The following is a 61,223-nucleotide window of genomic DNA, read 5'->3' on the forward strand; positions in this document are numbered from 1 at the left end:
AATGTTAATTTGATGAACAGAATCAGGATTAACAGAATACAATCCCTTACAGTGGGAACAGTTGGCTATATTAGTTGGAATACATAATGCCTTTGGGCAATTGAAAAAATGGGAACACATTTCTCAAAGTTAAAAAGTAAATATTTGCTGCCCATGATTAGTGCTTTAGGCTGTGTAACATGTATTAAAGGCAAGCTAATATCGTCTTTTAGCAGCATTTGATAAAATGATGCCAGGTAGAGTCCTTTGATGTTTTTGTTCCTTCTATTACCACACATACAATACAATGTCGCCCCTTGTGGACAGTTCACAGGGCCAAACAAAAGCGGCCAATCGTAACAGAGGTCTCCAGCGGGCCTTACTTTGAGTGGCGTGAATACCAACCATTCAGCTGCGACTCGGCAAGTCACTAACCAATAGCAAGTGCCATTTCGCTGCGGGAGGGCGGGCTCTCTCGCTATCGCAGGCAGAGGAGGGCCTGGCCACTAGAGCACAAGCGGAAGGAAAATGGCTGCCGTGGCTGCAGAGCCAGGCGCTGCAGTGGTTCCGATAACAACAACAACAGCGGCTACGGACGATGAAGGCCACCTCGAACCGGGCCTGGGCGGGCCGTCGCATCGGGGAGCCGGCCTCGGGCCCGTCTCGGAACACGAATACGCGTCAGTTATGGACCTAGTTGACCCCCATCTGAAGGATGGGGATGTGGTGGTGGAGGAATGCGGCCATGTCAGGCCGGAGCTAGAAGCCGCGGCGGGAAAAGCCTTCATCTCCCGTGCTGCTGGCGAGGAGGACGTCGTTACCGCATCCGACGGCGGAGAACTGTTGTCGAAATACACGCCGTCGCTCTCGGGCGTAGGGGAGCGTCTGATAGCCGTGGAGCGTTTCTCTCCCTTGGCGGTGGTTGAAGCGGAGGTTCAGGCTGTCTACCACCAGAGCATCACCACGGACCCTCAGCCGTCAGCGGTCTTCCTGCACTCGTTCCCCGCTCACCCGCCCGTGACGGAAGCCGGGCTGTCGTTAGCAGAACCGGCGGAACCGACCACCACCAACGACTATTATCAGAACCGAATCGAGCCTAGAATATTATCCCAACCGGTGGATATAGACGTTTATACATCTTTGATAGAACCCGAGCTGCTGGGGCCCGAAGAACCCGCTGAGAGTAATCATCCCGGTTCCGCGGTTTCTAAGGATGTTGCTGTGGAGGATGCTGTGCTGCGGGACGGTGCCGTTACAGCGGACCGCCTGTCGCTAAGGGAGAGCCAGGTCCAGGTGGCTCTCAGAACTGCCAACACGGACATGGACACAACGACAGGTTACATCAATAATTGTGATTTCTCATCTTCTAGTGCCGGAACTCAGAACAAAAACTATCCCGTTGTTAAAGACGAGCCCCCGGTAACAGGCCAAGCTGGGTCGGTGACCGTTAGCTCCTCGTCGGTGTTGGGATCACGGACTCTGCAGGACCCTAGTTGTCCATCTTCTTCGTCTTGCCGTTCGCCTAAACGGAGGCTCATAGACGCCACACACTTGAAGCAGGAGACGTTGGGGATGGGACTCGAACCCGTCGCGGCGGAGCCCAGCAGCGGTGCCGAGTCGAAGCCCTCCTTGCCGTGCCATGTGGTCTCCGAGCCTTCTTCTGTGGAGCAGCTGACTCCCGGTTCCGAGGTCCGGGTGTCCCTGGACCACATCATCGATGACGCGCTGGTGGTGTCCTTCCGGGTGGGCGAGAAGATATTCTCTGGGGTGCTAATGGACTTGTCCAAAAGGTAACTGGTGTGGTGACTACTGAAAAATACATGATTTCTTTGCAGTAGGCTTAATTCAATGTCTCAATAAGTGGGTAGCCCCTTAAAGAACACCCTGTATACATTTTCCGCCAGCCCAAATACAAAAAAGGTATACATGGTTCCGAAAGGGGCTTAGTAAGTGGGGTGTTTCACTGTTATCTCCCACCGTATAGAGAAGTATGGACCAAATCATATGATATCAAACCATACAATCATTTTTAGATACAGTAAATGGTGTGGCCTTACCATACAGGCTTACACGCAGTCAAGTGTGTACCTAGGAAAGACATCCATGTAGGAAAGAAATGTAAGGCCATCATCTGTGAGAATAATTCAGAATCGTGTGATCAGTAGCGTCAGATAAATACTTTGTTTGGTTAGATGGTAGTCTTTGTCAGCCTATATAAGGTTTTTAGGCAAATATTTGTGTGCTTTAAATGCAGTTGTATGGGGGTTACTGCAGGGGAAAAAACTTAGTCTAGGTGCTACAGGAGGGGTTTGCCTGTGCAGGCTTGGGCTCCACAATAGGGACAGAATTTCATACCTCAGTAGTTATGCCAAATATCTCAATACAACACACAATATGACCATGGGTTCACATCATGTTATATTCAAGTGTAGCAATGGTGAAAACTAAGCATTCTTCCTGCCGCTCTTCTTTTAAACGTTTAGACTGACATTTCGTGACAGGCCAGTTCAGTCTTGGTGGTATGCCTAGATTGAACTGGTCTGGCGGAATCCCTGCTGGTTCAAGTCTGAAGTATTGTAAGATACTAATCATTCACCTCTCTTATTAGTTGAGTTCTAGTCCTCCTGAGTGACCATAATTTAGAGGACAACTCTTTAGGGTACAGGACACCCATGAGGAGATTATGTTAGGTCCATCCTGTAAGCTCTTTGTTGTTTGTTATGCATGCATACATACACACCATGCATGTCATGTCCACAAGGTTAGTGCAAACATACCTACATAATCAGCCATGTATAACAACCTAACACACGCTTCAATGGCCTCTGTGTTAAAGGCCTATTTATTAATTATGTACATACATACATAATATAAAGGATATCAGCACAGAAGTGTAGCTGTAGCCTAACCCTTTTACATGCACTAGAGGGCAAATGATGGCTGTGTGTCCAGAGCACTTGAACACAGACTTGACCTACTTTCATAACTTGCATAATGCATTCACAGTCACATCAGTCCTTCCTTGGTCTCATAAATCTGGTCAAATGAGTCTTTTCGGATTGTGTATGTTTGTATCATACTTGCAGTGTCCACTCAAAAATTTGATTTCGCTTAACCCTATTACACTTCATATTTGTATAGAAAAGCTGATGCTTATGCCATGAAATAACATACCGTAGCCCTAACCATATGGCAGCCCTTGTCGTGATGTAGTCAGATGATAAAAGCTTATTTACATAGGCATGCAGTGTTCTGTAGCTTAATATCAGTAGGCTTGGCTCATGATTCATGGAATGCCTGAAGGGTGTTTGCTTCCAAAGGCCTGTTTCCTGGTAAAGAGGTCTTCTGATAGTCCCGTTAAAGATCATCACCATGTAAGCTTATTAAAAGCCTGTGTTGGTAATGCCAACCAACTTGTGTACTGTGTAGTGTGCACTATAAATAGTGGTTCTTGTGGTTTGCATCATGGGCCAAAGGAGCATTTTTTTCAGTCCACCACCACCAAGTGAAGAAAATAATATATTATAAAGGGTGCAACAGTTAATCTAACTAATGTAATTAATTGATTATAAAAATAATCGATAATCAATCATGATAAATGATAAATGAATCAATCAATACTTGATTCCTATTTTGGGCATGTCATTATAGGCTAAACGTTTTAAAAATTGTCAACAATCTTATATTAAAATTGGCTTAAAAGGATCCCTGGCTAATAAGCCTCATATGCCTTAATACATTATCATTGCCCTCTATAATAACATTTAAAAATTAAAGACACCGTTATTTTAGAAACCGTGCATCTTTTACTCAAGGGGGACAATGCCCGTTGCAAGTTGATGATGTCCTTTTGTTCATGTGTGGTCCAGCCCTATGGAATGCATGTGCTAATAAAACATATTTAAAAAAGATATATATTTATATGGTTTTATGCTCATATTAACCGTAGGAAGTATTACGTTGGTTTTAGTTATGTTTAGGTTAAGTATATTGTTTATTGTTGGACCACACATGGCCAAATTACATCATCAACTTGCGACGATTGATCATTAGGAGAAATGAATGGATTTAATTTGGGGAACAAAACTGCCATTACCTCAACTGTTTTAAATCATGGCAAACATTCTAAATGAAGTGGTTCAGTGTATGTATAGTAATACAAAATTATATAACCCAGAAAAGGAAATTCAGTCCTTGCTGTTATGTCTGTAATGTACAGTATGAATAATAGTTGTGGAAACTAAAATGTGGATGTACTGTTATACAACAGTGCAACTTGTTTTCAAGAGGTTATTTGTTACACTAGTCCTATCCAAACATCATGCCTGACCTCAATGCCCCAAAGCAGCTGTGTGATGGAATCTAATATTTTCAGATCACTTCAGTCAATGTATCCTACACACAGTATAATTAGTATATTTTTCCTTGCAATTTTAGACATGTGAACACAATCACCAGTGAGTCAGGGCACCAACGGCATCCCTGGAGCAAGCAGGGGGTTTAGTGTTTGAGTTTGGAGGATTGAACATTAGGCACTATTCAGGTATGAGCCCAAAGACTAAACACCAGGCCATCCTCGGACCTGGTGCTTTAAAGAACATAACATGGGAAAGTTCTAGTTATTATTCTTTTTTCCATAAACATTAACAGAAGTGTGCAAGTCACATCAACTGACCATCAACCCGACCATCTTTGTTATCATTTAAAGATGTTTACTTTTTAGCACCATAACCTTTACCATTTAGTCATTAATAAAAAGTAAAATTATGCCTAAGCACCCATGTTTTTCAGTTACAGTTGAAACTGTAATACTGGTCTGTCCATTGTGTGTCTTGTATCGGGAAGATGGGGAGAATGAAGATGCCAGCTATATTCATGGTGCTACACAGAATCACACTAGCTTATCTCAGTTTAATTAATGGGCTGAATATAGACAGCCTTGGAGAAGTGAGAGAGAGAGAGAGAGAGGAGTGAAGATGGGAGGAGGGAGGTGTTGATGAAGGGATGGGAGTGGAGACTGTCAACACAAATATGGGGGAGCATAATGTGAGTGTAGTGATTGTTGTTATTGCTGTGAATTAAACTGTTCAGCTCTGAATTTGGCCTTCAAATGACCCTGAAATACAAATAAAAACGTAATGAATTATGAAGAAAATCTCCCACGAAGAGGAAGCTTTTAGTGGATGTCAACAGCTGACTCTAGCTGTCCCTTTGTCTTCACCCATTGTCCTCACTTATTTCCTGCCCTCTGAGAACTTCCTGCTTGCTTGTGATTGGCCAGGAGGGTTCCATGGCATTGTTTCCATAAGGCATTATGTGTGTTCACACAGGCAGGTAACATCATTGTCTTGTCACAGTATGTATAGTGTATATAGTTATATTGTATACACATACAACTATAATAAATCGTTTGATGTAGTAAAGGAAACATTTCACGTGTCTGACAGGGGCACAAGACTACAGCAGCCCACATGACTTTTCATGTACAGTGCAAAGGGACAGTGTAGATATGCTTAGGCTGTCGACTAACATGCATATCATTGTTTTTATTATGTTATCATTTCATTACAAACTTCCATAATAAGATATAAGATAGATTTCTTTGCAACATTATTGGTTGCAACACAAACTACAGAAAGGGCATATTGGGTAAAAAAATTAGAGAATATTTTAATTAGAAAGATTTAATTTTACATTAAATATCTATGTGGGCCTTAAATGTAAGTGTTTTAATTTGTGCAATACTTTACAGAATAATAAAGCGGAGCTCCTTTAGGACATGGTTATTATTCAAAATCAATGTGTATCGTGATACACATAATATCGTGGCTTCTGTATTGTGATAAGTATCGTATCATGTGGTTGTAGGCACTACCCAGCCCTAAAAGTAACGATAAAATGATGGGAGCGCGCCGTGTCTAGTCATGACTTTATTACGACTTGCGTCTTAATAAAATCATATAAAACAATTCAATTTCGTCGTTGTGACAGTGACATTATTTAAAGGTCTGTTGGTGTAAGGCCGGCATAAAAAGTATTTTAGTGTATTATTAATGTGAGAGGATGGCAGATTTAAGTCTTTTAAGTAGTTCAAAAAGTATTTTAGTGTAGAAGGCATTAAGCATACACAAACCATCAGACACATAGCCAACAGTACAGTTTCTTCCATATTAGGACAGATCTGTTCAAATACCCTTTTATTAGATTAGTTAGTTCTCCATCTGCTCCTGTTACTCCTTCCGTCTTTCCTCCTAGTCAGGTTGTGTGATGTATTATTCACTCATTTTTCTAGACACGCCAGTTCACATCAGCTCAGCCCGTTATGGAGAAAGGCAGGGGAGTCTTCTGTTTGTACCCTTTTAGTAATGTTTATATGTGCTCTTTTTGTAAAGTTACTTGTTTTCTGTATGGAGACTACGGATAGAAATGAGCATTCTTGCTAAATCCGGCGTATTTACATTGCATTGTATGTGTGGTGTTCATTAATATGTGCTGTCCCTCCCAAATAAACATATAAATAAATAGATGTCTGTGGAATAGACATAAAACACAGAACAGGGCCATCATCAGAAAGCCAGTATTATCCGTTTCATTTCATCTGAATGTTGAATAATTTAATGCGATGGCCACTCAGTGAGACATATTTTAAACTGAATCAGGTGAATGTATTTTTTGGATATGTACAGTACTTTTATACATCACACACTCCCTGTGGTATGCTCAGCCAAACGCACCACCTTCTGTAGAACTTGCAGATCCCGGATTCCGAATGTTGACAAACTATACCTTATTCTTAACTATTATTTTCTGTCTGTCTTTTTGTCTGTCGTTGTATGTTCCCCTCAGGTTTGGTCCCTATGGCATTCCCATCACAGTATTCCCCAAGAGGGACTACAAAGACAGACCCCAAGTAACTATGCAGCTACAACCAACCCAGCAACAACAGCAGCAGCCTCTCCAGGAACCAGAAAGGCCTGACGGTGTCAACACAAAGACGCTTGCAGACCTGGACATCGCCTGCTCCGAAGGCCCCGACCACCAGCGTCTTAGTGGGGAGGGACAGGCAGTGGCAGCAATCCCACAGCCCTCTCAAACTGCCCCTCCTCACCCCTGGAGCTCCAAGCCTCCTCCGTTGTTCCAGGAAGGGGCGCCGTACCCTCCTCCACTCTTCATCAGGGACACGTACAACCAGGCCTTACCTCAGCCACCCCCCCGCAAGATCAAGCGGCCGAAGCGGCGGTATCGCTGCGAGGAGCCCACGTCCATCATGAATGCCATCAAGCTCCGCCCACGACAGGTGCTCTGCGACAAGTGCAAGTCCGCGGTGGGGAGTGGTAACAGCGGGCTCCCCCGGGAGGCACGCAGGGGCCCGCCAGCATCATCTGACTCCCGGGGTGAGGACGCCGCCAAACGGAGGAGGCAGGCTGATGGAGGCTCTGTGGTTAGCAAACGGCTACGTAATGAAACGCCACGAGAGGACAAAGGAGGGCGAGGCGTGGCAGACAGACGCTCTGCGTCAGGGCTACGAGTGTCTTCGGGATCTTCCTCTGGTCGAATCCCTAGGGGTGTGGCTTCTTCGTCGTCTGTGTCCCACTCAGCCAATAGCAACCGGGTCCGTCTGAAGCTGAACTCTAAGCAGAAGGCTCTGGGAGCGAAAGGTGCTGCTGTGGAATGCTCCAAGGCACGACATGTTCTAAAAAAGCTGTCCAGGACCTCTCAGCCCAGGATCCAGTCGACCCAGAGCGCCTCCCAGCAGCCTCCCCATCACCGGAGACAGCCAAAGGACAGCTCTGCCAACTCCAACCCTGCGCTGACGGGGCCCAAGACCATGACACGCTCCGCATCCCTGCAGGAGGCCAGCCAGAATCAGAAGATCCACTTCACGCGCCGACTGCAGCACCTCAACACGGCAGTTGTCGGGTCGAATCCCCGCGCCACTCCGCTCCCGCCTAGGATGCGCATAAAGCCACAAAGGTATCGTACAGAGGACAACCAGGTTTCACCCCCAAATCCCCCTCCCAAACAGCAGCTACGTCTGCCGTCTGTCAGAGCGAGCGCTCGTGCTAGTCCCCCTCCGAAGCAGCCTGCTTTAAGCCCTGCCCCTGATCCCTCCCCTGTCCAGGCTGTAGCTCAGCCCCTCGTCCAAGTCCCGCCCCCCGCTGCAAACATATCTCCTGACGTGCCTACCTGCCCCACCGCGCCCTCCCCGTCCTCTTCCTCGTCTGCTTCAGCAGGTGTTGCTAGCTTTGCTGTGGAGGTGCAGGAGGTCTCCACTAGGCAGCCAGAGAGGGAAGGGAGAGAGGCAGAGGAGCATGAGAAGCGAGGGATGACAGGAGGTTGCACAGAAGGAGGAGGAGGAGGAGTCAGCCAGGGTAGAGCGAGCCTGGTTGTGTATGTGTCTGCCGAGACCTCTTCATCCCACCCGCAGGCTGACTCCTCCTCTTCTTCAGGCTCCTTGGACCTGGAGGACCTCAAGTCCACCAACTCCGAGTGTAGCTCCACGGAGACCTTTGACCTCCTGCCTCCTGGAGACCTCCTCATCCACTCCTCTTACTGCTCCTCTTCCTCGTACTCCTCCTCTTCTACCCCGCCCCCTCCTCCCTCCTTTTCCTCTCCATCCCTTCCTAGCGCCTCCTCCTCATCCGCTGCTCTCACCGACATCTCTGCTCCTCCTTCCCTCACACTTCCTCCCCAAGGAAGTGAAGAGGTGCAGGGGGAGGCGATGGTTAATGAGGGAGAAGGAGAAGGGGTGGTTGGGGAGGATGGAGCCGGAGGAGGAGAGGAGCCCAAAAGGCGACGCAAGTCATCAACATGTTCTTCTTCATCTTCTTCCTCTTCTTCCAAAACGCCGTCGTTCACCAAGTCGGTGCTGAAGTGTGCGGCGCCCGATGGCCGCACCGTCTGCGTCGGAGACATCGTCTGGGCCAAGATCTATGGCTTTCCCTGGTGGCCGGCTCGAGTCCTGGGCATCACCGTCTCCCGGGGCGCCGGCACAGGCCTTGCCGTACTGCAGGAGACTCGAGTCTCCTGGTTTGGATCACCCACCACCTCTTTCCTCCCGCTGGCCCAGGTCGCCCCCTTCCTGGAATGCTTCCAGACTCGCTTTGACAAGAAGAGGAGGGGACCATACCGACGCGCCATCACTGAGGCTGCGCGGGCCGCCAAGCAGCTGACGCCGGAGGTCCGCGCCCTCCTTACGCAGTTTGAGACGTAAGGGCAAGGAGAAAAGAAAGGGACGGGAGTTAAGGACAAAGGGAGTTGCAGGCAGAGGAAGTGTGTGCGTGTGTGTGTGTGTGTGTGTGTGTGTGTGTTTTCGTGAGAGTTTTGAGTCCTGAGAGTGTTTGTGTAAATAAGGGTCTATGTTGGGGAGGGCGGGGAACAAGGTAGGGCAGGAAATGGCACTGGTCCACCATCACCACCCCACCTACCCACACACTCAGCCCCACCTCCTGCTGCTTCTAATCTATACAATCCCTCCAACCCCCCTCATCCCGGGATCAGAGATGAACCCCCCATCCCTCAGACTCTCCATATCTCCCCTTTGCTTCAAAAGACTGAGGCAACAAACAAGGATGTATAGATGGATGGAGTCACGGAGAGAGGGAAAATCAGACCCCTAGCCCCAACCAGAAAAAAATGCTGTTGAATAATAGTATTTTTTTCTTTTTCTTTTTTCATGATTCTTGATTTTCCTTTTCTATGTTAAGATTTGGCGGCCCCGTCCTCCTCCCCCTTTAGTACGAGCATGTAGACCAGTGGTTCTCAACCTTTTTACAACAAGTACCACCTCAGATTTTATCTGTCATTCCAAGTACCATTACCGCCAAACATGCACGCGCGCGCAGCGCGCGTGCATGTTTGGTATTTTGCGCGCGCGCAGCGCGCACGATTTTTTGGGCGGTTATTAGCGGTTATTGATGCTTTTTGGGCGGGTTTAGGATGGATTTAGGGCAGTGGTTTTCAACCTTTATCATGCCAAGGACCCCTAAATTGATAAACATTCGGCCGTGGACCCCCATTTGAAAATGTCTTGTGCCAGGGACCCCCAGAAGCAAAGATATCAGTTCATTTTCGCTTTAAAAAAAAAAAATATTCAAAGATATGCAACACTTTTTCAAGGTTTTTCCAAAAATAGCAGATCTATAAGCTCATAGGGCGGTGCCTGCTATTTTTGAATAGCCAAAGCTAAGTGGTTAAAAATGATTGTAACGCTATTAACTCATGTCCAACTTGACCATACTGTACAATACCAAGTACATTTTCAAAAAGCCAAAGTTTAAATGGGGCTGAAGCGGTTTATGTATGTTTTGTCATAATAATTAAAATCCACAAAGTTACTTGTAGTAACTAAAGTTTTCAAATAATTGAGGTGGAGTAAAAGTATAATATTTGCCTCTGAGATGTATTGGAATAGAAATAAAAATATTGCAAATTGGAAATACTCCAGTCAAGTAAAATTACCTTAAAATTATACTCAAGTACAGTATTTGAGTACATGTACTTAGTTACTTTCCACCACTGTCAGCATTAGATAAGATGAATTACTCACCTTCTGAAAAGATGAAAGAAAACACACTTTTGTTCCATAGCCCCACATTGTCTTGGTTTCAGAGATCATGGTTGTAAATATGAACTTTTGCCACAAAGTCTTTATATTCCATAATGTCCCATGACCCACGTCCGTGTTATTGACATTTTGACGATGCACGTTAGTCAAGTGGAGCTGTGTTCCGTGAGCAGAAAGCTGTCAAGTGGCCTCCAGAAAATAAATCTGGTTTCCTTTCAAAACGATGTGCATTTCAGAATAAGAGGTTTTTTAAAACTCTATCCTTGTAATGTTACAATGCAACACACGTTTTATTTTGAAATCATACTACTGGAAGTAGAAGTACCCAGGTAGCCTAGTTGAAACTACTTAACTTCACGCGAAAGCAGCTGTTTATGCGGAACGGGGGGAGAAAAAAAAAGTCAGACAAACAGTGGGGGGAAATCACGGATCTGTGAGAGTGTCCCGTCGTCCCGTTTGACTTTTTCTTAACGGAACGGCGTTCCGCCACCGAATCTTTTACCGGAACGCCGTTCCGGACCGTGCCGGCCCACTTTCACCCCTGCCCGTCACCGTGTTTGTTTTGATCGTGGCTACCAGTACCGGCGCATTCAAAGTAACAGCCAGGAAATGCGCTGTTCCCACGCTGACAAAGTGTTCAACAAAACCTTTTTTAAATTAAATTTGAGTGATATTATGGTAATGTTATTTCCATTCAAAGTAGTATTTCGATAGTTTTATTATGTTTTCATATATATAAAAAATTTTTTTTTTTTCATTTTCCCCACACTTTTTTCATTTTTGGGAAGATTCTTCCGCGTACCACCAGGGGGGGGCTCAAGTACCACCGGTGGTACGCGTACCACAGGTTGAGAACCACTGATGTAGACGAAATCACCGTGGTGATAATTTAGTTTTTCTACATTTTCCTGCAGGTTCTGAGGTTATTATTACTGATGGATGGTTAAGGTGCACTTAGTCAAACATGAAACTCAATACAGTCTCCCCTATTTCCACCAGAACACCTTTGTTATTTTTGCTAGCAGAGCTTGTGGGATGCAGTAGTGGTATGCTGTGGGCAGGTATCTTAGAACCGATTTTTTACTTCCTGTTCTGCTGTTCACACTTGTTTCTGCTGTTTGTGGAATCAGACATTCCCTTGGTTCTTCTGTATTCTTCTAAGAAGAGGAAGTGTTAAGGTTGTGCTTTGACCACATTTAGAGAAGCTAAAATATTACTTATTAATCTAGTGAATCTACCCATCATCCTCATTCTTTAAAATAAATAATTTCTGTGCTCCCGGGATGATCTGCCTCTTCCACTGTGAACTTGAAACTTTTACATGTGCGGTATTATTATTATTATTCACACTAACAAAATTGGCCTTAATGGAGAAATAACCGCCTTTTACCTTTGTTTTGGGGTTGAGGGCGGCGAGAGGGCTTAGAAGGGAACGTTAAAACAGAAAATCCATTTCTGTACTTTGTGTAATATGGGGTGTGACCTTTTGTATCAAGCATTCAGAACCAACAAACAGCTGATGTTGTTTTTAATTAGGAAGTAGCTGTGTCACTTCAACTGGGTCAAGGCCTGTTAATGGATCACAACTTTGTTGTTCCTGGTGGGTCCATTCAAGGTGTTTTATCACACTGGAGTTTTTAGGTGCTGCTGGGAAAAGTCTAAACCCCAGCTACACCCTTCTGTTTCAAAGTTGATTTAGTTAGAATTACAGCTTTAAAGGGGTATTACATCCTACTTAGAACATGTAATCTGCGTAACTTTGTCTCACCATGTTATGTGGGGACCCACCAAGCATATGTCTGTGACCCATTTTGCAGCCCTGTCCCTTAGTTTGAGGAACACTTACTATTGGGGGAATTGATGTAGAGACAGATTGTCGGGTAGGACACACTGACTAGAACCATTTCAGCACGGGAAATGTCTTGTTATGATAATAATGATGGCTTTTATTTGTCCTCCCTGGTTTAAAGTTTTTATTTTGTAATGTTTATTTTATGGACTCTTTTTACCATCTGTTTGCAGATCAGAGAATACTGTATAGTGGGATGACAAGACAAACACACAAAAGCCGTTTTGAAAGAAGTTTTAAAAAAATACAGAAAAAAAAGAGAAAACCCAGTTGAAGAATTGACTTGTGTAAATGTTTTTTTTTCCTGATGTTTAAAAAAAAAACTATTATAAATAAACTTGTCAAACTTCCAAGAATGCTGTTACCTAGTCGTCATTTTGGGAACTTTTTCTCATTGCTATTCACATTGACAGCAAGAGAACAAGGGTCAGCTAGACATGGATAGACATAGGATCCAGGAGAAGGCCTAATGCCCTGTACTTGGCCTTACTGGGGGTTGGGGCAGGGGGTTTTGGTTGAGGTGGTTAGGCGTCACTGTGCCTTTTTAAATCGGGCACGGTGACCGTTTGTACCAAGTACTGGTGTGCTGAATGAAATTGGATCCACAGAAAGTTATATTAGGCCTAAGCAAGAAGAGGGACAGAAGCAGGATAACAGTGGGTGGGTGGGGGCATGCTCTGTTGACCTATCTCTCACCTGCAAACAGATCTGTGGTAAATTGGGTCTTCAGGGTTGTGTTTTTCTCTCAAAGTATCTGGCAAAATGAACCATCTCTGATTTGTGTTGTTGCCCTTTGTTTATTTTTTATTTTTTTTGGTTGTTTGAAGATACTCACTCCTGAAATGAGTATCTCGTAACTCCAATGTTGGGTGTGTTGTGGGTGTTTTATTGAAAGTTGACATCCCGACCCTAACCCCATCCTCTGCTATGCTAGAGGGCATATGAAGCTACACCACCCCCGCCCCCCGCCAATATCCTAAATAAATGAATGAATCGGAAAATTTATATATTTTTCCACATTCCTTTAAACTTGACCTTTTGGAGTAATGAGTTACTCATCTGAAAACAGTGATGTGTATCTAAAGCGGTGGATTTCTTGCCAAGTAGCTTTTGGGAGAAGCACAACTCTTATTAGCAGGCTGGGAAATTATTACTAAACATGACATGATGACGTGTGTCTACTTGGAGTGCAATGACGCATCATTTGGAGGTCCTACTCACTTCTGAAAAGTTTCAGGTGAATTTTGGTATGTGCTAGCTAGTGGTCCATACCAAAAGTAGTTTGTTGGCTTGCTTGTAAGTAGGAAGGTTTTAAAGTACTGCTCATTCATTATTAGAGTCACACAGCTATAGATGCATTCAGTCAAGTCTATGGTAGGCCAAAACACAATAAATAGTCAAAGCATCAACTGCAATTAACACATTTTGGAGACACCGGACATCATGCATACCATTGTATTATACAGTCATGGTCACCAAATCACCATAAAAAAAAAAATGCTGCTGTGTATAGTGAGGAGTTATCACTGTTTCAAATGGTCAGTATCTGATTTTGGAATGGACTCTTCAATTCCTGCTTTTTCCTCACCCATTTAATTGATTGAGTAGGAAATCAATTTAGGTAAGGAGACAGTATGTCAATGAGAGACTTGCTTGTTGTACGCTGTGGGTCTAATTCACCCTGTAGCATTTTATTTAACCGTTGTACCAGTCAGAATTACTCCAATCCTCAAGTCCAGTACGTGTATGTATTTGGTGAGGCTGTTGCAGAGGCATGTTGATGGCATGAACTAATAACACATCGACACAAGATACAGGGGGAACCACATGATGGGCAATGTACCCAGTGTTGGGGGAGTTACTTTCAAAATGTAATGAATTACATATGCTTTCAATAAAAAGTGATAAGGCACGTTAACATTAACATTGCTCTTTCTGTGCGAAAGTAATGTAAATGTAATACAATGCATTACTTGCACAGAATACCCTCAAATGGTAGCACAAAAGGACTAGGCATGGTATCAAATGGAAGAGGATAGGCTAAATAGAATAGAGAAGAATACTGCAATAATGTCATTTGGCTATTAAAAGGATATTTCAGCATTATAATTCATAAGAAATAAATTAGGTTGTATAATAAAAGTCTAAATAGTGAATGGCAGACAAACTGCATTATCAGTGTGCAACTGTGCATGAATGTATTAGAACCTAAAAACGTGTTACTTGTTACTGTTACTTGCCATAGTAATTGTAATACTATTGCCTAATTTAAAAAAAAAAGTTATATTACTTTATTATTCATTAAAGTAATACTGTTTTGTAATGCCTATGTAATGTTACCCCCAACACTAGATACCTTCAGAGAAAGGACTTTCTACTTTTAGACTGTCCACAGAAAGAGACTGAGGGTGGGTGGGGCTGTGCACTCATACATTCCATGTGTGTGTAAAAGTAAGGCTATAGGGTCATATGCAGAGAACCTGGTCATGTAAAAACAATGTCTTGTTTTTGCACATCCTTCCAAGATTGACATAGTTTAGCATCCTGTACATAAGCATTTTAACAGTGGTCTGAATTCAGTGTTGTTTACAGTAAAGTGTCCCTGATGCAACATTTGGGTCCAATGACATGCTTGTGCAGGAGCACTTCTATGCAAATGTGCACCCTGCCACGGGAATACACCCTCCTTCCTTTTGGTGTTGTGGAACAAACCATCAGCCTTGTAGTTATCAGCAGTCTCTCTACCTCATGTCCAACCTGCCTGGCATTAACACTTTTCATTTGGAAATATGTCATTTTTGTTGAATGACACTGCTGTATAAATTGACCTTAACCACTTCAACCCTATAGCATCCCTATTCATGGCTAATATTTTTTTTCGCTAACACTTAAAAAAAATAAAATAAATATATATATATATATATATATATATATATATATATATATTAGGGTTGTCCGATATTGGCTTTTTTACCGATAACCGATATACCGATATTGTCCAACTCTTAATTACCGATACCGATATCAACCGATACCGATATATGCGGGGATTATTGTGATTAGGGTAAGCTCAAATTTCATATCACACACACACCATATACAGTAAGAACTCCTGTAACTTATTTATAAAGCAAAAAAAAAAAAAAAAAAAAAAAAAACGATACCGATATTTTCCCGATATCAATTTTTATGCTAATATCGGGAGGCCGATAAAATCGGACATCCCTAATATATATATATATATATATATATATATATAGAGAGAGAGAGAGAGAGAGAGCGAGAGAGAGAGAGAGAGAGAAAAGAGCAAAAACGGGAGGGGGTTATATATAGTGTAGAGCAAAAACAGGAGGGGGGCTAGTATAGAGCCCTTGGGAATCCAGTCAGCTAAGTATAGTTAATGTTATGTATTGTGCTGTAAAATAAATACATGTTAGGAGGATTGTGTGATGCAGAAAACATTCCAATGCTGTGTAGATCAGAGTAAAATCTGAGGAAGGAACTCTGCTAGCTCTGGTAGACTGTAGTTTTGTATTGAGCGGCTTAGGGTGAATTTCAAGCAAGATGGTGCTAAAAAAGTGCACGTGTGCTCAGTTAAACCCTTCAGTCCGTGTACTGTCTGCATATCTTGTACTCCAGTGTTGCCTACGGTTTCTGCTTCAGCTTTGGGTGGCTGGCTTTCAGGTTTGAATTGAGTGAATGCAAGACTGTGCTGTGGTCGAATAGCTCACACAGTTTAGCCAGGATATGTTTGTGGATGTGACATATAGACGACATTCTCTTGTTTTAGCCATGGGCTCTGCTCCGTCTGTTTTATCTGCCAGTGAAGAGTGTACCACTACTGAATCAGCTTCAATGGCTCTAAATAGCACTCGAATGTCTTTGGAAACCTCAGACCCTGTAGGAAAATAAGGCCCTGATAGTAATTATTATTTTCTTTTTCTGTTTTTTTTTTGTTGCATCAGACGCTCTGAACTCTGCTGTGAACAATAATAATCTTAACTTGTTTTCTCTGTTCTCCCTTCATTATTCCCGCTCTGTTTCACTTTTCTTGTATTTCCTCTCTACTACCTCTCCTCTGTCCCTCCTCCAGTGCTGCCACAGTGAAGGGTTGCTGATGGGCGTCTACACCTGAACACTGCCATTGGTGGAGAGGCTGACGGGCCATGACAAGAGCTGTCCAATGAGGAGAGGGAAGGATAGCATATGATATGGACATAATTATTATTATTTAAAAAAGATGTTGGGGGGGGGGGGGTGAAGATTCTATATTTATAAAGAGATGCAGAGATACTCGCCTACTAATCATGCTGTAAAACCCTGGGTTTGTTCTTGAAGGAAAATGCAGACAGTGTCAACATGTTTCAGGAGAGATTTGACTGCTTCAAATAATAATAATTGACCAGATTGATGCAAATTATCACGCACATATCACACAACACTGTGCGGACAGTATTGTGAATGATAACTCATATCCTAATTACTGTATATCCCAGTGCTGAACAGAATGTAAACTGAGCTGGACGTAGGACACCAAACTCAACAGTAAATGATATAAAGTGTCATTTTATTATAGCTCATGGACAGGTATAAGTACCTGGGTTTCAAAAACAGTAGCCCAAATACCAATGCACATAGGAACACATTCATTTTCCCCTCATATGTTTACCTTCTAGAGCTTCTTTAGTTTTTAGTCAGCTACAAAAAAACAAACAAAAGAAAAGAAAAAAGTCTATATTAATAACCAATACTGGGTCTTACAATCTCATTCCTCTAAAATGAGTGTAACAATCTGTCTCTGATGTGAGATCATTTCACTTGTTTCCTATGCAAACTTTTTTTGGACATAATTAAAAGTACAACAAACACAGAGGATATTTGACATAATGACAACGGTGTAGGCACATAGTTCACATAATTGGCATACATACAAAACAATGGACATACCAACACATGGGCAGATGGCAATACTGTACATAAAGTCAGTGTTTACATACATTTGGGCAGACGTGGACAGTGCTCCTAGTATGCTGTACATTAAAAGATGGTGTCCAAGCAAAGGTGCTTTGAATTAAGGCCGATTACTCAACTAATTTACTTGACTGAAGGAAATTCCACAAACAAGCGGATTATATAAAAAAACATGGGGAATTAGTTAACCACACAGCATTGGCATATTATTTCATTTGTTTTAAGAATAAGAAAGGACTAAGGACCATATAAGGCAACATTCAATGTGGATATTTGTTTGCAGGCTGGTGGTCAAGCTAGCATTTATAGGCAAATCAAACAAAATAGTCCATTTGTTAAACCCTCTGTCAGGCCCTATCTTGTGTGGTTGTGACTACCTAGATTTGCTATGCCTGAATTCTCCATAGTTAGTTATAGTCTGACTGAAGTGAAACATTTAATAAAATATTTACAATTAAATCGTGGACAGGGAATGCACTTTACCTACAAACTGTTTGGTTCCCAACCAATCTGTGATCCATGGAATTTGGTATGGTGTCCACCCATGTCAACTTTGAAAATTAAAATTATATTTATATAGGATATTTTGTTTGGTTTATTTGTATAGGGGCAGATACAGTATGCCATACTGTCCCTGAAAGCACATAAACATAGTTATATGACATCACAATGATTATGACAATGCTTCTAAAAAAAGCCCTGTTTTGATCAAATTAGCACAATCCAATATAATATACAGTTGTTTACACCAAATAAATCTATATTTACTCAGTCAGTGACCATTAGCATACAGTATATCTTAAATCCGGGGAAACAACAGAGAGAAAACATGTGTTGTACAGTATAGGGGCACCAACACAGTACTTAAAGGACCATACTGGAGTCAATACATGGCATTGACTATTCACAGCCTCAGCCATATATCGTACATAAACAGACAATTGTCCCTTCAATGGCTTTATGTTTAAACATTGTGTTTGTTTATATTTTGTCCAAAGTTATCTAAATATTAATGAACCTCCCTGAATAATTGAGTCAATGTTGGCCGTTTGTAATTGTGTGGTTAATACGTTATGAACATTTGCATTGTATTCATAATCAATCTTTTCTCCAGGGTCTATTTTTATCTAGACTTTTCATATAATGCTGTCCTTTAAAATTAGATGATAATGTAACCGTGCCAGACACACACACACACACACACACACACACACACACACACACTCACACACTCACACACACACACACACACACACACACACACACACACACACACACACACACACACACACACACACACACACACACACACACACACACACACACACACACAAACAATTAAATTACAAGTCTTTGGAAAACTTTCAGCAGCAATGTACACCATGAGTCATAGTCAATGGGCTAAATATGCCAGACCACCAGTAAGGTCCTTTAATATACTGACTGACAGAGGACTAGACGTTACAAGACTGAGCATGTTGGTTCTCTGATCAAGTTTATATGCAGGGTAGGAAACTACCCCTACTTTTCAAAATATAATCAGACAACCAAAGTGGCTGCAAGACACCCACCAGCCACAGTCAGAATTTGTAGCAGAATTGGGCTGTAGCTGGTATGTACGTCTGCTAGTCATCCTTGCAGCTAATCAACCACCATTTGAACATCCTACTCTGTTTTATAAACTAAGTTGACTGAGAAAATAGTTGTATGTGCACAGCAAAACCCCCAAAGTCATGATTTTGTAGTGTGAATTTCAAGGTATAGACCTAAACAAGCCACTATGGCCTGTAGCCTAGAGTTACTTTCCTGCCCTGCTTTTATCCATCACCCAGTAAAAACCCTTGAATTGCATTCTGAAAGTGTTCAAATAAACTCTCAGGATTTTACTGTGCATCTGATATACTGGTAGGCTTCATACATTGATCTGTGATCTTGAAGAAGAAGAAAAAAAGCAAATATGTGACATAAAATAGGAAAAATAAAAATAATATGATCATTATGTACAAAAAAAGAATATATCATAAATGCAATACGGATTGCATGTGCTATGCTGTAGGTGCAGAGGGCTGCCCAGGCTTTGATGTTGCTAAACTGTCTAGAATTATTCCCTGTCCTCTGCAAACCCAAACCCTTTGTCCACTGGTATGTCATGCTAGTTTTTGTGGCAATTGAGAGGGGTCATGTGCAGTCCACAGTGGAGAAACTTAGAGAAATGGTTGTAAATGTGTGTTCCTAAAAGATAATTAAAGATTTATTATGAGCCAAACCCTTACTTTACCCATAGCTTCACTGGAGATCATACAGTATGTATAACCTTCACCATAAATAGAAAGAGGGGGGGGGATATTTGTGATTATCGACAATATATAATATATTTAAAAAGTGTTTTGTGGCCATTGTGACCTGAACGTTGAAACGGATAGCTGATTTTGTGACAAAGGTCATAAACCCAACTAAAACCTATGTCTCAAACTTATGACATGTTTCCTCTTCTGGGCTGCCTGAAACTGATTGTACTTGACACTGGGGACAAACACAACAGTGTGTATTATATCCTATTCGCACAGAAAGCTACAGCAGAAACTCATGGTCTGAAACAAATTTCTACAACTTTGGCCATGTTGCCCACAGCTGTGTCATTCGCTTGCTTGGACGACACAATACAGTTGGTCATAGTTCATAGGTAAAATAGTTCCTCTTTGTTGCCTTATAATATAGCCAGGGCACTAAATAGGTCACTCGATGTGTCCTTATCTTATTCATTACGCTTTCTTCATAAGGTGATCTATTCTACACACAGATAACATTTAGGAAGAAAAAATACACAGACATATAGGTTCATGTGTCCGCTCAAGGAGGGAGCATTTCAAAGATTAAGAAAAAACTGAACACAATCATTGTTGAATTATGGAACCCAACATTCATTCATTCACAGGGTTTACATTTCCTTCAATCCAGAGTAAATTTGGCACTGAACTGAAGGCTCAGCAGGTGTTTCATATACTGAGACTGTACAGCCCCACTGTGGCTAAAGTGGTCACAGTTTAGCCTCAGTCACTTTAGCCTCAAACCCTTTTCTCTCTTGTACATAGCAATGCGTTTGAGAACAATCGACAGGTCTGTGCAGGGTCCAGACAGTTGATCATCATGGGAATTTTCATGTGAACCCAGTTTGTTATTGACCGAAGCTATCTGTATATCTCTAACAATCAGTAAACTTGCTTTTTGCCTTCGTAACAGCTCTCACTGTCCCTTCTTTACAGCAATGCATTTATTTAAGGATTCTCTGATGTTCTATGGGAGTCACATTGTTTTCTACTGTTAGGCATGAGAGAAGACTACCTAAGTCTACCTTAACATCAGTAAATTGTTTAAATTGAAAAATCATAACATTTGTACATAAATATGGGGTTGGGTAGGGTACTTGATTACAGTTTTGTTTTACAGTCCAGTTGTCAGAAAACCACCACGCACCACCTGTGTTGCGTTTCACAACAGTACACAAGTAGTAACGCCCGACCCACACTGGACACGTTTGTATCGCAGAACGTCATGCTTTTTTCATTTGGCAACAGTTGCGTGCATTTTTGCAATCATATGACAAAGAGACATTGCAAAGATGTTCACAACCCACGGTAGAACACTAGAGAGCTGAGCGTTTTATATTAAGCATGTGGTAACATCAGCTCAGTGGCCTTGTGGTTAGTGGGTCTGGCCTAGATTGGGAGGTCAGGTTTCAATCCCCTGGCAAGGTCATCCCAAACACTATGAACACAAATGGGACCCAATGGACCCCCTGTTTGGCACTTATCATCAAGGGTTGAATTGGGGAAAGGGCCAGGGGGTGTACTTGTACATTGTGTATGTACTTGTACATCAAGCCTAGCCTGGTTCCAAACCATAGACCCTGACCACTCTCTAATCAGGCTACATCAAGGCACCTTATGGTAAAGATGGGCCACACAACTTGGGAACCATTTGTTCCCAAGGCTTCCTACTTAAGGAATAACTCTATGGGAAAGAGGTTCTTTGTCGCCACCTTGTGCATTCTATTTAAGGGTCAGTGATTAAAATGGAGCAAGATGACACATTTTCAAATCTTTGAAAGTCTTATTTCAAAGGCACATAACATGTTTGTTAAAATGTACATTTTGTAGTCATGTTCATTTGAAAAGAATTTACACAATTTTTACAATAGGAATTACAGAATGTGCCTGAAATTTTCAAATGGTGTAACCACATAGAAATATTTAATCCACTTTAGGTGAATGAAAAGGTCTCATATTTATTTAATATCAAATGATTTTATTAGAAATATCTCTAGACATAATACTGAGAAAATATAAATACATGTTCTAAATAATCTTAAAAATAAAAAGCAAGTCTTTTGCACACCTACAAAGGCTACAGGTGCATAGGAGAAAACCAAACTAAGGCGAAACGTATTGGAAAGAAAAAAACTCCCACACGGGCAGCCGCCTGGCCCCTGACTATAACTGATTTGATAGGCAAGCTGTCATAACAACCTTGGACTCTATGACAGAGGATGTATACATTACATGTATTACAGATGACTCTGTTAATCTTGTTAATGCCAGAACAGTGGGCCCCTGACAACACTGCCCACAATGATATATTCATTTTAGATTTTACATGTACATTGTTTTACAAATGAGGGGCCAAATACATTTACTTTTTTCTCTCCTTAATTACAGTACCTTTAAGACCCAATATTTCGACACATGCGACAAAACCTGTTTATGCACTTTTTTTGGGCCTACACAAGAAGTTGAAGGGTCATTTTAGGTCTGATAATGTAGTGTGCATGTTAAAATCATGTATACTTTAAATTATTTCACCCCATTTTCCAAAGCATACATTTACACTTTTTTTTAAACATAACATTTACTGCTCATTTAACGTTGAGGTGCCCACAATGTTTAGCTGCCCACTGGACCAGTATCCGTCTGGGGTTACAGGGGGCTTTCACATAGAAAGGAGCCAAACCCCCAAAGTGGGCTTTTTTCTAGTGTTTATAATTACGATTAATTAACCACGTTTTCCCAAGGTCGTACCATTTGACAAAAATGGCTCCTTGAATGGTACACCATTACACCACCTTGACAATTCAGTCAGTTGACTTGACTGACATTATTCCCCAAATTGCCAAAGAGGAAATGGGCTAGTGGTTATCAAAACAGTAAAAATGCACCCCTGATTTAAATGCCTTTCTTTCAAGTCCCTCCATGGGAAGGAACTGATCTACACTAGTCGTTCAGTGTGGTATATGGACTTCTAGCAGTACATCACAGTGTTGTAACGCCGTAGGCTTTTTACTACAAAAGGAAGAGAGAATACCAAAAAGCAAGTCACCCAGTCAATATTTTATTGTCTTATGTAACACAGTAGACATTTCATTACATTTCTCACACAGTGCTAGACTTGACATGCACACAATCTCTCACACGGGCTCACAATCACCCACCATGTCCGACAAGTGTATACACTTGTATAGACTGAGGTAAACACACACAGACAATAATATTTTGCATCATTAGCAGAAGCTTAGCCATGGGGTTTATTTGAAGTTCAAACACATCCCATCGTCTAGCTCCAACAGAGAAACCATGGCAACTGTCTTATGCCGCATTTAAAGCAGGAAATTAAGATGTGTCTGGCTATATTCAAGAGGTTTATTTGCCACTCACTCATACTGTACATGTACAAGCAGCTCCTTAGAGTAGGTTGTATGTTATCTGTTGTTGTTGTCTTTTTGGACAAAATTGACAGAGTAGGATCCTGTGTTGCTATCCTGGTTGACCTGAAAGTTGTTGGTAGACAGTCCAAAAGGACGCAGGAACATGTTGCCCAGGTCCTTCAGCTTACCTGCAGAGACACACCATTTATTTATCATTTTTATTATTATTATTATTTTATTATTCACCCAGGCTGCTCCCACTGAAATCAATTATCTCTTCTACATAGGACAACACAGTAAAACTGTTAGCATTATAATTGGTTCATGTGGTTGAAACAAACCGATCCACAAGTTCTAAACTTGAGGGATGCATAGCATTTACTGTAGTATGGTGAAATGTTTACTCTTATTACCAGGCTGGTTGACTAGGAACAAAGTCACCAAGACGGCCCCATTTCACTGTATGTGAGGTCCCTTTCATAGTGTGTATCAGTAAGCAATGTAGAATGATGCAGGTTGCATTTCACTTGGTGATCTAAGTGGCTGATGAACAGGGATACATTTTAGAACCTTGGACAAGGAAATAAAGTGGAACATACTCATCATTTCTTCTTTCATCTTCTCGTTTCTCTCATGGATCTGTTGAGGCAACCTCTGTAGAGGGAATGGAGAGTATGAGTGCATGTGTTGCTGTGCAGCTCCCAGTGGCCAACAGAATAAGACTGCAGAGCAGTTGGTTGCTGCCAGGGGTAGGGCTGCACAATTAACTGAATTTTAATCGAGATCACGATCTTGGCTTCCCACAATTAAATGAACATGGCATCGTCCAATTATTGTCATTTAAAATGTGTGCTCCACCAATAAGAAGCTCTGTTGAAATTAAAATCAAGCGCTCCCTAAACTACTGCCTTAGTACCTTCAGGTCCAGAATTTCAGTGTGGGATTCTGAGTATTATTTAATTGATTCCCACAAATTTTGCACTTATAATGCAAGACATTCCCACACACATTTACAGTGACGTTAATAATATAATCAGCAACGTGAATGCAGAAGGACTGGCTTAGAAACAGTGTGACATTGCAATACAAATATTTTTGTCCCAAAGATCTATGAATAATCGTGGTAAATAATCCTGATCTCAAGATTGAGCAAATCGATAATCATGCAGCCCTAGCCAGGTGTAAAACGCAACTGTGTAACTGAGAGAATGTGCAGCAAAGTAGTGCAGAAAAAAAGCCAGTGTGCTGATAAAACATTTCTTAAAACACCCACCATACAGGCCTCCCTGGCTGTGTGCTGCCCTGGGTCTTTGTCCAGGACCGCCTTATAGTCTTCCAAAGCCTCATCCAGCTTGTCTGTTTTCTCATAAAGTTCTGCCCTCCTCAGGATAGCCCGTACATATTCTGGGTTAAGCTCTATGGCTGCAATGACAATAAACATGGAATATAAAACATCTATGAAAGTAGGGGAAAAAAATAATAGTAATCACACACAAGTAATTGGTGTTCCTCACCCCTGGAGCAGTCTGCGATGGCCTGATCTTTCAGATCCTGGAGTGGAGAAGGGAACAGGAGTCAGAACAGAACATGTTGATTTGATCAAGTTATAAACAGCTTAAAGTGAGAGTTGAAATGCCTCAAACTAAAGAGATGCCTGTGTCAGCTGTTGAATCTTATTCACATTTAGAGGTGGGTCAATTTCCAATTTCGGTCCAGTGTGTGAGCTTAAACCGGTTTGATTTTATGTGGATCAACTGAACCGGTTTTGTCATTATGAGACATGCTGGGAAGTTGAAAGTAGCATACATCAGCAACATGTGTCAACGGCATCATGTTTTCTTTACAGCATTAGTAATAATAAACATGTCAATGTGATTATTAACGTAATATTATGTTTGTTAATAAATGGAGCACTAGTGTGTGTCTGAGCCGTGTGCAATTTAGTGCTGACCCCGGGGCTAGCCGGCAACAATGGTGAAAGAAAGAGTTTGTGTTTTTTGGAGAGGTAACAAGAGACGACATTGCCCCCAACAACAAAATAAGAGTTTTTTTCTAAATAAGTAAGTGAGTGTGAAGCCTCCCTCCTTCCTGTCTGGCTGTCTATCTTGGCTTTCGTACCAGGTGGATGCGTGCAGCTGCCCGGTTAGAGAACAGAACCGCCCTCTCTTTACTGAAACACACCGGACACACACCCAATGCCTCTGTATAGGAGCGCTCTGCCTCAGCGTGCTCTGGAGAGAGACATGGATAAGAATGCAACACACTCTGTCAAACCACAGTGTAATACATCTGAATTCACATCAAAGTCTAAATGTGCAATCTAACAAAGAGCACACAAACATAGAAATACATACATGTATCTTTGTATATACGGTGATAATTTTTTCACCACTGTCTTTAACTGTGTTTTTTGCACTGCATTTCAGGTCCTGTGGTCCATGTATCATGTGATACTATATACTGTACTACTATGATAGCTGTCTATATGTCTCTGCATCTAAACAACAACTCTATCTGTCTGTAATTCTATTGTATTCGGTGCTTAACCTGACAGACATACTCACCTCCAGCTTTGAACTGAGTGTTGCCTTTTTCTTTCAGAACCAAGCTCTCCTGTCTGCGACTCTGAGAAACACAGACATCTTGATGTTACACTCTCTCTCACACACACATCATTGTTTCCTCTGTATTTACTAATAAATTCACCAGTATGTATTCAATAATTCATCGAAATGGAAAGGATGTCATTGTGGCATGTTCCCAGATTCCCAGTAAGCTTGGACGGTGAAACAATTCAACAACATATGAAATCAAATTGTAGTAATAATATAATAATTGATATAGTGATGTATCTGTATAAAAATGTATAATATGCATTTACAGCTTCATGAAAACGTGCATGTTGTTCCATATTGCAAAATAAAAATTAAGAAATTAACTGCTGGGTAAACATATGAAGATATCTCAACGTATGCTCAAGATGTTTCTTTGGGTTCAGAAAACATGTGATGAACAATTACCATCATTATGGTATAATATTACCTTATGTAATTGCCATTTTATGCTCTAAATTAATCACAGATTCATCAATAAAATTCAGCAGATTAATAGATTACAAAAAAAGGATAGTTAGTTGCAGCCGTACATCTCAGATTTTTAGCGACGTGTTGTCTGGCTACAGGTAGTCTCGCGTAGCCAGACCCCACAGAAAATGAAAAACAGCGACCTCTGCTTTTCTGATATTCTGTGGAGTCTGGCAGGAGTATAATGTTAGACTAGAGCGCAGGGAAACACCGGTTTCATGTCTGCCTATAGCGCATCACTTCCGGTTGGTGCGACCATGTTTTCATTCCCACTAACAATATTTCTACACGGAACACTAACACCACTTCTCCCAGAGAACATGGATGGTTTTGGTTATAAGCCCACTTGTTTCTATGATGAAAGAGTAATTTAAAATGTGAATATCTTTCCGTGGTTTTGTCCGCTCCGAGGACGCTATTGTTAAATTAGTTTCGGCTAGTTTCGAGGGGGGGAGGGTGGATCATGGTGGATGGACACGTGAATCCCGCCCACTACATTTGATTGGGTAAAGCGCGGCCCACTTCCTGATCTGAAGGCACGCCCACTTTTAGCCAATGCGCACTGGTTAGGACGAACCGCTCCGACAGATTCCACCGCAGGTCGGAATCTGTTCTTGAGAGATTAGGCTACAGGAGACACATCAGTAACCGTTTCCTATAGGGCTGATGCTATGGACAAAACAGGCATCAGGTAAACACAACTGAAGTGTCAGTAGTGCTGTTCTTGTTCTCTCACCTCTCTCTCCTCTTCAGTCAAGTCCTTCTCCACTTCCCTCAGGTAGTCATCATCAAACTCTGGTGCCTTGTTCTCTTCTTCTTTCAACTCTGTGTCAGAATCCATCCCTCCATCCTCTGTGCACTCATCCCACGGTGCTGCCTCTGCTGCTCCACCTCCAACTGCTCCAGGATCCGTCCTCTCCTCTCCTGTGTCATCAGGTGGCTCCGCTCCTTGCATGGTGTCTGTCTGTCCAGGGTCTGGGAGTTCAGTCTGTGTGTCCATCTGTGCCTGAGTCTGATGACCTCCTGCTGCCTGATGGTTTTCTCCCTCCAACACTCTGCTCCTCTCTGCATCCTTTTCTCTTTTCCTATCGCTGTCGTCCTTACTCGCCTGTCCTCCCTCTGTCCTCCTCGTCTTGTCTGAAAGCTCTAGTGTCTCCTGGCAGTCGTAGAAGTCTTCCTCAGCCAGCTCCTCCAGACCCAGAAGGCTGGAGGCAGGACCTACATCTCCCTGGACACCAGAACTCATACTGGAAGACAAAGAAGCAGTATTGTATCTTCCTAAATTGCTATAGGCTACAGAGTCAACCAATGCATTGCTACCTCTTGAGAGTCCATTTCATGCAATCCTACCTGCCATCTCCAGGACCAACATGGCACTGTTTGCCAGGGGATTCTGACCGCTCAACCTCTCTCTGGGACTTTTGTTCTGACAGACCCTCAGACCCTGCTGTTGAAGGCTCCATCAGAAGATACCTGGCAGGAAAAAAATGGGGAAAAACACGAGACATCAGTAAGGCCTTTGACAACAGGAAAATAACATTCAGAACATGTTTAATCATAGGATCATGCTTTGGGACTGGGTTGAAACTAGCTCTGGTCCCAGAGGTAGTTTGAAACGAGTTAGCCAACTCTGGTCACCAAAAGAGGAAGGCTATCTCTGGCTTTCCAGGGTTAAAACCAGCCTTTTGATTTTCACCGAGCCATACAGTTCAATGGAATCTTCGTCCACATTTACCTGCCCGACAGTACAAGCAACTTCTAAGAAAAAGAGCCGGGAGGCTAACACAACAACATAAACAAAGAACGACACATTGGTGTAATAGCAAACCGATTTTGGATGGTGTAATAATAATGAGTGTTCACTGCAGTACGAATAATACTAATATGTTTATTTGTGAAGACATTGTTTCATTACCTCTTAACAGTGGCTACGCTAACGTTGTTTTGTACTGTACGATGACATTTCCTTCGCCGATATCACTTCCGCATTGATGCCCAATCAGAGGCGTAGACGTCATTTGGAAAGGCTCGCAGGGAAATGAAGTCCCCAAGGGAACAGTAATCGCATGAACCTTCATCATGGTACATACACTTAAAACTAATGGTGCAGATGTGATTTTAACTTAATTTATTTAATTATATTTTTCCAAATATGCTTTTTATTTGTTTTACTCTTGACGCACAGTTGAGAAGGCTCCAGAATCTCACTGCTAACTAAAGTGTGAAATCTTTCGACATGTTAGAATCATAGGACCACAGAGTTAAGGGGGACTGGGGTCAAAAGTAACAGGGGCCACACTCAATTCTAATCAGAAGAGGGATGAGACTTCTTCTGCACATGCATAGTAGGTCTAATCTCTCAAGACAGATTCAAATGATAAATTAACATATTTAACTAAAACGTATTTTAAGTAAAAATACGTTTAAATAAAAAATAGAAATACATTTGAAAATGATTGTAATTATAAAAACATTCTTAAGTAACATTCAATCATAGAAAAAAAATATTACTTAGTGATGTGCTTTTTATTTGAGTGTTAATGAGTTGTTGTTGTTTTTTTTACATCAACAGCCCTCAATCACTCTTACACTTGCCCCTAAAAGTAATATTTTCGTCTTATCCTTAGTAGTGAAAGCTTATAAATTGTATCATTAATACAATATGTTTCTCCTTTCTTTCGTTTCCTTCTAGTGAGAAATTGTAACCCTGGAGAAATAGGTGCAGGAACATTTCATCCACCATCCATGCCCAGCAGGTGGCGATTTTCTCCATGATGCACACGCCTCCTCAGCATACATGTCTGAGCAGACCTCTGTAGAAGTGTTGTCACACACAGTGGTTGTTACTGCTGGCATCAGGTCATTGTTTTATTTTGTGTATTTATCCTTCTAGTGACATGTCTCTTGGGGGCTCTCTAAGTGTGTTCTATGTGTTGTAAGTTTCTAATTAGGTAATTTCGTCACATCTGTGTTTTTTGTAATCAAGTATGTTTGTGACACCTGTTGTGCTGGAGAAGAGAGCAGCATTCTCATTCCACTGTGGGAGAGCAGGAGGAGAGAAGGAGAGTTTAACAGAAAGAAAGAAATTAAAGTAAAATAGAAGAAAGTAAAGTGAAATAAAATAATGTAAAGAAGAGAAAAGCAAAGGTTTTGCAGAAAGACTGAAGTATCCAAGTCGACCCCACCCCCATTCGTGTGCAAGCAGACAAAGTGGTCAGTAATTGTTGTGAGTCTTAATGTGAAAGTCATGTATATTATTGTGAATGTCAGAATGCCCAAGTTGATGTTTTGTTTTTTGTCTTTTCTGTATGTATTGTCAGTTCTACGTTGTTTTCAAAGAATAAACACCAGTAACAGGAACTCTAGAGTCTCACATGCGTCGGATGGGAGTTACAATGGTGTAAAGTACAATTACTCAAGTACTGTACTTTTGAGGTATGTTTTACTTTACTGGAGTATTTCCAATTTTCAGTACTTTTACTCTACTTTTCAAAGGATGTTATACAATTTGAAACTTGTGAAATGGGATATTGTGCATAATGAGTACTTTTACTTTTAGTATCTCAGTATATTTTGATGCCAATACTTTTGTACTTTTACTCAAGTACATTTTTTATTCCGGACTTTTACTTGTAACAGACTATATCTTCATTGCAGTATTGATACTCTTACTTAAGTAAAACAATTTAGTACTTTTTCCACCACTGGTCACACATGATTGATTTTCGTTATGATGTTGATTGATTGACGTTTTTATTGACAAAAAAGGTACAGTAGCCTACACATGACCATTTTGTACATATCTGTCAAAAGGATAAAACACAAAAAGCTTGAGAGCTTATTTCCACCACACCGTAGTCCTTTGAGTGCAAATGTGAGTAAACTTGAGTGCCATGTATTTTATTTGGGGCGGGGTAGGGTAGGGGTAGCATGGACATACAGAAAAAGGCTACACTACAGTACATAATCAATTATAAATACATTCATTTCGAATTTCAAACATACTAGACAAGTAAAATAGCGAAGAACAACATGGGATGGTTAGGCCCAGCTGCTAATGAGGCGGCTCTTTATGGAGGACTTTACTACCAAAGTGTTCTTGTGCTTTATGAGCCAAGCACTTATCCAAAGCATGATTGTTTTAACTTCAGTATCTAATCACCAGCTTGAAGGGAGGGTTGTGAAAGACAGGCACACGTTTATTTTCCTGTCCGCACATCCATAAATCTGGGTGTCATCCCAACAATAACAGCAGTAAAATAAGAAATAATTGAAATAAAAGTAATTAATAAAATGACATAGACTGCTGTCTGCAATGATCATTTTACATAATGAAGTAGTTTCTGTGCTGTATCAGTCCATACTCATGTTATGTATATGCATAACGCAAGGCTATTGCATGTTATTAAAAAGTGGATTATTATTTTTAGAAGTGTATTTAGTGTATGTTTCCAGAGTTGTAATCATTTCATGTGGTATGGCCTGTTAACAGACCTTCATACAAGCAATACAATGGACCCTTTTCACAGCAGCCAATATCAAATTACCCATTGCTGCCTATAGTAGGCAATATGGTAACTCCATGTTATTGCATTGAACACAAATGCTAAGAATGTTATTTAAATAGCACATTTATAGATGCTAGGTAAGGTTTAATGTCCACCATGCTATCCTAGTTTGGTGCTGCATGTTAATTTAATTTGTGATATTAAAAGTAGAGCATGCACCTGCATTTCATCTAACTAAATCATATGAATAATTTATAACACACCTGGGACATACTCAAGGGTCCCCAGACGCACTTTGAGAACCACTGATATAAATGACTGCAATACTATAGTAGCCTACTTAATTTACAAATAACAGTGTTTAATATAGAAACACTGCCAAGTGTGTTCCGTGTTCTGATTGCAGACGATACAAATATGAACCTTATGTTGGATCAACTCTTTACTTGAAAATATAGGTGGTCCTTAAAAGGACCTTTGTGTTGTTGATATCAGACGCAGACTGTAGTTTACTTGGAGCTGGTGTACTTGGTGACAGCCTTGGTGCCCTCAGACACGGCGTGCTTGGCAAGCTCACCGGGGAGCAGGAGGCGGACAGCGGTCTGAATCTCCCTGGATGAGATGGTGGAGCGCTTGTTGTAGTGAGCCAGACGAGAGGCTTCACCGGCGATGCGCTCAAAGATGTCGTTGACAAAGGAGTTCATGATCCCCATTGCTTTGGATGAGATACCAGTGTCAGGATGGACCTGCTTCAGGACCTTGTACACATAGATGGCATAGCTCTCCTTCCTTGTCTTTCTGCGCTTCTTACCGCCCTTAACGGCGGTCTTGGTGACGGCTTTCTTGGAGCCCTTCTTGGGCGCTGGCTTCGCTGGCTCGGGCATGTTTTTCTCTCGGTGTATAATTGAATATTAATGAGGTGGCGATGACTATATTGCTTGAGTATTTATAGCAAGCTAATGCAAATGAAGTGTGTGACTCCCATTATATGATTGGCTGATTCGGCCACGGGTCACGTGATTCACCGAGGGGTGTCATATTGCCTGAAGAATGCCGCTGGCCCAGTACAGTGCATGGCTACTTTGGACAGTCCTTTGTGCCAACGTCCAGCAGGCCCAACCAGGCTCGACTCCCATATGAGAGGGGGTCTATGTTACTTTTCCTAGTACTGCATACTGCATGGACAACTAGGCTGTACATTGCAAAACCTATAATACAATACTTCGCTATTAATAGTTAGTTAGTTTATTTATTTCGGTCATATTTTTTTTTAACAAAACAGTACAGTACAGACCACACATTTATATTTACAGACCTCATTCAGAGACTCAGTGCCCAGAATTAAAGCCCAACTAATTTATACAATTAAATGCATAAATGCTATACTATTGATTGATTGAATACTTTATTAACATTTTGCAAAAAGAAAAACATAAAGTACAGTTTAATTCAAATGCAATGCTAAAAGTATAGAACCCAAGAAAGCACTATGGCTTGTTAACATTGGGGTCCTGTGTATTCAATTCATAGAAAAAATACCAAATAGTCAAGTGTGTGTGTGTGTAGTAGTAAAGTACATTTTGGACTTGGTTTTAATCGTAGACAGCAGTTTTAAGCATTTATTTAGAACAAAGCAGCTCAAAACCAGTATATATAGGCCTAGTGTCATATTTCAATTCGTTTTGCCTTGTAGTTTCTGAGGACGTAAAGGAGGACAGACAGACCTCGCTGTCCACCATCCCCCCATCCCCCACCCACATGCGCACGCACACAGATGGCAGCAAAATGTTCCGCATGATCATGACCTAGCCAACGTTCTAGACCTGGCTGCAAATATGAGACTTCAGACTTGTTGTATGTATGCTTAATCTAATTATAGGTGGCAGTTTTCAATTCGCAGACTTATTCATTGTATATTTATATACTTGGATGGCTTTTACAGAAATCCATGGGTTGTGCATCCCCATCTGATTTTCTTTATTTGTACAAAGTACAAAGTACAAAATGTGTGTACAAAAGAATACTTACACACTTGAAAATAAGCAAAAGTAGTTTTAATCCCATTTATTATTTCAATAAAATCATATGTCCTCTCCAATATTAAGAGCACCAAACGACTCCATCTAAACTGTTGACTTATCATGATGAACTAAGAAATCATGTGATTAGTCACAACAGAAATATTGTCACAGCTGTCATTACCTCAGTGTATGATGTTGGACATAACCGACACGGTGGAGTCTGCCCATACTTGTACATTTCACAAATAAAACCTCTTTTGGACTACCTGCTGAGATAAACACTCTATATTTTCACTCATCATAAGAGTTAATCACAACTTGGAATAGCACTATATAATATAAAACACATGGATGAACGGTTGATTGCAGGCAATAATACAACAAATATGAAAATGTTTTAGGATGGACTCTTCCAGTGAAAATCTGGGGGGTCCTTAAAAGGACCTTTGAGGTTGGTATCAGACTGTAGTTTACTTGGAGCTGGTATACTTGGTTACAGCCTTGGTGCCCTCAGACACGGCGTGCTTGGCCAGCTCACCGGGGAGCAGCAGGCGGACAGCGGTCTGAATCTCCCTGGAAGTGATGGTGGAGCGTTTATTGTAGTGAGCCAGTTTGGAGGCTTCACCGGCGATGCGCTCAAAGATGTCGTTGACAAAGGAGTTCATGATCCCCATTGCCTTGGATGAAATACCAGTGTCAGGATGGACCTGCTTCAGGACCTTGTACACGTAGATGGCATAGCTCTCCTTCCTGGTCTTTCTGCGCTTCTTGCCGCCCTTGGCGGCGGTCTTGGTGACGGCTTTCTTGGAGCCCTTCTTGGGCGCTGGCTTCGCTGGCTCAGGCATTTTTATTACGCTCGCTGATATCTCGCTGAAAAACTGGGAACGAATGACGTGCGCAAGGGGGTGTCGAGCCACTAATATAGGATACGCATGCAAATTTAGTGCACGACTCCCAGAATGTGATTGGTTGAGCTGTAACCCGCACCACTCACGTGCTCCACTAGGGTGGTGTATGCTACGTGCTTACTTCCAACTAGTGCTGCTCCATTGTCAGTGGTGGTAGAAGTAGGCCTACACAACTATTGTAATAATTGTAGCTATACCACCTTGTTGAAGTTAAGTAAAAGCCTTGCATTCAAAGTTTACTTGAGTAAAGGTACATACACATTCACACTTGAACCATCATCAATGCATAGTATACATCCAGACACCCCACATAGACCCAATATAATGTTAAAGACAATCAAAGTGTTATGTGTCAAGGTGAATAGTATCAGGACAGAAAAGAAAAGAGATGTCTATATAACTGTATATAGTTTGCATTGAGAAGCTCACATATTTTGGAAGTAGGTGAACTATATGTGAAGAAAAAATATGTCAGAAAATTATTATAAATACATCTAAATTGCATGTTTGTTTTCATTTAAGGAAGAAGTGAAACAATCAATTTCACAACAGAATAAAGGCAAATCGCCAAGCCCATATGGCCCACCTGCCTAGTGACTTTTATGTAGAGAGGAAATCATTGACCAACCCCCTGCAAGTCAGACAAAATGCATAACTACTTACTTTTACCATGGAGTCATATTGCCAATCTGTAAGAAAGGGGACTCACGTGTAGATATTTGATGACATGTTACTCTGATGAACATAGTCATATGTGTTCATCTACTATAAAATCCTTGCAAAAGGAGTAATGAATAGATTGAATAAACCTGGCTGGAAGAAGTTGAAAAGAAGCAGACATGTGCCATCAATGGAAGGTTGGGATAATGTGGGAATATTGAGAAATATAACAAAAGATGCATTTTTCATGATAAGTCTAGACCAGAAAATTTCATATCTTGAGAATGCTTATGGGAAGTTTCAAAATTGTATGGTTTTAAACAGGATCTTATTGAAATAATTAAATAGTTATATTCTGAGATCAAGAGATGGGTTAAACAAGGTTGTCTGTTGTCAGCAGCTCTATACATTTTAGCAACCATTTATTGGAAAAATAAAAATAAAACATGACATCAATGGTACTATAGAACTTGTCATTCATACAATGGTTATGTTATAAACACCACAATTTAAAGACATCAAATAAAATAGGATATACTCTGAGTAACAATAAAAAATGTATATATTTTAAACATTTTAATTGTACACAGACTACACATGCACATCCCTTGAATTTATCAATTACACACGAAGCCTTGGAACCTTAAGATTTCACATAGTGATATCGCACATACTAGGCTATATTAAAGTGCATGTGTACTTCGAATGTGAATACAATCACCTTTTTTTCCCTTTTTTATTCAACAGTCTAATGGCCGTCTGGTAAATTAAACCTGACAGTGAGACCCCCGTAGACAGAAACTGGTTTTAATGTGAACATAACATGCAGTAGGCCTAATGCTAGCCATGGTTCTCATGACGCTCGTCCGTCACAAGCGTCATAGCGCTACTGGTTCCTGGTTTTTGAAAAATGTACATTTACAACCAGTAGATCTACATAAACGTTCATATTTCAAATATAAAGTGCTCACCACAAAGCCACGGATGTAACATGATAAAGCGCCCGTGTCTAAGTACCCGTATCTTCTGTGTTGTTCAATAAAAATCATTTTAATCCGATCGGCGGCCATTTTCCATTTATTTAAAATATATATATATATATATATATATATATATATATATATATATATATATATATATATATATATATATATATATATATATATATAATGTATCAGAGTGCAATACACCTCTCAACCGATAGGGGCGAGTAATTGAAAGCATGTGGAGAAAATGGCCGATTGGATTAAAATGCTTTTTATTTAACAATACGGAAGTTACGGGTACTTAGACACGGGCCGCTTTAACTTGTTACATCCGTCGCTTTGGGGCAAGCACTTTATATTTGAAATCTAAACGTTTATGTAGATGCACTGGTTCAAAATGTAAAACTTTCAAAAACCAGGAACAAGTAGCGCCATGACTGTCATGTTTCAGGGCTAGCCGTAGCCTAATGCATGGCGTGTTCAATGAAAAGGGGGAAGCTGTGGAAGTGGAACACAATGTACCCATCTCTCTGGGGACGTGGTTTTCAAACAAATCGGAAAAGGCAAAGAACACTGGACAACTACCATAATGGCACAAACTGACAATGTACATTTTGTAGAAAAATGTATTGCACTTCAATTATATTAATGTTGTAATCCATGCTCAAATTCAATGCATGTCCATGCATTACTGAGCATGCCTCGGAGACAACATAGAATAACTATTCTCTATTAAACCAAATTGGCATTCAGTTTGCTATTTTTAACAGTATAGTTTTGATTTCTAAATTCATTAGGCCCCTGTCATCCCAACCTAAATGCAGTCGGTTTTAGAGACCAGTTACTACTAGTCACCATTACCACTATAGCATATTAGCAATGATTACTATCAGAATATAGCCATTATACTTTCTTATCATGATGAGTGTAGGGATAATGACTCTTAAGAAAAAATGTGGGTGGCTCTTAAAAGAGCCTTTGGGTCGTTGATAACAGTCAGTAGTTTAACCGCCGAAGCCGTACAGAGTACGGCCCTGCCTTTTCAGAGCATAAACCACATCCATGGCGGTCACGGTCTTTCTCTTGGCGTGCTCGGTGTAGGTAACGGCGTCACGGATGACGTTCTCCAGGAAGACCTTGAGGACACCGCGTGTCTCCTCGTAAATCAGGCCGGAGATACGCTTCACACCGCCACGGCGAGCGAGACGGCGGATAGCGGGCTTGGTGATTCCCTGGATGTTGTCACGAAGAACTTTACGATGACGCTTGGCGCCTCCTTTTCCAAGGCCTTTTCCTCCTTTTCCGCGGCCACTCATTTTCTAGTCTTTAGTGATGTCTAGTAGTAAGTAAGTAGAGAGATTTGAGGATGGAACGTGATGAATTTTTGTTTATCAGAGCATATCTATTTATACCAAGTAAGACGACGTAGTTGAGGCCAGTGGCGCATGACGATGGGCGGTCGTTGGTGAAACAGAGCTCTACTTCTAGTTGCATACGCTGTTGCCAGATTTTGAAAGAGAAATAAGCAACCAGGTCTAGGAAAACAAGCCCAAAGGCCATTATGAGCACTTTAAACCTATATGGTATACTTTGAAAATAGCAGATCTACAAGCTCACACGTTGTGAGCTTGTAGATCTGCTATTTTCAAAACATCTTGAAATAAAATGTGGAATATTTTGAAGATTTTTGAAACATTCTAACAACACAACTCTGGTACAGGGCTCCCTACAAAACATTTTCAGATGAGGGTTAGGTTAGGGACAAATAAATATTAATTTGGGGGTCCATGACATGAATATATTTCCTTATGATATATATTTTTTTAAAGCCTAATTAAGCAACTACGCTTTAGATTGGTAGTTGCAACTACCAATACAAGCAACTTCACAGAAAAATAAGCCCAAAGTCGCTTATAATATGCGGACATGGCAACACTGGTTGCATAGCCTACTTTCGGCAGGGCAGACGCATAATGTATGGTCAATAGAGGCTTTACTGCCCTCTGCAGTTCAAAAAAGGAAAACCAAAAGACTACTAATGCTACAAAATTCTGTTCTTACAAAATCATTTATTTCCACACCTTAGTGTTTGTTAAAGGATTAAAGATTGTAAAGTTACTTTCTCTAGGTCAAGGTAATTATCGTCACATACTAGCCCTGAAACATTGTAAGACAGACGAGCGTCATGTGAACCATGGCTAGTCACATATAGATTTTAGGAAACATTATGGAAATATTCCCATGTCTCTTTGAAATGTTTATTCAGTTATTTACTACCGAGCCTGACCACTTTCTAGTCCACAATCATTAAATTATGCAAACTTGACTGGTTTATTGGCATTTCTATGTTGCCTTTGTTTTAGAGTTTATGTCTTGCGTTTGATAGGGAAATAATGTTTAGTAACCAGTTGTTTATTAGGTCATTTAGAATATCCTCCCGTGTTGAAAAGCTGGACCTAATATCAGTTTAAATGTTCCGTTATCCGCCATTATTCCATTACAATCACAAACAAACCTTATTTCATGCAATACTTTGGCACTCGCTTAAACTAAGATTTATTTTTGTATTGTTCGCTACACTACATGATAGGAATCGCTTCTTTTTTTGAAGATAAGTGCGTGGCTCTTAAAAGAGCCGTTTTGGGGATGTTCAAACAATGAGTTATTTTGACTTGGCAGCTTTCTCGGTCTTCTTGGGGAGCAGAACAGCCTGGATGTTGGGCAGCACACCGCCCTGAGCGATGGTCACTCCACCCAGCAGTTTGTTGAGCTCCTCGTCGTTGCGGACGGCCAACTGGAGGTGTCGGGGGATGATACGAGTTTTCTTGTTATCACGGGCAGCGTTTCCAGCCAACTCGAGGATTTCAGCGGTCAGATACTCGAGCACAGCCGCCAGATAGACCGGGGCGCCGGCACCGACTCTCTGGGCATAGTTGCCCTTACGCAGCAGCCTGTGGACACGACCCACGGGGAACTGGAGCCCGGCACGGGAGGATCGGGTCTTTGCCTTTGCTCTGGCCTTCCCACCGGTCTTACCTCTTCCTGACATTGTAACGGTTTTTACGTAATGCGACAATTCTGTTCAGTGGAAATGAATCACCGGCATTATATTAGGTTTTAGGCACGAGCTGATTGGCCAGCTAACCATTGAGTTGTTCCCTCCATTCACAGTGCAGCTCACCGGCAGTCAACATTTGATTGGCCAGCTACTCCTTGAGTTGTCTCGACCAATCACATTCGAGTTCCTTTAAAACGTTGAATCTTGTATCGTTTGCACATCCCGTCTATTACCACCACGTATAACCTGTATAGGCTACATCCCCAGAGGAACCAGGATAGGACGATGGGCACCAAAACATTCTGGGCACTAGGGAGAACTGGGCACCTTGGACAAGGGGGCACTAGGGACATGTGGGCACCAGGAAGAGTGAGCACTTAGGGGTGGAGAAGAGTGGGCAATAGGGAAATCTGGGCACCAGGAAGAGTGGGCACTTAGGGGTGGAGAAGAGTGGGCACTAGGGAAATCTGGGCACCGGGATAACTGGCTACTAGGAAGAGTGAGCACTAGGGAAATGTGGGCACCTGGAAGAGTGGGGACTTAGGGGTGGAGAAGAGTGGGCGCTAGGGAAATCTGGGCACCAGTAAAGCTGGGCACTAGGAAGAGTGGGCACTAGGTGCATTGCTGTGAGATTGAATACTTTATTACCGATGCTAAATGTGTGTCTTGTATTTAAAGACACAGTGCTTATTCCTTCAATGTATTTGCATATACAAATGCTTCGATCAAACCTACCTGCTAATGGCCACCTATTACCTGGCATTGAATAGCTATATTACCTGTAAATGAGCACATTTTCATCATTAAAGCCATGCTTTCCATTGTTTTGTGTGGAAAGAACAATCCGTAGTGATGACGCAATTGCTTGGTCTATTGTTCACCATAATGGCTGCTTATGAAATCCCCTCCATAGAATGTGGGAATAGCAAATCTATAAGCTCACAACAATCTACAAGCTCACAATGCCTGCTTTAAACACAGTTGTTTTTTGACATCTGTCTCTCAAACCATCACTATAAAGCCAGTGTGGGGGAACATTTCAAGTATATTCATCCAAGACAAACAGCTGATTAACAAACATTTCAGCTCATACTACTATTTATGACACTCTCCTGTCGGACTCCTGGCATTCGCGCAGTAAGGATCACAGAATTAGAAGCAACATCAATAAAATAAAAGTAAATGAAAACAAAACGCCTGCACATTTTCTCCATGCTACAAATATGTAATTATGACGTTTCGATCATACTTGGCTCTTTGTCAGGTCAAAATGTTTGAAAAATGGTAACCACAACCATACACCAGGTACATAGAAAACAATAATTTGTGAAAAACAGGTCATAGAGAAAACAGATCTTAAAAAATCATACTTCAAAATATAAAATATATTTTATCTGTACATAAACATGATATCAGATTCATCATCCCATATCAGAATCTACATCAACAATGTCCAACAATGTTGCATTAAGTGGAAAAACTGAAGAAATCTTAAAATCATGTACAGAGATAGGGTCTTAATTAAGACACAATTTTACAGACTTTTATAGAAAGAGAGATAAAGAAAAAAGAAAGATTCCACCTTACGAAGTCCCAGTTGGGTGAATCAGGCAATCTAGAAGGATTTTATAGTAATTTAAACTTCTGCACTGAAACATTCTGCAGTGCCACTATGTTACATCATTTGATACCAATAACAATCAGAGAAAGAATGATGGTGCATCAGGTCTCAGACACAGATGTCTTCAATGGACACTGATGTTCGTGTCGTTGTGGGTTTGATGGAAGCACATGTCACTGTAAGAGAGAGAGACGGCATGTTAGCATGTGGTATTGCATGCATGCAATTGTGTTTCTATATGTACGTATGTGAGAACCAGATGTCCTCACAGGGATACAAAAATGTAGAATTATGTAAAGTGAGGATATTTTGCTGTTCATAATAAATGGCTGTTTTAGGGAGAGTTTTAACTTGAATGGTAATATGTAGTGATTAGGGTTAAGGTACTGTATATGAATGTAGTGGTTAGTTTCAAAGGTTAGGTACTGTACAAGTACGGTATATAAGTACAAGAATGTTTGTGTACCATAAGCACACTCCTCCCCTCCGTCTAACTCCAGGTTCCTCTCCTTCTCTGTCTTCTGATCGCTACGGTTACCCCTCATCTCCACATAGACGTTCTCTTCCCGTTGACCTGAAAACAAACCCGTGAGATTGTAGTCCACTGTAAAAGACAGGAGATTATGATCTACTTTAATATACAATAGATCACAATCTCCTGATACATATCTCAAGAATGGTAGTCTCATGTAGCCAGACAACCAGAGATCTCTGCTATCAGTAGGTGAAGATCTCTGATCGTGGGGGTAGAGTTTGTTGGCATTAGGGGGCATATTTCCTGGCAGGGGCCCAAGGCAACTGCCTGGTTTCGCTGTTGGCAATGAGTGCTTCTGGCTACCAAAACTACCATACGACTGGCAATATGGGAACCCATTCGGTAAAAAAGAAGAATATTATTCCTATGCCACTTTCTCTTAAATTGTATGTGTGCTGGGATTTCATACCTTCTGTCTTTTATACAGCATGACATTTTATTTTCAATCTGGCAGTTCACTGCCAGATTCTTTGATTCCTTTACTTTAATCATTTTTAAATTGCTATGAATCCTTGTTACTCTCCGCAGGAGAGTATTGTTTTCACCTTCTAAATATGACACACCGATTGGTCAAGCCTCACGTGACACGTGACAATACGGTGAAATACTGTATAAATACATGGCGTCACTTTGACAGTGTCCTGCCACTGTCAAAGTGAGGTAAGACAGGAACCATCACGAAATGGCTGCATGTCTGATACATAATTGGCAGATAAGACAGACAGGACACTTATATAGACAGGAGGGATATGACACTTACACAGACGGATAGGACACTTACAGTACACAGACAGGACGGATAGGACACTTATACAGACAGGACGGATAGGACACTTATACAGACAGGACGGATAGGACACTTATACAGACAGGACGGATAGAACACTTACACAGACAGGACGGATAGGACACTTACATAGACAGGAGGGATATGACACTTACACAGACAGGGCGGATAGGACACTTACAGTATACAGACAGGACGGATAGGACACTTACAGTATACAGACAGGACGGATAGGACACTTATACAGACAGGAGGGATAGGACACTTACACAGACAGGAGGGATAGGACACTTACATAGACAGGACGGATAGGACACTTATACAGACAAGACGGATAGGACACTTATACAGACGGATAGGACACTTATACAGACAGGACGGATCGGACACTTATACAGACAGGATGGATAGGACAGTTAGAACATAAGAATTAGAACATTCCCAACATTCCCAACACAAGTCTGGTAAGAGTGAGGTAAGACAGGAACAATCACGAAATGGTTGAGAAATGGCGGATACTGTAACAATTGGATAGGACACTTACACAGACAGGACGGATAGGACACTTACACAGACAGGACGGATAGGACACTTACATAGACAGGACGGATAGGACACTTATACAGACAGGAGGGATAGGACACTTATACAGACAGGACGGATAGGACACTTATACAGATAGAACATTCCCAACATTCCCAACAGCAGAGAGTTGTGCTCCGAGGAGCACTTTTTCTAGTTTATTTACTTATTATTATTATATTCCTACCTTCTGTCTTTATCCCTCGCTGTCTCTTCTTCCTCAGACTGAAGAAGATGATTGAAGCCATGAATATAGATATGACGCCTATCACTGCAGCTACTACTAAGACATGAGCTGCTTAGAAAGAAAGAAGTTAAAAGCTGTTGCAGACTTGACTTTACATTACATTTTATTACATTACATTACATTGCAGGACAATGCAGAACTGTGACATCACATATATATTTAAGACTCACTCATCCTTATGTCTGCAGCAAACATTAATTAGGAAAATCATTAAATAATTATTAGTGCCTTTACTGCTGTTCCAGTTGTGTCCAGAGGGGGGTGTCATCCTCAAACTGAACTCCAGAATCCAACCTCAACCTCTCCTCCATCACAAATAACTCTATGGTTGACATACCTACTTGTACGACTACTCAGATATACACATACATGCAGATACAACATAAGTATACGTGTATACAGGGTATCTGCATCTCTAAAGTTACGATTTTAAGACCTTTTTTACAGCTAAAATAAAAAAAATAAAAAAACATAAGACCATTACTGTGTCAAAAGTAATCAACAAACTATACTATAAAAAATTGTCAAACATTGGCCAAATTGTCAAATATCACCCAAGAAAGAGGCACAAATTGTGAAAATAGACGCTCTACAAGCTCACAACGCGAGGCATTGTGAGCTTGTTCAGCTAATTTCCCAATATGTATCTGTGGAACCGAGTCAAACAAAATGTAATGCCTCAACAAGCCTGAAAAGGTTGAGAATCACTGCCCAGGATGACATGGCTTAACAGAAAGCAATAGAGCAGTTGTTGCAAGGGCTCCGCACCTGGAGGTCAGACTACCACAGTGGCCACTTTTAAAACTATTTAAGACTAATCCTATATTATAATTGGCTTAAGGGAGGACCGGCTGGTATGCGGCCGGACCTCTGACATCATGTCATCAAGTCACCATGACTCAGCCATAATCATATAAGGAGTTCCCAATGCAGCTACGCCCAAATATGGAGTGTGTTGTCTAACAGCTCCATATATGGGCACAGAAGGGGGCATGCCCATATATGAACATATACTGATGACATCAGGATCTCCATATACGGGTATTAAAAGGACAAGGACTGACAAATACAGAGATATAAATATATGGGCATAAAAGGGACAAGGACTGACAGATCTAGAGATCTCCACATACGGGCATATCACCATCCCCGTATATGGGCACATAATGTTGACATCAGGGATCTCCATATATGGGCATAAAAGGGACATGGACTGACAGATACAGATATCTCTATATATGGGCATATCAGTCGGATTTGTGGTGCGACTGAGCGTAGCGGCCCGAACTCTAGATGTGAGGGCCGTGACCCGAACCTCTAGTTTCTATAAAATGGCTTTCAACTAGAGGAATGCACAGCCAGACTGTGTTCATTCATACATTTTGTTTTATTGCCCCTTTGATTTTCTTATTGTCTGATTGAACCATTTGTTTCTGTTTTCCACTCTTTGTTATGTCTGTGAAGCACTTGTAAAACAACTTGTTTTTGAAAAGTGCAATACAAATAAAGTTAATTATTATATTGTAGTAAATAAAGGTTAATATAAATACCTCGACACGCCATCTGAAAGGGGTCGCTTTGTTGTTTGCTGATATCATTGCTGGCCACACAGACGACACTCCCATTCATGATTCTGCCAAGCAACAAGTTGGGACCATAAGAGATACCTGGATCGAGGGACACACTCTGATTGGTCAAACCTGTTAGCCAAAGTTCTGAGTGCTCAATAATCGTGTAAAACGTAATTATCATTGCTTTTGAATTAATTTACCAAATGGAATGCACTCAAATACAACAAGAATCCAGCATGTCAGACATGTACATTTATGAAAAAAAAACAAAAAAAAACCTGAAGAGATTATTTAAATACTAATTTAAAGCGTAAGTAACATTAATGCACCCCAGTAAAATGTACAGGCATTTGAGAGTACACAGAACATATCACTCAAATATTTGACTCCACTGCAGAAACGAAACAAGACGCTATAGGCTGCAATAATTACTGTAATTACAATAGTTATACGTACTGGTGGTTGTATTCCACTGGAAAAGGACTTGGTCTCCTTTGTCCACAGAACAGCTCAGAGAGATCTGGCCGTCCACCGTACAGGAACCCCTCACCAACGGGCTGGAAACTGGGTCTGAGAACAAAACAACAGAGGTAAAATAAATAATTACATTTGTGCACATCAGCACACACAGGGGCGTATGAAGTTTGGGTCAGTTTTGACAATGTACAGTCAAGCTGTAAATCAATTCCTATTTCTTAGCTAAACACGTAAATTTGATGCCTCCCCACGACCACATTTGGCGACAACTTGTCATTGCATCACTTTTAAGGTAGCTCTGCACCGACGTCGGCGGCGGTAGGCGTTGGAAAGCGTCTGTTGCCGAAAATTTGCTGTTGAATCAGGGGTGGGTACACCGTCGCGTCGGGTCGTAACTTGTAGGGAAGCGTCGGGTAGAAGCGGGTCGGCGGAGAGGAGATAGAGCTCTCTGGTTGGCTGCTCGAGACCTTTTCTAAAATGCGGTACATTTATTTTGTCTGAATACAGCGCATATCCATGCTATATTGATTTTACTGCAGCTGCATGTGTGCTCAAAATGCAGACAGCGTGGTACTGTGTGTGGCTCGTCTCATTCAAACAGCTGTCAGCTGTCATGTTTTCTCTGAAACAAAACTAAGCGTATGCTGTATAATTAACTTATAAATATCATAAGCACTTACTACTGCTTTTCTTTAAGGCGAGAAAGGTCTGTAAAATAACTCAAGCAACCGGTGGTATTCTGGCCCATAGGTTTCACTTGAGTATTTTTTTACCATAGCAAACCCGAGTGTTCATTCTCCAACTATTTCATGGGACAATGGATTTACAGGGAGGATAGATTGGTTGTTGAAAAAGACATCATGCCATAGGCTATTTTTTAGCACCATAGTAGCCGTCTGTCGGTGTCGGCTCTCAGGCGCATTCAGCAACTATTTTTTCACACCTTTGACTGATCTCCCGACTTACAGTACGTTTTAACAGCGGGCGACAACGCCCAAAAGATAAATAAAATCCATCTTTTCAGATCAACATCGTCCCCCCGCCCACTTCGCCTCATCGTCAGTAGTTGGCTCTCATAGACATATAATGCACTTCCGGAAAATACTATCCTGAATCGCCCGCTGTTAAAACGCACCGTTAGACTGCCAGTCGGTAGTAATCTGTTTGGTGGAGAGTTACCTATGTAAGATGACAGTTAGTTGTACTATAATCTGAGTTCCCAGAAGTTTTCGCCGGCTCGGCGAGGAACTTCTGGGCCAGAGCCCTGGGATTTGTGGGCGGGATGTAATTTACGCTCTGAATCTGAGCGGACACGCCTCTTACCGGTCTGGAGCTGTGCAACTTGTGTAAAAAGTCCGACGAGAGGCAAACAGCAGTACACAACAATGGCGGCCGAAATTTCTCAAGGGGAAATTGCTTCCTGTCGATCCTATTTAGATGCAACACCCACTGCATTTGGATCCCGCCCCCTTTTCTTCATTGGCTGTTGATTTGAATCACAACGCAGTGGCCGCGCCCCCGCTGTCCAAACTCCGAGGCAATGCCTCCCAGACTAGTTGTACTACTACTACAAATTTTATGTGGGGCTTCAACTTAAAAAAAAATCATATAGAGGAATTTTGCCACACCCATATTCAAGACCCCTAAAATATATGTTTTCAACACTTTTGATCCATGGGCAAAGTTTTGAAACTTCTCAAGTACCGACCGTAGTTTAGACCCTCAACAGACCTTGCAATTCAATAGTGCCTTCACATCGCCTTCGGTGCGACGGCCATGAAAATTTGTAACAGTCAAAATGAGTATACTGGTTAGGTTACTTAACAGTTCGATGAGTCATATAAAAGCACTCTGTTTCCATCTACCTAACATTATCTGAGACTTTTGCTAGTCAGTTATAAATAATGCTGGTCAATACTGTGAATCAAGAGGTGGTGTCGGGTTACGACACCCAGGTGTCACTTATGAACTCACTTATGAAAGCTCCAAAAGCTCCAAAAAGGAAAAGATTTTTTCACTCACCCAGTACAAGGAGCTGGAACTGTGGTTTGTTTAGAATGAGAATTCCATCACCATCAAAAACCTCCACAGTGTAGATTCCACTGTCTGTCCTCTGTACTTGTTTAAAACTCAATGTTCCGTTTTCCAAAAGCTCACACCTGTCCTCAAACAATTGTGTTACTTTTTTGTTCTTGGTGACCAGTGTTTCACTTGTCTCAGACAGCGGGGTGAACTTCCACCTGTAATCATCCTTTTTCTTCTTGTTTGTTCGGGATGTCAGTCTCGCCATGTTGTTGTAGGGAAGGAGGAGGATGGCGTCGCCACTTTGCTTGACCATTCTGGTGACATTCTTCTCAGCCGACACTGATGTCAAACACAAGGGTCAACATTTAAATGCTTTATTCCCCAAGTAGTCAACAATTAATATTCAATTTAAAGATTTGTATCTTTTATCTTCAGATTTATTCCAGCGAGGTAAAGAAAACGTATACAGAGTGAAGACTTGTTCAGATATACAGTAGCCTACATACTCTACTCGTCAGAGAATTCTATTCAATTATATTCAGCCTATCAATTGAATCATTTAATTAACTAGACCCTGATTAACCCCCTTCTTTCTGTGAAATAAGTATTTTGGTCATTTTAAGAAGAAAAACTGAATTAATTGAAATAATATCCAAGCAGCACGCCATTGCCATAGTGGAGCGCTGTGCACAGACCTAAATACTCACCATGATGGCTCATCAAGACCACGACCACGATGCTGAAATGGAGGATCCTGTTGGACTTGAGTCCTCTGTCAGTGTTATCTCTAAACATGTCTTCTCACCAGAAGATGTGATTGCATGGAGAAACCAACTCTATGTAATGTAATGATAGACTGGTCTGAACTTGTTCAATCAATCAAGGTGGCGTTTGACAGTAGTTTTGTTCCCTGTTGAATACGGAAGTGGATTGTTTATGAGGCCAGAAATGTGGTGTGTGTGTGTGTGTGTGTGTGTGTGTGTGTGTGTGTGTGTGTGTGTGTGTGTGTGTGTGTGTGTGTGTGTGTGTGTGTGTGTGTGTGTGTGTGTGTGTGTGTGTGTGTGTGTGTGTGTGTGTGTGTGTGTGTGTGTGTGTGTGTGTGTGTGTGTGTGTGTGTGCGTGCGCGCACTGTGCTGTGCGCTGTGCACAGACCTAAATACTCACCATGATGGCTCATAAAGACCACGATGCTGAAATGGAGGATCCTGTGGTAGGACTTGAGTCCTCTGTCAGTGTTATCTCTAAACATGTCTTCTCACCAGAAGATGTGATTGCATGGAGAAACCAACTCTATGTAATGTAATGATAGACTGGTCTGAACTTGTTTGATTGATTGATTGATTGATTGATTGATGTACTTTATTTAGTAAGACATGAGAACAACAGTACATGGAAGTACAAATTCACAATACAAGGTCTACTAAACTGGAAGACTCATAAAAGCACTGAGCTTGTTTCAAATGAGTTCCCCACGCACACAAATCAATCAATCAAGGTGGCGTTTGACAGTAGTTTTGTTCCCTGTTGAATACGGAAGTGGATTGTTTATGAGGCCAGACATGTGGTGTGTGTGTGTGTGTGTGTGTGTGTGTGTGTGTGTGTGTGTGTGTGTGTGTGTGTGTGTGTGTGTGTGTGTGTGTGCGTGTGCGTGTGTGTGTGTGGTAAGATGCAGTTGCAAATCCAGGAGACTACGTGTCTGATCGCTTTGATTAAATACTTTATTAACAAATTGCAAACAGTACAGCAGTACAATTACACAAGCAATGTTAAAAGGATAACACAAAAAGCCCTGAGGGCTTGTTTCCATTGTGGTCTATTCAATTCATCAAGACACATAAAACATACAATACTATACAAAAAAATCATCAATGTTGGGAGCAATAGAGTACCAAAGTTCTGCCGTCACTCGCGCTACCCCTGGTCACGAAAGTATTTTTTCTATTGAAAATCCCATAGAGAAATCTTAGATCGCATCATATAAGAACTGTGTTCCAAAAATAAACAAATCAGCCCAGCGATTTTGTCAGGTATGTCACTATTTGTTGTTTCTGATATTCAGTTACATTTGATAACGTGTTTGGAAAAACAATAGGCTATGTATTTGGATAAATGAGTACTTTTTCACCGTCAGCTGATGCTTCATATCCATTTGAGTAAAATCATATGAGTATCTTGTAAGTTGTTCTACTCTCTCTACATCATGGGTTCCCAAACTTTTCAGCCCACGACCCCAAAATTATACGGAAATTGACTTTTTGCGGATGATGTGGTCCTGATGGCACAATCGGTCCAAGACCTTCAGCTCTCACTGGATCGGTTCGCAGTCGAGTGTGTGGCGGCTGGGATGAGAATCAGCATATCCAAATCTGAGAACATGGTTCTCAGCAGGAAACCGATGGATTGTGCAGTCCGGGTAGGGAATGAGGCTTTGCCCCAGGTGAAGGAGTTTAAGTATCTCGGGGTCTTGTTCACGAGTGAGGACGGAGCAGGAGATCAGCTGGAGAATCGGAGCAGCAGGAGCGGTATTGCAGTCGCTGTACCGCACTGTTGTGACGAAACGAGAGCTGAGCCAGAAGGCAAAGCGCTCGGTCTACCGAGCAATCCTCGTTCCTACTGTAGTCTCACCTATGGTCATGAAGTGTGGGTCATGACCGAAAGAATAAGGTCGCGGGTACAAGCGGCCGAAATGAGTTTTCTCAGACGGGTGGCTGGCATCTCCCTTAGAGATAGGGTGAGAAGTTCAGTCACCCGAGAGCGACTCGGAATAGAGCCGCTGCTCCTTCGCTTGGAAAGGAGCCAGCTTACAGTAAGTGGTTCGGGCATCTAGTGCGGATGCCTCCCGAGTGTCTCCCTAGGGAGGTCCTCGCTGCACGTCCCACTGGGAGGAGACCCCGGGGCAGACCAAGGTCCAGAGGGCGGGATTACATCTCCACACTGACCTGGGAACGCCTCAGGATCCCCCAGGAGGAAGTTGCTAATGTTGCTCAGGAGAGGAAAGTCTGGGGCTCTCTGCTGGAACTGTTGCCCCCGCGACCCGACTCCGGATAAGCGGTTGAAGATGGATGGATGGACATATCACTGTAAGAGAGAGAGAGGGCATGTTAGCATGTGGTACAGTGTATGTGTGCGTATGTATGTGCGTGTGCATTTGGGGATCCACTTCTAAACAGGTTTTACATTTGTGCATTGCTTCCTGTTACGACAGTTTGTGCGTAAGTGTGTGACTAATGTGTGACTTCCTTCTCATGTGTTTGTGTAAGCACATCTGTAGAACAAATCCACAAATGTATGGTGCAATCATGTGTGTTTTTATAGTTTTTTATTAGTCGTGAACCACAGAATTCTATCCACTAATGTGTACCGCATGATCGACAAATGTTCACAGTGAAAATCCTATCCCACTATGTATTATTTGGGTTGTGCAAAGTTATATGCACAAAAATAAAGAGTGATTTGCAAATATGCATCACTTAGTCTGTAAATGTACAATTTAATTTCTCAGAGAATTATATAGATTTATATATATTTATTTATAGACCAACAAAAAATACAGGTCAGCTCATATTTATGCATTTGTGGATCCATGCCTGTGAAACAGGTTTGCATATAGGTTACATATCGATCCCTTCCTGTAAATTTGTGACTTGACATTGTCCGATTCATGCTACAGATGGTTTGTAGAATAATACCACAAATGTAAGGTTATTCTGCTTCCCTGAAATTAGGGAACCTTTACATCTACAAGATTCCCCAATTCCGCTCTGTATTCCTGTACACTGGCAATGTTTAGGTTGTTTACCATTGCAGGTGACAGAGAGGAATGATTTTTTTTTTATGACGATTTATTTAGTTTTCTTTGTGTTCAAAATTAATGAGTTAACTGAACCAGCTTATAGAGAATTGTGGATGAGCAATCATAGATGCAACCTGGGAGAAGTGAGGAGCATTAGCTGAACTCTGATGGATCAGGCAGTGAGCTCCGAGAACACACACTGTATAGTGAGTTTTACTAATAAGAAATCTTCACATGTATCCAATTACAATTACCCTGCAACACTCAGCACAACTGCAACACACCTGCCAGAATCATGATTTTCAGGATGTTATTTATTTGTGTAAGTGTAATGTTAGAATTGTGGGACAGACGCTCGTAAAAAAAATAATTGGGTCATTTTCGACCATGTTAGATTCATCGAAAACACCCGTCCTTGGTTCTGGTGACTGTCCTTCTAATACGTGAGGAGACCGTGTTTTTGTCTTTGTCTCCGCCAGGAGACTATGTTTTCGTTCTCGTCCTTCCGTGTGTCCACCAAGCTAACATTGGTCAAGCTTCACGTGACACGTGACAATATGTTGAAAGGGTGTGCTTTGATTGGCTAGCGAGACGCATGATGAAATAGAGATCTATAAATAGGTGTGTCACTTCAAAAGGTATCTTTTGAAGTGAGGTAAGACAGGATTAATCAGGAACAGTACTGGCGGAGACCTGTGCTCCGAGGAGCACATTTTCTAGTTTCAATTACTTTTGAAAATGAAAACATTTAAATACTATAAAAATATAAAATAAAATACATGAAAAAAGTAATCGAAAAAACACGGCCCCTCGTGTATTAGGAGGGCAGGATGAGTCACCAGAATCAAGGACGGGTGTTTTTGATGAATCTAACATGTTAAAAATGGAGTTTGAAGTTACAATGGGTTTGTGTAGGAAGGGGGCGTGTCGGATAAGATGAATATCAAATATCTAAATACTGAATCAAGCAACTTAAAAACTCTCTGGGGGCTCACAAAGGCCTGAGTAGACGATAAAATGACCCAACGTTTTTTTGAAAGTGAAATATCCCTTTAACACATACCATAAGGAGACTCCTCCCCTCTTTCTTCCTCCAGGCTCTTAAAGTTTAATGTTAAATTCTTTGATATATTTTCATCATTATTTTTTAATTGCTATGTATCATTGCTTGTTAGATCTTTTTTTTTACAAAAATATATATTAATATTATATATTTTATTATTATTATTATATTCCTACCTTCTGTCATCATCCCTTGCTGCCTCTTCTTCTTCAGGTTGAGGAAGATGATTGAAGCTATCAGTAGAGATATGAAGCCTGTCACCACAGCTACTCTAATGAGAGAATCTCTCACCACCAGACTGGAAACTGGGTCTGAGAAATAAGACGCCATGTTAGGGCCAACTTGGTGAAGAAAAAAATAATAATACGTTGATTTCTGAGTAAAATCTCGGAAATATTCGACTTTATTATCTCACATTATTAACTAGAAAATTTAGAAATGTTTATTCAAGGAGGCGCGATCCTATCCCTACTTTGGATCATAGCCTATAAATCACCCACTTTCAAATGGATGGCCTCATCAAATGATACATTGCAATCGGATTCAGCAATAAGGAAATAGGCTACTCTTAATAGAAGAACGTTTTATTCAATGCGTTATGACTACGCACTGTGTGGGTGTTCACTCCACACTGTGCACCAGCCAAATTTATACTTTGTTCTAAGACAGGGTTGTGCACAGAAAATAGCCGATCTATAAGCTCACAAGCATGTCACAAACCTGACACGTTGTGAGCTTGTAGATTGGCTATTTTCGACATGTGACCCGCTGTACGTCGAAGTATAAATTGAGCTCGTGCAAATTAAATCAATATCATATATGAATTAATCCACTGATTGAAAAATTATAAACTCACAGATTTTCCACATAAAACTAAGAGATTTACCTTGCATTAGGCTATCAATAGGGTCTTGGCACCGCCTTCAGTACTAGGGCCTTAAAATTAGTATAGGCTGTCAAAAGAACATGCGTAACATTGTAACATTTTGACCACATGCCTAGCGTCCCTATTCTGGGGCAAACATTGCAAAAATAGCCAATCTACCAGCTCACAACGCTTCGCAATGCAACGGCTATTTTTGGCAAAGAGATTTGGTGTAAAGGGAAATACTGGCAGACCTAGTATATTAGAGCCCTGGGTGACACCAGTCAATAAGTAATGAGTCGTAAGATCATATGTTTCCATATACCTAACCTCATTTAATACTATACTGCATAGTCAGTTATACATAATGCTGGTCATTACTGTGAATCAAGAGGTGGGGTCAGGTTAGGACATCCAGACTAGGACGTCCTCCTAACTCCAAAAGACCCCAAAAAGGTTTTGTCTTTTTTGCTCAAACACTCACCCATAACAAGGAGCTGGAACTGTGTTTCGTACAGAAATGTTCCATCATTATCAAAAACCTGCAGGCTGTAGGTTCCGCTGTCTGACATCTGTGCTTGCTTAAATCTCAACGCTCCGCTTTCCACCAGTAGCAAGCACCTGCCCTTAAATGAGTCTGTTACGTTGTTCTTCATGGTGACTCTCTGGGACTCTGTGTCTGTCTTCCACCTCTTCCAATCGTACCTTTTCTCCTCATTTTTCAGGAATACCAGCTGCTCTGTCTTGTTGTACTGTATGGGAGGCCTCCCATCTTTGGGATGGAGGATGACCTCTGTGCTCTGGTAGACTCTCATGGTGCCATCCTCCTCAGCCAACACTGATGTCAAAACACAAAGTGTCAACATGTAAATGCTTTATTCTCCTGAAGCAGTTGCCTATGACAGTGGTTCTCAAACTTTTCCATGTGAAGGACCTACAAATCAATACGTATTTGGTGGGGACCCTCTGGAACCCCCTCAAGGACACCTGGTGGTCCCCGGACCCGGAGCAACAAGTAAAGGTGACAACCTCACAACTTTGTGCTATTTAAAATGTATTTTAACAAAACATCCCCTTTCTTTAAGCATTGATGAATGGAGAATAAAAAGTTCTCTCTCTCTCTCGCTCTCCTCAAATAAGTATTTTTGGTCATTTGCTTTTGAAAACAAAACAAACAAACAAAGAATAGTATGTGTAGAGTATATAGTTTTTTTGTATGATCACATCACAATCACGTATACTCACCAAGATGGCTCATCAAGACCACGGCTACGATGCTGAAACGGAGGATAGGCCTACTGTAGGACAGAGGACTGTAGAGTCCTCTGTCAGTCTTATCTCCAAACATCTAAACCATCTTCTAAACCAAACCTACTATACAATTCTGGTTTTGGTCAATTGTTGTGTGGTAGTACACTGATGGCTGGTCGGATGTAGAGGCAAGGTAGTGGTTGGTATTTTTGTTTCCTGTTGAATAAGGAAATGGATTGTTTCAATGTGAGTGTGTGTGTGTGTGTGTGCGTGTGCGTGCGCGCGCTAAAAACAAGCCAAAGTATTGTTTCCATTGTGGTCCATCGTCGGTCCAAAGGCGTGACTATAAGAACCCAAACGAACACAAATCATTGTTGGACACAAAGTCACAGATGAGCTGTGAATGTTTGGATTCAACTTGATTTCCAAATCAAATTCCCAAATCTGTCTACTGACACAGCAACTTGTACCATTCACAGCTGTGTTAGCTTTCTGAAAGATAATGATGACACCTACTGTATGTGACTTAAGGTGACTCCACCAAACAGAATACTTCCAACTACAACAGACTGGCAGTCTGTAGTCGAAAGTAAAAAAGTCCTGCGCAAAATTTGCAAACTATTTCCCACCAAATACACAGACACACACAAACATAGGGGCGGCCATGGCTGAGTGGTTAGTGAGCCCGCCTGGGGAGCCAGGTACGATTCCAGACCATGACAGCAATGTGTCGATGTGTGTTTCATTGAGCAAGACTCTTCACCCCTAATTGCTCCCCGGGCGCCAATGGAGGGAGAAGGCTGCCCACTGCTCCTAGTTGTTATAGGATGGGTTAAAAGCAGAGGACGAATTTCACGCTATGTGCATATATATACATATATACACATAATGTGACAAAATAACACCCCAAAGGAGTGGGGACTATTCTATTCTATTCTATAGCATACAGGCCATTGTGACTGCTATGCAAGGTTCATTTCTACACTTGTAGTATAGAATAAGAAATGTATAAGAAATTAACCTCGATAGAGCAACGAAACTGATAGTGGTCTTTGCTGTTGGTCGGTTTTGCAGTATCTTTATTTCAGTTCAGTCTCATCATGTACGTAGGTGGAGGAAAAGAATAGGAGTGCAACAGTTAATACAACTGATTGATATAATCAATTATTAAAAAACATATTTTAATAAAACAATACATTTTCAAAAATACAGAAAATAGCAGATCACAGATCTTGTATATATATTTTTTCATGTGACACAATTGTAGGGCGAAGGACAAATCAATACTATACAAAAGAATCATCAATATTGGGAGCAATAGAGTACCGAAGTTCTGACGTCACTCCCGCTACCCCTGGTCACAGAAGTATTTTTTCTATTGAAAATCCCATAGAGAAATCTTAGATTGCGTCATATAAGAGTTGTGTTCCAAAAATAAACAAAACAGCCCAGCGATTTTGACAGGTATGTGCCTCTTTGTTGTTTCTGATATTCAGTTACATTTGGAAAAACAATATATAAGCTATGTATTTGGATAGATGACCGTCACCGTCAGCTGATGCTTCATATCCATTTGAGTAAAATCATATGAGTATCTTGAAGACCAGGTCCATTGCAAGTTGCTTGCAATGGACCCCTTTGAGAGGGGGTGGGGAGTGGGGGTTATGTTGACCAATACATACCATTAGTGTCAAATTGGAGCTTGAAATGTACAAAAGTATTGCCATCAAAATATACTTTAAGTAAAACTACTCACATTTAAAAAAAATTGTCAAGCTTTTTCCAAAATAGCAGATCTACAAGCTACAAACGCATCATATTGTAGATCAGCTTTTTTCAAATAGTCGAAGTATAGCGGAGGTGGGTTGAAATGTACAACCAGTTTAGCATCAAATATATACTTTGAGTACCATTGTACCAAAGTAAAAGTACTCAAATCTTCAGATCTACAAGCTCATAACGCTAGTGTGCTCGCTGAGCCCACAATTATAAGCGTAATGTGGCTGTCGCTGCAGTCAGTAGCACAGTGCCGGTGCTAGGTAATTTGGCGCCCTAGGCAATATTTTTCCTGGCGCCCCCCCCCCCCCCCCCCACCCCCCCGCACCGCCACCGTTTTCTGCCACAGCGCCACCTAGATTCTGGAAAAAAAAAAAAAAAAAAAGTTTTTTTTTTTTTTTTTTTTTTTTGCGCCCCCCCCCTAGTGGCGCCCTAGGCAACTGCCTACTCTGCCTAATAGGGCGCGCCGGCTCTGCAGTAGCAAAATGATGGATGAGTATGTAAATAAAAATATAGTAACCTACATGTTATCTCCTGGTATGGTGAGAGCAACTAACTGCAACTAGCAAATAATTGTCTTGAAGATGGTCGGTACCTAATATAAAATAATCTCTGTCCCTGGCTGTTCTAGCCGGACAAAGATGATAAATACCTTCATACACCCTGTGAAAGGGAGTGCTGTGCTATTTACATTCATGATTCTGATACCAGGATCAAGCGATTCACTCGGATTGGTCAAATCTGTTAGCCAAAGTTCAGAGTACTCAAATTATTTTCTCAAATATATATATATATATTTTTTTACAAACTTCATAGCACACATGGAATCCATTATTTCAGTTATGTGAATATGTTAAATAAAGCTAGAAAACTGAAGATTAGTCAAATGACTGACTGACTGACTGACTGACTGACTGAGCAACAGAGGGGGTAGAAACCTTATCATGACAACTATATTTTTAAAACTGTTATGAAATGCCTTGAAGCAACAAAACTCTGAAAACAAAGAATAGCTAACTTTTGATTGATTGATTTTTATTTGACAGATTTAAAAATATACATACATATACCAACCATACACACAATAACATTGTTGAGGAAATTAAAACAAAATAAAGTCATAAAGAGGAAAGACATATTATTTCCATTGAGGTCCTCGTTGTAACACGGGCAAGACTGACAATACATGAGTCACTTAAATACACAGTAAAAAAATATAAAAAATAAAAACATAACATATACAGTATACATTCAAGAACACATTTTTCTCTTCCACTCTCTAGCTGCTGAGTACAAAAACATGTTTTCCCCTGATGCACTCTTAAATCTACAGGGGACAAAATTGGTTGCACTTTCTGATTGACCTTAACTATAACTCTTAAAACCATCCTCTCCCCAGTTAGAGGCTGGTAAAGCTCACAACCTAAGTAACTAATAACACAGTTATTTGTTGACATCTGTGTCTCAAACCATCACTATGAAGCCAGATGATCTACTCAGCTTCATCTTGATCCCAAAGAGAATAGACTCCATCTTGCCTAAATGTAGAGACAGCCTATTATCAAAGCCATTTGCTTAAACTTCTCTCAATTTCTGTATTAATTTGAGCGCTTGCTACGCTTTCACGCTTTTGATGTTTATAACAGCACTATTTCAAATCTGTGATGTCCTGTTTAACAAAAACGTTGTGGGGGAACATTTCAAGTATATTCATCCAAACAGCTGATCAACAAACATTTCAGCTCATGCTACTATTCATGACTCTCTCCTGTGGGACTCCTGGCATTCACACTCGTGCACTAAGGATCACAGAATTAGAAGCAACATCAATAAAAGAAAAGTAAATGAAAATAAAACACCTGCACATTTCCTCCATGCCACAAATGTGTAAATATGTTTTGATCATACTTGGCTCTTTGTCAGGTAAATTAAATGGTAACCGCAACCACCAAGTACAGTACATAGAAAACAATACATTGTTAAAAACAGATCATAGAGATCCATCAAATATATATATATATATATATGTCAAATATATCTGTACAAAAACAGGATATCAGATTCATCATCCTATATCAGAATCTACATCAACCATGTCCAAAAATGTTGTATTAAGTGGAAAAACTCAATTTCACAGCCTTTTATAGAGAGAGAGATAACGAAAAAATAAAGATTCCGCCTTACGAAGTCCCAGTTGGCTGAATCAGGCAATCTAGAAGGATTTTATAGTAATTTCAACTTCTGCACCGAAACATTCTGCTGTGCCACAATGTTACATCATTTGATATCAATAACAATCAGAGACAGAATGATGGTGCATTTGAGAGTTCATACCATAATGTAAACATTCTGATTCTGAGCTGGTTTCATATTCTGATCAGGTCTCAGACATTGCTGTCCTCTACGGACACTGATGTTCGTGTCGTTGTGGGTTTAATGGAAGCACATATCACTGTAAGAGAGAGAGACGGCATGTTAGCATGTAGCACAGTGTATGTGTGCGTGCGTGCAAGTCACACGCATTTGGGGATCCACTTCTAAACAGGTTTAACATTTGTGCTTCCTGTTAAGGCAGTTTGTGCGTAATGCGTGTAGTAATGTGACTTCCTTCTCATTTGTTTGCGTAAGGACATCTGTAGAATAAATCCACAAATGTATGGCGCAATCATGTGTTTTTTTTTTTTTTTTGTCGTGAATCACAGAAGACTATCCACTAATGTGTACCGCATGATTGACAAATGTTTCACTATCCTCAAAAATGTATTATTTGGGTTGTGCAAAGTTATATGCACAAAAATACTGAGTGATTTTCAAATATGCATCACTTAGTCTGTAAATGTACATTTTAATTTCTCAGAAAATTATATAGATTTTACAAATCTAAAACCAACAAAATAGGCCTATACAGGTCAGCTGGGTTCAGAGCTAAGGAGAAGTGAGGAGCATTAGCTTAACTCTGATGGATCAGGCATTGAGCTCCGAGAACATATAGTCAGTTTTGCTAATGAGAAATCTTAGAAAATATTCACATGCATCCAATTACAATTACCCTGCAACACTCAGCACAACTGCAACACACCTGCCAGAATCATGATGTTGCATGATTTGCAGGATGTTATTTATTTGTGTAAGTGTAATGTAATAATTGTGGGACAGCTGCTCGTAAAATGAGTGTGGTCACCCCAGTTAAGTATGTAGTGGTTAAGGTTGGGTATGGTTTGGATAAAGATTATGTACTGTATGTGGTTAGGGTCAAAGGTTAGCTACGTAAAAGACTGGATAGGAAACTTAAGTAGAAATCAGTCCTCACAGGTATCCACAAGTTTCCTAGGGCGTTGTGGGCATCACTTCCTGTCGATTTGATCCCTGATACCTGATGAAATCGACAGGAAGTGATGCCCACAACGCCCTAGGAAACTTGTGGATATAATTGCAAGAATGTGTGCATACCATAAGGACACTCCTCCCCTCCTTCTTCCTCCAGGCTCTTCTCTGGCCTTTGTTCGCCACGGTCACCACACATCACCACATAGATGTTCTCTTCCCGTGGACCTGAAAACAAATACATAAGATTGTAATCTACTGTAATTGTAATAGACATTATATTATAATCTACCATAATAGACATTAGATCACAATCTCCTGGCAGGTATCTCATGAATAGTAACTTTGACACATTCCTGGGATAATATTGTACTCATGCCACTTACTCGTAAATCGTGTGTGTGGGATTTCATGCATGTTTTCTTAGAATTGGATGATTTTTTTTTTTTAATGCTAAGGTTTACTGTAAAAGATTTTCCTTTTTAATTGCTATGTATCATTGCTTGTTAGATATTTTATACAAAAATATGTATTATTATTGATATTAATATTATATATTGTATTATTATTATATTACCTTCTGTCATCATCCCTTGCTGCCTCTTCTTCCTCACGTTGAGGAAGATGATTGAAGCTATCAGTAGAGATATGAAGCCTGTCACCACAGCTACTGTAATAACCAGACTGAAAACTGGGTCTGGGAAATCTTGGTGGAAAAAATATAAAAAAGAAAAATAAGTTGAGAAAATCTCGGAAACATTCTACTTTATTATCTCACAGATTTGCTACATTAAACAAAAACATCTTTTAGTTTTATGTGGCAAATCTGTGAGTTTATAAATTCGAAGAGTTCATGTACTAGCAAATTTCCGACATTATTAACTAGCAAATTTCTGAGAAAATAAACTTGAGTATTCGGCTATTTTCGGTGCGTGACCCCGTCTTACAACAAAGTATAAATTCGGCAGCCGCCTGCCGCACAGTCTGGAGTGAACACCCACACAGTGCATAGTCATAGCGCATTGAATAAAGCGTTCTTCTATTGATTAATTTAATTCAAGAGTAGCCTATTAACTTATTGCTAAATCCGATTGCAATGTATCATTTGATTAGGCCATCCATTTGAAAGTGGGTGATTTATAGGCTATGATCCAAAGTGATAGGATCGCGGCGCGTCTCCTTAAATAAACATTTCTGAGTTTATTTTCTCAGAAATTTGGTAGTTAATGTCAGAAATTTGCTAGTTCCTAAACTATCATAAGAAGATCATATGTTTCCATATAGGCCTACCTAACCTCATTTAATACTATATACTGCATAGTCAGTTATACATAATGCTGGTCAGTATTGTGAATCAAGAGGTGGGGTCAGGTTAGGACATCCAGACTAGGACGTCCTCCTAACTCCAAATAACCCCAAAAAGGTTTTGTCCTTTTTGCTCAAACACTCACCCATAACAAGGAGCTGGAACTGTGTTTCGTACAGTAACTTTCCATCATGATCAAAAACCTGCAGGCTGTAGTTTCCGTTGTCTGACATCTGTGCTTGCTTAAATATCAACGCTCCGCTTTCCACCAGTAGCAAGCACCTGCCCTTAAATGAGTCTGTTACGTTGTTCTTCATGGTGACTCTCTGGGACTCTGTGTCTGTCTTCCACCTCCAATCGTACTCCACATTTTTCAGGAATACCAGCTGCTTTGTCTTGTTGTACTGTATGGGAGGCCTCCCATATTTGGGAAGGAGGATGACCTCTGCACTTTGCTGGACTATCATGGTGCAATCTTCCTCAGCCAATGCTGATGTCAAAACACAAGTGTCAACATATACAGTAAATGCTTTATTCTCCTAAAGCAGTAGCCTATGACAGTGGTTCTCAAACTTTTCCCTGTCAAGGACCAACAAATGAATATGTATTTGGTGGGGACCCCCTGGAACCCCCTCAAGGACACCTGGCGGTCCCTGGACCCCACTTTGAGAACCATTGAATTACAGATACGTGCAAATGTACTTGACAGACCTCAGCAACAAGTAAAGGTGACAATCTCACAACTTTGTGCTATTTTTTTGAACAAAACATCCCCTTTAAGCTTTGACGAGTGGAGAATAAAAAGTTATATTATAGTATGTGTAGAGTATATCGTTTTTTGTATGATCACATCACAATGACATAATTATGCAAAATACAGACTACAAATACAAACACAATTGAAATCATAAGCATGGCCACTTGCCCTCTTGATGTTTGACAAATGTTCATGGAAACGCACTCTGACCTTGCCGCTTTTATAAGCCTAAATTGTAATAATAAATGTGCTTAGAAAATGTCTGTGACTCTATAATAGATAAGTACACCAGACCTACGTATACTGTACTCACCAAGATGGCTCATCAAGACCACGGCTACGATGCTGAAACGGAGGATAGGCCTACTGTAGGACCTGAGTCCTCTGTCAGTCTTATCTCTAAACATGTCTTCTAAACCAAATCTACTTTACAATTCTGGTTTTGTTCAATTGTTGTGTAGTAGTACACTGATGACTGGTCGGATGTCAGGTTCATCAGTGGCAAGTCGGTGGTTGGTATTTGTGTTTCCTGTTGAATAAGGAAATGGATTTTGTGTGTGTGTGTGTGTGTGTGTGTGTGTGTGTGTGTGTGTGTGTGTGTGTGTGTGTGTGTGTGTGTGTGTGTGTGTGTGTGTGTGTGTGTGTGTGTGTGTGTGTGTGTGTGTGTGTGTGTGTGTGTGTGTGTGTGTGTGTGTGTGTGTGTGTGTGCGTGCGTGCGTGCGTGCGTGCGTGCGTGCGCCGACACAGACCACTTCTTTCTGTTCTCACGGTGCATTCAGAACCATGCGGGGGTGGCTCCTAACAGCCACTCAGTCAGTTGTATCTTGTATTCAAAGTTCTTCATCCAAACATCAATACCAGATTGTTCACATGTATGCATCAGTTGCACAAAACATTGTTGAAAAAGAACAGACAAAAAAAGGAAGAAAATAGTTTACACCATGGAAATATTTAA

General features: G+C 41.1%; 7 protein-coding genes across 11 annotated transcripts; 1 reads left to right on the forward strand and 6 right to left on the reverse strand.

Moving 5' to 3' along the window:
• Positions 1 to 502: 502 nt before the first annotated feature.
• pwwp2a (PWWP domain containing 2A) lies at positions 503 to 18,641 on the forward strand. Its single transcript, XM_084074974.1, has 3 exons — positions 503 to 1,769; positions 6,826 to 9,189; positions 16,489 to 18,641. The coding sequence occupies exons 1-3, from the start codon at positions 508 to 510 to the stop codon at positions 16,511 to 16,513; spliced, it is 3,651 nt and encodes a 1,216-aa protein (XP_083931100.1). The 5' UTR covers positions 503 to 507; the 3' UTR covers positions 16,514 to 18,641.
• A 4,100-nt stretch (positions 18,642 to 22,741) lies between these two features.
• On the reverse strand, positions 22,742 to 28,152 carry ttc1 (tetratricopeptide repeat domain 1). Its single transcript, XM_084074906.1, has 9 exons — positions 28,063 to 28,152; positions 27,498 to 27,620; positions 26,884 to 27,394; positions 25,629 to 25,689; positions 25,183 to 25,295; positions 24,579 to 24,615; positions 24,338 to 24,486; positions 23,664 to 23,718; positions 22,742 to 23,252 (listed from the first exon to the last, which is right to left on the reverse strand). Exons 2-9 carry the CDS (start codon positions 27,608 to 27,610, stop codon positions 23,119 to 23,121), a joined length of 1,173 nt encoding a protein of 390 aa, XP_083931032.1. The 5' UTR covers positions 27,611 to 27,620; positions 28,063 to 28,152; the 3' UTR covers positions 22,742 to 23,118.
• A 1,852-nt stretch (positions 28,153 to 30,004) lies between these two features.
• Positions 30,005 to 31,554, reverse strand: LOC311056553 (histone H2B 1/2-like). The gene has a single exon (XM_084073261.1). It carries the CDS (start codon positions 31,537 to 31,539, stop codon positions 31,165 to 31,167), a length of 375 nt encoding a protein of 124 aa, XP_083929387.1. The 5' UTR covers positions 31,540 to 31,554; the 3' UTR covers positions 30,005 to 31,164.
• Positions 31,555 to 32,081: 527 nt separating this feature from the next.
• LOC311057695 (histone H2B 1/2-like) lies at positions 32,082 to 33,552 on the reverse strand. The gene has a single exon (XM_084074726.1). The coding sequence runs from the start codon at positions 33,519 to 33,521 to the stop codon at positions 33,147 to 33,149; it is 375 nt and encodes a 124-aa protein (XP_083930852.1). The 5' UTR covers positions 33,522 to 33,552; the 3' UTR covers positions 32,082 to 33,146.
• A 1,906-nt stretch (positions 33,553 to 35,458) lies between these two features.
• On the reverse strand, positions 35,459 to 36,655 carry LOC311058027 (histone H4). Its single transcript, XM_084075291.1, has one exon. The coding sequence runs from the start codon at positions 36,544 to 36,546 to the stop codon at positions 36,235 to 36,237; it is 312 nt and encodes a 103-aa protein (XP_083931417.1). The 5' UTR covers positions 36,547 to 36,655; the 3' UTR covers positions 35,459 to 36,234.
• Positions 36,656 to 37,330: 675 nt separating this feature from the next.
• On the reverse strand, positions 37,331 to 38,288 carry LOC311057551 (histone H2A-like). The gene has a single exon (XM_084074535.1). The coding sequence runs from the start codon at positions 38,277 to 38,279 to the stop codon at positions 37,893 to 37,895; it is 387 nt and encodes a 128-aa protein (XP_083930661.1). The 5' UTR covers positions 38,280 to 38,288; the 3' UTR covers positions 37,331 to 37,892.
• A 1,290-nt stretch (positions 38,289 to 39,578) lies between these two features.
• LOC311057564 (T-cell surface antigen CD2-like) lies at positions 39,579 to 60,736 on the reverse strand. Of its 5 annotated transcripts, none has more exons than XM_084074549.1 (7): positions 46,841 to 47,012; positions 46,131 to 46,472; positions 44,088 to 44,201; positions 43,611 to 43,727; positions 42,001 to 42,108; positions 40,376 to 40,483; positions 39,579 to 40,085 (listed from the first exon to the last, which is right to left on the reverse strand). In XM_084074549.1, the coding sequence occupies exons 1-7, from the start codon at positions 46,926 to 46,928 to the stop codon at positions 40,018 to 40,020; spliced, it is 945 nt and encodes a 314-aa protein (XP_083930675.1). In that variant the 5' UTR covers positions 46,929 to 47,012; the 3' UTR covers positions 39,579 to 40,017. The 5 variants fall into 5 exon arrangements, with proteins under 5 accessions (XP_083930675.1, XP_083930676.1, XP_083930674.1 ...); XM_084074550.1 differs by having other exon boundaries at positions 40,385 to 40,483; positions 42,001 to 42,111; XM_084074548.1 differs by having other exon boundaries at positions 42,001 to 42,111.
• Positions 60,737 to 61,223: the final 487 nt, after the last annotated feature.

The sequence above is a fragment of the Gymnoscopelus microlampas genome, assembly GCF_963454915.1.
Source record: "Gymnoscopelus microlampas genome assembly, chromosome: 12".
NCBI classification, from domain to species: Eukaryota; Metazoa; Chordata; class Actinopteri; order Myctophiformes; family Myctophidae; genus Gymnoscopelus; species Gymnoscopelus microlampas.

Coding starts and splice junctions, on each gene's coding strand:
- LOC311057551 (XM_084074535.1), bottom strand. CDS start 38,279: ATGTCAGGAAGAGGTAAGACCGGTGGGAAGGCCAGAGCAAAGGCAAAG.
- ttc1 (XM_084074906.1), bottom strand. CDS start 27,610: ATGGAGCCTTCAACAGCAGGGTCTGAGGGTCTGTCAGAACAAAAGTCC. Junction 25,690..26,883: donor TGACTGAAGAGGAGAGAGAG/GTGAGAGAACAA, acceptor TGTGTTTCTCAG/AGTCGCAGACAGGAGAGCTT. Junction 24,616..25,182: donor CAGCTGCACGCATCCACCTG/GTACGAAAGCCA, acceptor TCTCCACTCCAG/GATCTGAAAGATCAGGCCAT.
- LOC311056553 (XM_084073261.1), bottom strand. CDS start 31,539: ATGCCCGAGCCAGCGAAGCCAGCGCCCAAGAAGGGCTCCAAGAAAGCC.
- pwwp2a (XM_084074974.1), top strand. CDS start 508: ATGGCTGCCGTGGCTGCAGAGCCAGGCGCTGCAGTGGTTCCGATAACA. Junction 1,770..6,825: donor CTAATGGACTTGTCCAAAAG/GTAACTGGTGTG, acceptor TGTTCCCCTCAG/GTTTGGTCCCTATGGCATTC. Junction 9,190..16,488: donor CTCCTTACGCAGTTTGAGAC/GTAAGGGCAAGG, acceptor TCCCTCCTCCAG/TGCTGCCACAGTGAAGGGTT.
- LOC311057695 (XM_084074726.1), bottom strand. CDS start 33,521: ATGCCTGAGCCAGCGAAGCCAGCGCCCAAGAAGGGCTCCAAGAAAGCC.
- LOC311057564 (XM_084074548.1), bottom strand. CDS start 46,928: ATGTTTAGAGATAACACTGACAGAGGACTCAAGTCCAACAGGATCCTC. Junction 43,728..44,087: donor CCAGTGGAATACAACCACCA/GTACGTATAACT, acceptor CCCTCGATCCAG/GTATCTCTTATGGTCCCAAC. Junction 42,112..43,610: donor CTTTCAGATGGCGTGTCGAG/GTATTTATATTA, acceptor TTTCTTTCTAAG/CAGCTCATGTCTTAGTAGTA.
- LOC311058027 (XM_084075291.1), bottom strand. CDS start 36,546: ATGAGTGGCCGCGGAAAAGGAGGAAAAGGCCTTGGAAAAGGAGGCGCC.